The 72,089-nt window shown below is 33.1% G+C and overlaps 6 protein-coding genes across 7 annotated transcripts; 4 read left to right on the forward strand and 2 right to left on the reverse strand.

Moving 5' to 3' along the window:
- The first annotated feature begins 11,946 nt into the window (after positions 1-11,946).
- On the forward strand, positions 11,947-13,650 carry LOC112727480 (uncharacterized). Its single transcript, XM_072231130.1, has 7 exons — positions 11,947-11,954; positions 12,202-12,258; positions 12,372-12,554; positions 12,794-12,908; positions 12,998-13,186; positions 13,287-13,367; positions 13,483-13,650. Exons 1-7 carry the CDS (start codon positions 11,947-11,949, stop codon positions 13,648-13,650), a joined length of 801 nt encoding a protein of 266 aa, XP_072087231.1.
- A 20,510-nt stretch (positions 13,651-34,160) lies between these two features.
- On the forward strand, positions 34,161-34,628 carry LOC140183132 (uncharacterized). Its single transcript, XM_072231160.1, has one exon. The coding sequence runs from the start codon at positions 34,161-34,163 to the stop codon at positions 34,626-34,628; it is 468 nt and encodes a 155-aa protein (XP_072087261.1).
- A 1,583-nt stretch (positions 34,629-36,211) lies between these two features.
- Positions 36,212-36,778, reverse strand: LOC140183157 (uncharacterized). The gene has a single exon (XM_072231187.1). It carries the CDS (start codon positions 36,776-36,778, stop codon positions 36,212-36,214), a length of 567 nt encoding a protein of 188 aa, XP_072087288.1.
- A 48-nt stretch (positions 36,779-36,826) lies between these two features.
- Positions 36,827-38,613, reverse strand: LOC140183184 (uncharacterized). Its single transcript, XM_072231213.1, has 2 exons — positions 38,469-38,613; positions 36,827-37,764 (listed from the first exon to the last, which is right to left on the reverse strand). The coding sequence occupies exons 1-2, from the start codon at positions 38,611-38,613 to the stop codon at positions 36,827-36,829; spliced, it is 1,083 nt and encodes a 360-aa protein (XP_072087314.1).
- A 6,933-nt stretch (positions 38,614-45,546) lies between these two features.
- LOC112804504 (26S proteasome non-ATPase regulatory subunit 6 homolog) lies at positions 45,547-49,146 on the forward strand. The gene is made up of 8 exons (XM_025847554.2): positions 45,547-45,912; positions 46,011-46,125; positions 47,154-47,244; positions 47,328-47,473; positions 47,574-47,793; positions 47,910-48,018; positions 48,240-48,408; positions 48,785-49,146. Exons 1-8 carry the CDS (start codon positions 45,777-45,779, stop codon positions 48,957-48,959), a joined length of 1,161 nt encoding a protein of 386 aa, XP_025703339.1. The 5' UTR covers positions 45,547-45,776; the 3' UTR covers positions 48,960-49,146.
- Positions 49,147-58,459: 9,313 nt separating this feature from the next.
- Positions 58,460-64,852, forward strand: LOC112804520 (uncharacterized). Of its 2 annotated transcripts, none has more exons than XM_029298416.2 (13): positions 58,460-58,952; positions 59,077-59,205; positions 59,452-59,646; positions 60,066-60,113; positions 60,197-60,325; positions 61,130-61,254; positions 61,978-62,088; positions 62,397-62,505; positions 62,775-62,893; positions 63,358-63,511; positions 64,119-64,263; positions 64,375-64,504; positions 64,586-64,852. In XM_029298416.2, exons 1-12 carry the CDS (start codon positions 58,836-58,838, stop codon positions 64,392-64,394), a joined length of 1,401 nt encoding a protein of 466 aa, XP_029154249.1. In that variant the 5' UTR covers positions 58,460-58,835; the 3' UTR covers positions 64,395-64,504; positions 64,586-64,852. The 2 variants fall into 2 exon arrangements, with proteins under 2 accessions (XP_029154249.1, XP_025703341.1); XM_025847556.3 differs by having other exon boundaries at positions 64,436-64,504.
- Positions 64,853-72,089: the final 7,237 nt, after the last annotated feature.

A 72,089-nucleotide genomic window follows, 5' to 3' on the forward strand; every position in this document is an offset into this window, starting at 1 on the left:
TCCTAACTCAGCCCGTGAAGTCAAGACTGGCCAGAGAATATTTACATACACACACACACACACACACACACACATATCCAAAACCCAAATGTACATAAATAAAATTTTGCCTCTCCATAAACCTCTAAGAGGATCAAAAGAACAAGTTATGCGGAGGGAAAGATAAGCACATATATATATCACTGTACAACAAAATAACCCAGTAACCACTTTGCTTCAGGAACCCAGACACCTAACAAGATGCCTCTCCACTTGCATTTGAAAAGCAACAACATAGTATGGAATGAGAACTGGAGGTTCTCAGTATCGTAAAGGTGCCACACATATAAGATATAAGGTCCTGGGAATACCAAAGCCAATCCTAGAATGCCGACACTCAGATTATATAGCTTAAAGTATTAAAAAGAAGCCATAATAGGTGGTTTTCTAAGAATATCTAAGCCTAACTTAACTTAACCTTAAAATCTAAGCCCTAAACTACCATTCCTCCACACCTCCATCTCCGTCAGTATTTCACAGACAAATAAACAGATAAAGGCAAGCACAAGAAGGTTACAAATATTGCAGGTACCAAATATACACTTAGCATGGCAAGTATACTTAGGCACACCCAGTTAATGCACAAACAAGTAATTCAAGTAGTATGCACATGATGCATGTCTGCTGATGAATCCATATTTGATGATATATTTTGGCTATAATTGGGTGGATCTCATCACATAAACTCACACTTATTCACCAAAATAGCATACTTTTGTGTTTGATCCCTAAATTGAACTTAAATGTGAAAACATGCGCTTTTTGTGCTTAAATTGAGTAATTTAATCCCACTTTATTCCATTCGATGCCGTGATATGCTTGTTGAGTGATTTCAGGTCCTAGAGGCAAGAATGGTTTGGTAGAAGTGGAAGAAAGCATGCAAAAAGGGAGAAAACATGAAGAAAACAAAGGAGAAAAGCATTTCAGCCTGTGCCCACGCACAGGTCTGTGCCCATGCACAAGGCAGGGTCGAAATCAGCACCTGTGCCCATGCACAGACTGTGCCCACGCTCAAGGCAAAATGGAAATCAGCACCTGTGCCTACGCACAGGAGGAAAATTAGCAAGTGTGCCCATACACAGAACTGTGCCTCCATTAAAAAGTTACGTGGACTCACGTTTTGGAGGCTTTTAGAGCATATTTGAAGGGGGAAGGAACCACATATCATACCATACATTACCATACTTCATAGAATAGTTTTTAGGAGTAGTTTTAGGGTAGTTTAGTGTAGGTTTTCTCTCAAAGTTTCCTTAGGATTAATTAGGGTTTGTAGCATTTTATAGTTCAATTTTGTCTTGGATTTTTCTATCTCGTTGTAAGTATTTCTTTAATTTCTCTTTTAATTACTACACTTGTTCTACACCTCTTATATTTTCATTTCTCTTGCCAATTTATATAGTTTTGCAATCTTGATTCCTAGTTGTTAGTTTTATGTTTGATGATTATTACATGTTTGTTTGAGTTGCTTTTATTGATTTTGATCATTTATGGTTCATAGCTTTTATCATTTTCCCAATTTTGCCATGTTTTATGATTATACCCTCCATGTGTTTGGTGAAATGCCAATCTTAGTTATAGGGTAAATTTCCACCCTTTAGCTTGAGAAAAATGAGTTTATGGGTTACTAGGCCATAATGTCCAATACTTAGTGATAATTCTTGGGTTGTTATTTGTTATTGTTTCCACTAACACTAGTTTTTTACCAATTAATTTCGTAAGTTACTTAGGATTTGTGGATTAATGACAATTATGCTCACTTAACTTATCCTTCGATGTTAAGGATTGACTTAGTGAGATTAATCCATCATAATTATCATAGTTATGGTTATGGCAAGGAAGGGATTCCATAACTTATCCCAAGCCAAGGCTTCATTTATGTTTTGAACCACCTTTTCCATCATTTTGAGTTTTACTTGTTTATATCACACACTTAGTTCTTTTATTCCTTTATGACTTTATTAATTGCAATTTTGTCTTATTCTTTAATTCCTTTATTTTGTTTACTATCATTATTGAAAAACCCCTTTGCTTTCTCACAACCAAAATTGTATGCACTTGTTGGCACTAGTTCCTAGGGAGAACGACCCGGGAGTCTAAATACTCTCGGTTTATAATTGATTTAATTTGTGACATCTTTAGGATTATAATTTGATTAGGATCAATTGTCGGTTCGGAGCTATACTTGCAACAAAAATCTATTTTTGAAATTTTTAACATACTTTTGGTCCTTGTTACCTGCCCTATGGTTGATGATGCTCATCTATCGGTTATCCAGCCAACCCGACAAGTCCAAAAACCTTAGACTATCCCTCGACGTGCATCTCCAATAGTCTATGCATAGCTTTTTCTCAAATAATCAATATTGCTCAATAGGGGTTAACATTCCTGGGAATTTATAAGTGCCCGGTCACCCTTACGTCATAGGGTCAACAGAGTATCGAGCTTTCAACCTAGTACACGTGGTGGCGAGCCACGGTACTTTATCCAGGGAATCTCGTATCTTAAATCATTTAATCATTCAAGCCAAGTATCATACATAATCATTCATTTGATTATCAAGCCAAATATCATATATGTTCATCCGTAATATTTCATAATCTATTCACCACTTTTCAGCTTTACTTCACCTCCAAGTTATCCTCATTTCCTAAATTCATCTGATTATTAGGTTTAATACTATTATTAATGACTAAAGGAATGAAAATAGAGGTTTAGAAATTTGAAATACAGTTTAAAATGCTAAAAAACATGTTTGCTAAAATAGGGGCCACGCGTACGCGTGGGAGTGTAAAAGTGCAGGTCGCGCACGCGCGAGTCCCTTTGTTATGCGTACGCGTGGGTGAAAACCTCATGTCACGCGTGCGCGTGGACATGCTTACTAACCCTTTTACGCGTGTGCACAGAATCAGACGCGTACGCATCGCCAAAATCCCGTGCCATGTGAACGCGTGGACGTACGTTGATAAACCACTATTTTATAACTTATATTATGTTTAATTGAGTGGTTTTTATCAAGCATTTGCACACTTATTCATACTATTTGTATGGTTTTACAATTCCTTCCCAGAATTTGTTCTATGATTGAAAACTTGCTTCCTAGAGTCTTTAATTTGTGTATTTTAATCATCTCTTATTACCACTCGATACCTTGATATATGTGTTAAGTGATTTCAGAGTTTATAGGGCAGGAATGGCTCAGAGGATGGAAAGGAAGCATGCAAAAGTGGAAGGAATACAAGAAACTGAAGGAATTGCCAAAGCTGTCAGCCTGACCTCTTCACACTCAAACGATCATAACTTGAGCTACAGAGGTCCAAATGATGCGGTTGTAGTTGCGTTAGAAAGCTAACGTCTGGGCCATCGATTTGATATATAATTCGTTATAGTGGTCATGCAGCAAAATGACGCGCACGTGTGAATCACGCGGACGCGTCGTTCTGCAGAAATTCCAGCGACCTGCACGTGTTTGAATTCGGTCCCAGCAATTTCTGGGCTATTTCCGGCCCAGTTTCAAGCCCAGAAAACACAGATTAAAGGCTACAAAGTGGAGGAATGAAAGGGGACGACTCATAATTCACTTTTCATAATTTAGATGTAGTTTTTAGAGAGAGAGGTTCTCTCCTCTCTCTCTTAGGTTTTAGGAATTAGGATTTCTCTTAGTTTTAGGATTTAAGATTATTTCTTCTTCATCACAGGTTCAATATTCCTTTTATTTATTTTCTCAATTTAGTTTATGAACCCTTTATGTTTTGATTGATTTTCTTTTATTAATACACATTGAGGTATTTCAGACTTATGATTGCTTTCTTTAATTTATGTTATTGATGCTTTCGCTTTATCCAAATTATTTTCATTCAAATAGATTTTCTTCCCTTTTGGCTTTGGTTGAGTAACTGGTAACACTTGAGTTATCAAACTCCTTGTGATTGATAATTGTTATTTTTGCTAATTGATTTGAGTTCCAATAACTCTAATCTTTTCCATAGGAATTGACTAGCACTTGAGGAATCAAATTGATTCATCCACTTAACATACCTTCATAGTTAGAGGGTGACCAAGTAGGAGCAAAGGCCAATTCTCATCACAATTGATAAGGATAACTAGGATAGAACTTCCAATTCTCATACCTTGCCAAGAGCTTTATTAGTTATTATTTTAACGACTTGTTATTTTACATTACCTGTTTCCTATTTCAAAAATAAAAAAATATATCTTTTTACATAACCAATAATAAGTCATACTTCCCTGCAATTCCTTGAGAAGACGTCCCAAGGTTTGAATACTTCGGTCTATAAATTTTATTGGGTTTGTTACTTGTCCAAAACCTTTGTACGAAAGGATTCTCTGTTGGTTTAGAAACTATACTTACAACGCGATTATATTTTTAAAATTCTTTACCGATAGAAAATCCGTTCGTCAAAATGGCGCCGTTGTCGGGGAATTGCAAACGTGTGCCTTATTATTGGTTATTGTAAATATTTAAAAAAAGTTATCTTATTTTATCTTAGTTTTAATTTTCAAAAATCAAAAAATTTTTTCAAAAATCATATCTTTTTCAAAATCTTAACTTATCTTTTTTAAAAAAATAATATCTTTTTCAAAATCATATCTTATCTTTTTTCAAAAATCATATCTTTTTCAAAATATTTTCTTTTTGTTAGTTTTTGTTTTTATTTTCTCCTACTACTATGAACTCTCACCCCTTTTGCTATGAGTCTGGTTACAATTATGTTGCAGAAAGAGGAGATTACAATGAGAACATGCATCAAGGTTGGAACAATCAAAGATGGGAGGAGCCACAAGGATTTGATCAACCCTCATGGCAACAACCACCTCCAATGGACTATCAACAACCGTTCCGTGATGCATATCAAGGCAATGGCTATGGTGAGCGCTCTTTTGATTATCAACAACCACCACCATATGCCTATGAACCCCCTCCTCAACATGACTTTGGACTACCATACTCACAAGCCCATTTCCACCATTCACCTCCATATGACCCTAATCATTATCCACCATACCAACCACCTTATGAGCCATACTTAGAACCGCCACCTCAACACACACTATCTCCATATCCTTATCAAGAGGAACCACCTCCGTGTTATGAGCCTTTTCTCCCAACAAATGAACCCTCCTATCCACCCCAAACCTCCATGGAGAGCACACTTACCTCTCTCATTAGTCTCACCTCTAAACTCCAAAATCTTATATCCTACATGGACCAATCCTCTACCTCGAATACTCAACCTTTAAGCTCTAGTGCACTTCCTTTTCAACCACAAAATGATCTCTCCATCCCATTACCACCATCCATGGAAGAGCACCTACGTCCATCAATCCAAGAGCAACATAATCCCGATGATGCTATTGACATGGAACAAGAGAGAAGGGATCATCTTCGTGAATCCATACTTCATAAGGAGCTAGAGGAGGCACTAAAAGTGAAGGTAGAAGAGACCTTTGCAGATGAAGGAGTAGTTGGAGGAAGTTGTCATAGAAAAGAAATCATCAAGGAGGAGTACGATTTTATACTAAAACAACTGGACAAAGCTGCACTAGTTAAAAAGAAAGTGGTTGAAGACTTATGAGATGCAGAACCTCGATGGGAAAGTCAAGTCATAGGGCCTCCTTCCAAGGTGTTTGATGTTGATGTTGAGGAAGGTGTACAACCTCCAAGGCATATCATAGTTGAAGATTGGAGGAGGTTGATCAAGAGATGGAGATTCAAGAAGAAGAGACACAACCTCCCATGCCCTTGGTGAACAATGAAGAAGAGATTGAATTGGAAGAAAGCTACCAAGAGGAAGAGGTTGATATTGAAGAAGCTTACAACGAGGTGGAAGTTGTCAAAGAAGAGCACAAGGGAGTGGAGCTTGCAAGATCATTAGAAACACCTCTCCCAAGGCTATTACCGTCCAACACAACGTTCAAGTGGGTAAAATTCTTATCCTTAACCTTTACTTTCCCACTTGAATATGGGCTTCTAGAGACGGATGGTCAACTTAGAGCTTTTTGTGGCATTAAGAGCAAGAGAAAAATGGTTAGTGGTTGGAGTTGTCAGGCACGGTTCATTAAGATTCTACATTCCGCACTGAAGTACAACTGTTGGTGCATAGCTCAATTGAATGGGTCTAGGATGTTGTTTGGCCGCTTTAGTGATAATTCAAATTGCCTGCCACTCGGCTGGAACACTGATGATCAACTTGAAGACGGGTGTAGAAACAAGATTTGTGATCCGAGAATATATGAGGATCAATTTTGGGAGCTCAAAGCTTGTGAAAAACTCCATCAAAGCTTGAGGAATTTACGTGGTATTGATAGAGCTTATTAGAAGTCCAAGCATTGGCAGAAGTTTCAAGACGAGTTCAAGCACAAGCCGCCATGACAAGGAGCTCACCAAATGTCCAACTTAAGGACTTTAACTAAAAGTGCTAGGTGGGAGACAACCCACCATGGTATGATCGTTCTTTTTCAATTTAATTCTATTTAGTTTTGTTTGTTTTTGAGTTTTATTTTATTTTATTGAACCTGGAATTATTCATAACATCTGCATCAGCATCTGCATACTGCATTCTGCATTTTACATTAAAAAAAACACGCACGCGATGCGTAAGCATCGCTGACGCGTCCGCGTCACAAGTGCATTGGAAGAAAAGAAAAGTGAATAGAGAGTCATGCGAAAGCGTGGTTGGAGGCGTGCCTCAGGCACAAATATGCCCATGTGACCGCGTCGCTGACGCGTTCCCGTCGTTTGCAAAATAGCCTCCCCACGCGTCCGCATCACCCACGCGAACGCGTGACCCTGTAAAATCGACGTAAATGGGTGTATGGCAGAGAGTTATGATGGAGTAGGGTTGGACTCGTGCTAGAAGCACAAGCCCTACCACACGAATGCGTGCCTCAGGCATCCGCATCGTTTTTCAAAACTGGCCATTCATGCGATCGCGTCACCCACGCGACCGCGTCACCCAGATTTTTGGCAAAACGCGTTTGAAACAGAGAGTTGTGCGAATGCAAGGCTGCACTCGCGTCAATCGCACAAATCAGGCCACGCGATCGCGTGACCCACGCGTCTGCGTCACCTGACCTTATCACACACCACGCGACCGCGTCACTCACGCGTCCGCGTCGCTTGCGCCGCACAACTTATCCAGATCAGCGCCAATTATCTTATCTTATCTTTTCTAATCCTAATTTCTTCTTTCTTTTCTTTTTTACTTTATCTCTTTAACTTCTCATCCCTCTTCACTTCAATTCTATTTTACTTAATTTATTTGCATATTTCATTCATTGCATTTTACTTTTGTGCATATTTTTCTTTTCTTTTCTAAAATTATTATTTTTCCATTGGTGTTAAATGTTCTTATTCAACTATTGCATCTTTTCTGGTATTTCTTTGGTGCTTCATGACTTGTTTTATTCTGGTCGGGTATTATTATTCATAAGTCAATGCTAATCTTTTGTGATACTTGCATTCTATTTGCATTGCTATGCATTTACACTGTCTTTCATTGCCCACACTCTTCCCCCATTATTGCAAATTTTTGCACTCTTGATTTGCCATGTGCTTATAGTGTTTCCTCACTTGTATGTTGTAGCTACCACGTAATTGAGACCCTTATTATCTGGCATTAACATCCATATTTTATTTGTTTTCTATCTTTATTTTTGGGTTACTTTTCTTCTTTTCCCTATTCTTTCAGGATGGCCGCCACGAAGGGAGAGGAAAAGCTTCTTAATGGGGAGACAAACAAGTCCATCTGCACAATCCCTAGAGAAAAGCATCAAGTTGTAGCAACCCGTCCACTTGCAAATCTTAGCATGCACCGAGGACGGTGCAATCTTTAAGTGTGGGGAGGTCGATACCGATCTCCATGGGTTAACTATTTTCTTATTTTTAACACCATTGTTTTATTTTTTTTGTTTGTTCATTATTGCATTTGCATGTTTAATTGCATGTTTGTTTGATTTTATGCATTTAGCTACTGCTTGGTTGAGAAATAATAAGTTTCTTTTTAAGACCCTATTTTTGAAAAAAAAATTCCCGAATTTAAAATCAAAATTTTTGTGTTAAACTTGTCGGAAGTTGTATTTGGAACATGGTTTTTGAGCCAAAGAACACACAACCTGTGAGATTTTGATCCTATTTATATGGTTACATTATTTAACCATAAATATTTTATTCTTGTATATTTTCTTCTCTGTGATTGCAATCTTTACTTTGTTCTATTCTATATGTCCACTATTTAGTGTAGTTACATGCTTGCATATGATTGAGGCTATCATTTGATTATTAGCTCACTTATCCCAAATAAGCCTACCATTTTATGTCACCCTTGTTAGCCCCTTGAGCCTTTTAACCCCTTTCTATTTCATAACCACATTACTAGCCTTAAGCAGAAAAATAAAATAAAAATCCCAAGCTGAATCCTTGGTTAGCTTAAGATAGATATTGTGTATAATTTAAGTGTGGAAAATTTTATGGGAACATGATAGGAAAAAGTAGGGAATTAAATTGAATAAGTTATTTGAAAATTTGGGAAGCATGCTCATGTGAAATCAAAATAATTAAATTACCATGTGCATTGATAAAAAAAATAAAAAATAAAAAAATATTAAGTAATTAAATAAGGGGATACAAAAAAAATATTACCCCAAATGCAAAATAAAAAGAATCAATGCACATGGGACAAAATTCAAAAAAAAAATAAATTTGATACATGAGCATGTAATACAAAAGTGGAAAAAATTTGGGTAGCTAGGTAAAGCATTTTAAATTATATAAAGTATGTATATGTTAGGTGAGATCTTAGACTAATCAAGGATTCATGATGTTTGCACTGGTATACTAAATTTTTGTTGATTGGTTAGATGAAGAATAAAGTTTTAGAAAGCATGACTAGGAAAGATGTGAGTAAATTAACCCTAGATACTTGAGAGAGTTAGAATGATATACACTACCAGTAAGGGTTCAATGCTTGATTCTATATTCCATGCTTTCATGAGCTATCTTCTTACAAGTTTACTTGTCTTTTATTGTGTAATTTGAATTAGTGGTATTTGATTCATGTTTGTCTTGGAGAACTTATTTAATTTTAACCATGTAGGTAGAAATATTTTGCATGTAGTTGCATTCACATAGATAGGTTGCATTGTATACTCTCTATCATTCCTCTTCACTCCTTTATAGCTTCTCTTGAGCTTAGCATGAGGACATGCTAATGTTTAAGTGTGGGGAGGTTGATAAACCACTATTTTATGGTTTATATTATGTTTAATTGAGTGGTTTTTATCAAGCCTTTGGACACTTATCCATACTATTTGCATAGTTTTACAATTCCTTCCCAGAATTTGTTTTATGATTGAAAACTTGCTTCCTAGAGTCTTTAATTTGTGTATTTTAATCATCTCTTATTACCATTCGATGCCTTGATATGTGTATTAAGTGATTTCAGAGTTTATAGGGCAGGAATGGCTCAGAGGATGGAAAAGAAGCATGCAAAAGTGGAAGGAATACAAGAAACTGAAGGAATTGCCAAAGCTGTCAGCCTGACCTCTTCGCACTCAAACGATCATAACTTGAGCTACAGAGGTCCAAATAATGCGGTTCTAGTTGCGTTGGAAAGATAACGTCTGGGGCTTTGATTTCATATATAATTCCATATAGTGGCCGTAGAGCAAAAGGACGCACACGCGGGAATCACGCGGGTGCATCGTTCTGCAAAAATTCCAGCGACCTGCACGTGTTTGAATTCGGTCCCAGCAATTTCTGGGCTATTTTCGGCACAGTTTCAAGCTCAGAAAACACAGATTCAAAGCTGCAAAGTAGAGGAATAAAGGGAGATAACTCATAATTCAATTTTCATAATTTAGATGTAGTTTTTAAAGAGAGAGGTTCTCTCATCTCTCTTAGGTTTTAAGAATTAGAATTTCTCTTAGTTTTAGGATTTAGGATTATTTCTTCTTCATCACAGGTTCAATGTTCCTTTTATTTATTTTCTCAATTTAGTTTATGAACCCTTTTATGTTTTGATTGATTTTCTTTTATTAATACACATTGAGGTATTTCAGACTTATGATTGCTTTCTTTAATTTATGTTATTGATGCTTTTGCTTTATCCAAATTATTTTCATTCAAATAGATTTTCTTCCCTTTTAGCTTTGGTTGAGTAACTGGTAACACTTGAGTTATCAAACTCCTTGTGATTGATAATTGTTATCTTTGCTAATTGATTTGAGTTCCAATAACTCTAGTCTTTTCCATAGGAATTGACTAGGACCTGAGGAATCAAATTTATTCATCCACTTAACATACCTTCATAGTTAGAGGGTGACCAAGTGGGAGAAAAGGCCAATTCTCATCACACTTGATAAGGATAACTAGGATAGGACTTCCAATTCTCATACCTTGCCAAGAGCTTTATTAGTTATTATTTTAACGACTTGTTATTTTACATTACCTATTTCCTATTTCAAAAACCCAAAAATATATCTTTTTACATAACCAATAATAATTCATACTTCCCTGCAATTCTTTGAGAAGATGACCTGAGGTTTGAATACTTTGGTCTATAAATTTTATTGGGTTTGTTACTTGTGACAACCAAAACTTTTGTACGAAAGGATTCTCTGTTGGTTTAGAAACTATACTTACAACGCGATTATATTTTTAAAATTCTTTATCGATAGAAAATCCATTTGTCATATGTTCTTAAAAAAAAAGGATCAACCAGAGAGCTGCACAATTATGAAAATCTGACCTACAACATTACATAATTCATACCAAAATTTTTGACGGACATAACTCAATCATCTTAAATCATTTTTCCTCCGTTCTTCAAACAGCACAAACTTCACGAACCCAATTTTCATTTAAAGCAAGTTGAAATTAATTTGGAATTCCGGAAACCGAGTTATAGCCCCCTGAAGTTCAGTCCAAAACCAAAGTTTGCAAACAAATTCCAACCTCATTTTCAATTCAAAGTTTCATTTTATATACCTCCAAACCTACCATATCAACACTGCATATCCCTCTTCATCACCATGATAATCACCACCATAATCATATTTCAAATCATCAACAAATTCACCAATCACCACTAATTCATCAAGCATTATCAACTATAAACTTACATTCTCAAATCTATAATCAACAAGCTATTCAATTCACACAAACATCCAACCAAATCAACTAATTAACAAGATGCTAAGCAATAATTATATACGCATTCGTTCCAGCCTATCCTATGGTCATCTAGACTAAGTTTTCACAGAACCTTACATATTAAATGCAAGAAACCTAAACCATACGTTAGCCGATTTCCACATAGTGACCAAAACAATTTAATTAAAACCAAGACAGCTCCTCTAAAGCTCAATAAATTCTAGGCTCAGCTTCCTCCATGTTCCAATATTCACAATTTCTGATCTTTTTTATTAAAAATTAATTTATTGGCTTATTATTTGCTAATTTAACGGGGTTTACATTAGTTGCCTTAAGATAGGTTGAATTTGCATGAATGGTTGAATTGTTGTTGAGAATTACAGATATGAATGATGTGTGAATATTGATTGAAGATTGAATATGGAATGACTTTATATGATGGAGGTTGTGGTGATGATATGGAATGAATGGTAATTTATGACTTATAAGATGAGTATTGAATGATAAATATTGGTGTTAATGAGAATTGATGGAAATTGAGGATTTTTGATGTGATATTAGGTTGGATTTAAAATTGTTGAATGAATTGCTAAGGTGAGGAATGAATGATTTAGCAGTCAGAATGCCTGAGAAATAATTGAGAGGGGTGTGGTATTGATTTTGGGTGTTTTGGTATGGTAAAAATGTGTGTTTTGGTGCCGTGTATAGTATGCAGAATTTTATTATGAAAACTAACAATGGGAAGGTAAGGACAACTGCTCATAAGTACAAGCTTAGCTTCTATACAAAGACAGAGGTGGAAGTCCTTCTAATCGAGACTTTCACTTTTAACCCATTTAAATTTTGCCCCTTTGCTGACCTTGAGGCAAATGATTCAATGGATGGGAATTAGTTTTTTGGTACGTTACATCAACATACTTCTTATTTTGTTGAGATATGATCTTGGATTTTATTATAAGTTTAGATTTAAATGGCCTTACTGTGACATGCAGATTATATAGGAGAGGTTGTTGGAAAGGAAGAGGCTATGGGGATGATTACATGCACGGGTAAAGAAAGCAAGCGTATTGCACTACTGTTGGAAGACCTAGAGTAATATTTACTTTTTCCTCTCTCCTTTCAGTTGTACATTTTGTTTGTGTTTTGCAGTCATTTAATTTAGGCATATGCTGGATATTAAGTGTCCAAAAATACAGTTAGAATTGTATTATGCCTTTCATTCCAGGAAGCACAAGATTAAATGTACATTGTTTGGAGAATTAGTGGACCAAGTGCTTCCACCCTCGAGCGAGATGATGGGGAACCTCTTGCTGGATTGTGGGAAACATTGTGTCTTTAGAGGTCGGTAAAGATGACTGGTCCTATACGTCGTGTAAGACATGTCCAAAGAAAGTTCTAGAGAGCAAAGATAGGTACTGGTGTGATCATTGTCGGCGTGTAGGTTTCAAGGTTAGTTATTTTGTGTCCAGTCTTTGTTTGATCTTTTTAGGGTCTGCTTGATATCTGAATTATGAAATTTAGTGTAGTTGCATATGGCCATATTTTTATTGTTATCAATCATGTGCTACTGATATGTTATTCCAGGTATATGCTGCAAGTAATCGTGACTGATGGAAGCGGTTGTATAAAGCTCCTTTTATGGACCAAAGAAGCAGAGCTAATAGTAGGAAAGGCTGTTAAGAAAATTAAGGAGTTATCTGTAAGTCTAACTTATGGGAGTTTAAAATATTTTGTTTCTATATTGTATGTTTTCCAAACTGATAACAAAATTATTATGTCCACATAAAGAAGTGGGAAAAAGGAGAGTCGTATCCTAAGTCCTTGGATACTATTGTTGATAAAAGGTTCTTATTCAAACTTAATATCATCTATAAGAATATTAATGCCGTTGAAGGGGTATACAACATTATAAAGATTTCAGATGATGAGTACCTCATGTTCATTTTTGGTTCTACCAATTCTTCTTTCAATGCTTCTGTAAGTATAGCATGTTGCGATTGGAACTAGAACTTATTTGTGTTAAACAATTTATCGTTCAAACTAACATCTTGCCTTCAAATGATCTTGGTTCCTGCAGTGCTCTCAACATGTACCTAATACCTCTACAACTGAAACAGGTGATAATAGCAATGGACATGAGGCAGTTTCTCTGTCCAAGGTAAGAAGTTATTGTGTTTGTTTTATTGTTAAACACCTTATATAGAGATGATTGGACTTGATCAAGAGGTCACTCATGTTTTACTTGCTAATTCTTGAGTTTTCATCAAGAATAGGATTCAGCTGTTGAGAGCAACTGTGATAGCTCCTATGAGACTCCAGCCAAGAGGTCTTCTCTTGATATAGGTGATGGCTCGAAAGCAAAAGCACTTGTGTTTTTAGATGTGCAAGCATCAGCCAACAAGACTTTTAAGAGGAATTGTGCAAAAAAAAAGCTGGATTGAAATTTTTTTTATGTTAGTTATAGTGTTGGTGTGTTTAAAAAGTTGTAATGAGACCGATGTTTTCTTAGCATTCTAGCTTAGTATATATAGTAACTGCAATTCGGTAGTGATTATGTATTCACTATGGTTAATTAGTTTGCTTTTTTAACTGACAAATACTATGGTTGTCAAAGCCTTTAAACTTTACAAGTAAAATTTTCTATTTTACTATGTGTCAGAATATTCCTTGCACTTATTGCTCATTAACATGAATGCAACGTTACTTGATTTAGAGGATGTCTAACTCAACCATCATAATTAAACCAGTTCTTGCAAAAAAATTTTGCCATACTGCAAAGCTTTTTATCTTTAAACTAAATTAAAATAATTATTTGATGTTATCGTAAAATTTAATTTTAGATATTTAATTAATTTTTTATATTCTTTTTTTAGTACTTTCGGTACTCTTTAGTACTTTAATATAATTAATAAAATCATAATAGAAAACACCAAAAAATATATTCCATATAAAAAAAGAAATAAAAATAACAGTAATAAGTGTCTTATAAACAAAAAATAATTGAAGTTATAAAAAAATTAATAATATGCATAAGAGTGTATTAAAGAAAAAATGTTTTAAAAAAACAAAAAACACATGAATAATGAATGAAACAATTATTACTTAGTACTTTATACTTTCATCATGCATATTATATAATAATCTCCTTCGGACAATACATACAAGTAATGCTATATGAATTTCCATTTAGTGTATCATTGTTATATACATTAAACGATATATACTTTGTTGCTATTTATAGTACCTCAACTAAGTTAATTAGACCACTCTTCTGCATAACTAACAACTTTATATATTCCTTCAATTTCTTATGTGGCTCAATTTCATCTGATAAAAAACTCTTTAAAAAAATGTCCTGGACACAATAATGCAGAGTTAATTAAATATACTTCAAATTAAGATTTAGAGTTTTCATTGTGGTTTTGTTGTTTAATTTAAACTTGAACCTTTCATAATTAGTCTAGTTGAACTGAGCAGCACGGTATTTCAATTAATTACTAATTCAACTTTATTTAAATACATTGGAATGAAATGAAGAACTCAAACCTCTATCAAATTGTAATCCTATTTTGGTTGCTTCATTTATGGCATTCTAATTACATAGATAATTATCTATATATCCTATACTTAGATTTTTAAAATTTCACCTCATAATGTGTTGTCATGTCTAAGAAGTCCCTTCACCGATTTATTATAGAAATCTGACGTTATTAAACTAATGGAGGGCTTATCTGTTCATGTTAGAGGAACCAGATGGCAAGAAAAATTCTAAATGAAAAACACACTTCCCTCTTTGTAAAGTAGAACTCATTGGAAAGTAAATAAACCAAGCAAAGGATAGAATAGAGAATACACACACTTAAGCATGATTTCTTAGTCATGTCACCATTAACGGTGAATCTTCACCAAGATTATCTTTGATTATATTTGTAGCTAGAATTAAAACTCTCTTTATTGTCTTAAGATATGCCTTGGAAATGTTGAGATTTCATCTTTTTACTTTTGCGGATAATAAAACTCTACTTTCTCTCTATGAATTTTGCCATCATGACTACGAGATCAGTGTGATTATAACATACAAAATGTCAAAAGTGTATGAAAAGTTCATTGATTGCTAAAAATGGAACGTGCCAAAATACTATTTACTGAATGAGCATTAGAAGATGTTCAATGGGTTTCCTTGCCTCACTCAAATTGGCTTCACAAATTCTCACTCCACTGATAGTAGTAGAGATGAAAGTTGTTCTCACGATTTGTTGTGAGATATACTTTATTTTCCAACTTTCAATATTACCTAAAAAAGACTCATCAATATATGTATACTTGAATTTAAAGGAAATTAAATTCGGTAAATACATCTAAAAAATTCAATCATGTCATTAAAGTTAAACTCCTCTATACTCTTCTATAAATAAAAACCAGTCCTCACAGCAGAGGAACTCATCTCATATTCAGCTAAAATTTCTATCCCAAACAATCATATCTCTCTACTCCCCCAAATCTAATTTGTACAATCCTATTTTTCAAAAAGGATGAGTGACATTCCTCCAATTTCTCTTCCTCTGCCAGAATTTTCTGACGATATTCTCTTAGACATATTTCACCTTGCTGATGCTTCAACCATCTTGAATGCTCGTTGCACATCTCGCTACTGAAGATTGAAGCTTAGCAGCTATGAATTCGTGTCAATCATTGCTAAAAAGTGAAAATATCATGGCTACTCACTGATGTTGTATTTTTTCTATCCATCCTCTCTCCTGTAGTCACTTGATTGAGTTATGAGGATGGATTCTTCAAGTGGTTACACTGTTGCATTTCACTTTCCTTTTTTACTAACATACGAAGGTCGGTTCCAAATTATTGGCATTCAAAATGACATCTTCTGCATAAGATACTCCTCCATGGGAAGGAAGTCTTACCTGCTAGCTTGGAACCTTGTTACTAGAAGGTCCAAAATCATTCAAGATCCTGTTTATGTTTACAAACCTGACATGGTATATCTATATGCATTTCTGTACTATTCGTACACTCTTTATTATGCCATTGTGCATGTCTTCAAGCATAGTTCAGAAAGTACTGCATGCACACTAGCTATGTCTACAAGATTTACAAGAGACTGGCGTGTGGTAATGACATGTTCACCATATGTGCAAACTATAGATGCAACTTACGTTACACTTGATGGATGTATTTATTCGATAACATACTCGGATGAGGATGTTGAAAGAACAAACCCTTATATTGTGTGCTTCTCAATATTATCTAATACTTTTCAATAGATTTTTGTTCCAAAACAAGCTCTGGCTCATTACTACATGCTCATGATTCTCAACCAAAAGCTTTGCCTTGCTGCATTTGATCATGACGAGGAAGTATTCCACACTTCTATTTGGCATGCTCATGTTACCGAGGAAGATCCAACATGGACTAGGTTGTTCATGTATAATGGTATTGGTTCTCTCTTTACTCCTACTATGTTTGTTGATGAAGATATAATAAAAATCAAGACATTTTGAAACCGAGGGTGCAGATGAATCACACTTTTAGACTTTCATATCTGTCGATATACTCCAATGAATGACACAAGGAGAACTTTTCATTGGGTAGAATATGAAGATCAAGTAAGACTTAGGTCTCTGCATGTGTACTATGAGACAATATACCCAGTGTGAAGCCGATCTCATAGATTGCACTCAGTTTCAGCAAGGTTATAAGAAGACAGATGTTAGAATTCCTCTAAGTTACCTCTATTGTTTGTAATGATCTTAGTTTTAGGCCTAAGTATGGTGTATGTCTCATATTAGTCTTTAGTTTATGTCGTTAGTAATTAATCACATGGTCTAAGCGTCCTTATTAGTAGTACAAGGTATATATTAAATCTAATTATGTAGTGGCATGTTAATGCATTTTTTGTATGGCACATCTATTACAATGTCATGTAATTCAAAGGTTTGGTTGCTATGAAGTGATATGGATTAATGTTGTTACAATCACCTTAAATGCATTACTCATCATTGTCACTTAAAGTCACTCACTTTATGCTTGAATCATGAAGATGGGTTAAAAAAATGAATGATTTAGTCAATGTCATATATTGTTTGTTGAAGTTAATTTGAGGCAAAATACAGCATAGTAAAGAGAGCTTCATGTCATAGAATCTGCTATTTTTGGGAAAAAACTCATGGAAATTGGATTTCTCCTTATATGCCACTCACCATAAATTCTAATACAGAATTAATTTAATGGGAGCTTTATTTAGAACATGGCTCTGTAATGAGTGACAAAAATAGAATGCAAAGGACACACTAAAGCTACTAAACAAGACATGTCTATAAAAAAATTGTTAAATTAGTTTCGGATTTTGTGGTTGTTACACTTTACTAGCAAACAATATATTATTTGTATACGAGTCCATGAATGACTACTTTTCCATCACATACATTAATGAGGTTTACATCTTGGTTGGACTAATATTTCTCTAATTTTGCTAACATGCTTCCATTAGTTTACTATTTATCCAACTCTCTTTGTAGGAGAATAAAGTTAACAATATACATGAATTGGTTCAAACTAAGAAAGGACTTAGTATTTATTCAAAGAATCCTGTCAATTCTTTTGTTATACTAATTGGCTTAGGTATCAATGTGACAACAGAATGAAATAACCATGCCTTTCGAAGTAGCTTACATGCATTCAGTATTAATTTACTTTGTTGCAATTACATTTTTTGCTTTGATTAATATGAGCAATTCTTGATTTGATTAATATCAGGTTACAGAATAGTTTAAAAAAGAATTTGGTCTTAGTATATTGACCATGTTATTTTTTTTTCTTTTGAATATGGTTTCTCCCATCTATCTACGTAAATGGATAAGTAATAGTTGCTGAAATTCATATATATCGACACATTTGTACAAATAAAAATGTAAGCAAATAGATTTTTCACAAATTAGAACTAACCCAAAACAAAAATGTTCAAAATAAAGTAAATTAAAAAATGTGAATTTCTTTATTGTAAAATAAGACTAGGTCTTGACTACCATTGTTTGGGATTATATTTAAGTCATTATTTTTGTTTATATTATCCACAAGATTAAGAATTTTGTGAGACAATTTACTTATTGATACGGGAGTGTCATACTATGAGAATTCATATGTTACAATTTTTTAAGAATAAAAATTATTAATGTCATCTCTTATGATTGATATGCAACTCCTTTAATAAAAAGATTCATTTTTAATGTTGTTTTTAACTTATTGAAAGTTGAATATAAGTGTAATATCATCAAATTTATAATTTAAAAAATCACCTAAATATATAAATTTAATTAAATAAATATGTGATTTTTTTATACTATTAATACCTGAAAATTGAATTCTATGTTTTTCTTCCATTGATTCAAAAAGTAAATTATTCAATCATATTTTTTGGTTAATTTATACTATAAATCTCTCTAATTAGTTGGTATGATAAACTAGATTACATGCATTAAGTATTAGTTTTCATGCTGCTAAAACTTTGTTGCATCCTCAATTGATTTACAAAAAGTCCCAAATATATCTACAGATAAAGGCAAATATAAGCCATTCCAAACCAAGGTTACACTAAACTTTAAACCATATGTACTCCTTGAAAGAAAATTTCTCTGTCACATGACTTAAGCTTAATATAGAGGATAAGATTTAATTGCAAACATAGTTAATTTCTAAAGTCTGTACATGGATAATCTAATTAAACATACAAAAGGTTGCACTCCATCTTGGACCTTACATTTTCTATAGTACAAAGTAATGTCATTTCAACTCTCAATCTCAGTATATATTAAATTATACATGCCAAGAGCTGCACCAAAAGAATGGACTATGTTTAGTCTCAGCGTTGTAATCAAAGATATCAGCCACTACTTTTCTGTAGCAGTGAAAAATGCGGCTTTGTGCCAATTAAGTGCAACTAACGTAATAAACTATTCATTTCCTATATTTCTCCCTAAAAAGCTACGGATGTGGCCTCCACATCGAAGCAACCAAACCATGGGGTCACGCGTGAACTTCATCTGAACCACAACATAAAGATTCCAATTGCATTTCTATTCTTAAATGTAAAATGGCATAAATATCACTAATTCTCATAAACACCATACAATTATCTTCAACTACTTTTGAACCTTTTTTTCCTGAGCATTCAGATCTCCAGCATTGAAACACAACATGAGAGAGACAGCAAAATCTTCTCAATGCCAAAGAAGCTAGGTGGAACAGATTTGAAAAGCTAACTGGAAAAAAAAAAGAAAGCTAATGGATTCCCACCACAAAGGTGCTTCTGACGTATATGTTTAGATTGGATGAAACAATTTCACTGTTACCTATATGCTCTGTTTGTAGATTACCAAGCTTTATCTCATATGTGCTAACATGTTGCAGAAAATAATGAAGTAGCACAGGACCTTCTGCAGAAGCAAGATCTATCCACAATGCATCAATCTTCTGAGTATGTGTCTCAACAATGGCAACATAGAACCCCCTTCAAGTAGCAGCTTTTATCTTTGCTACAAGGTATGTCATGTTCGTGATTTATATATATAGGAAAAATAATTAACGCAAAATAATAACTAATGTTGTCTTCAGTTATATTGTATATATCTTTCCATTGCTTATTATTTTTTCAGATAAATCTTCTAATTATGTTGTAAAGTAAACTTTCTTGCTTTAACAATTGGGTACCCCAACTAATTAGAGAAGCCTATCATGTTGAATTGTCACAAAATGACATCTTTGAGTTACGGCCACTCCATCATGTTATTCTTAATTGTTTTTGTTAGCTAATGAAGGTTACCCAAAACATGCATGTTTCATACTCCAACTATAACTCAATCGATCCAATTTCTTTAAACCCATCAACCAGTGCCACCTTTAAAAATAAGTTAATATCACAATTGGCCATTTCAATAATTTTGGACACCACTAACCAACCACTGAGTATAGAGTTTTTGAACATTCCTCACAATTTCTCGGGTTTAGATTCCTCCATTACAAGGAGAACAACTCAAGGTTTGGAGACTTACAAATTTTATGCACGTTGTTAATGTTTAACAAAGAATCCAATTGTAACCAAAATATATACACTATTTGTTTATAGGTGCAAAAAACATGATGCAACCAACTTTGTATCCAAGTCATTGATGCTGCTATGCTTAAAAGCCTTCAAGAAGTGTGGGCGCAAGCCGACACATTCTGATTCCATCTTCACATGACCTTACCAATGAAAAATCATCCTTGCTACCAATAAATTCTCATCTGCTTGCAACCGATGGTACAAATCTCTTTCCATTCTTTTTCACAATTCTTCAACATAAATTATCCTTAGCGATGTCAATGTATTTGTTGAATGGTATCAAAGAACAAAATGATGAAACCACAATATTTCCTTTTCAGATCCAACAATATCCCAGGAGATTCCTTCAAACGAAAGTCAAAGTGGTGTCATTTTCGCCAGGTCTTACAGAGGTCTAGCATTGACATGCGAGGTGCTTAATGCCTCATTAGATGGTAGAGCCAACTTAGAATCAACCACCCTGTATACCTCCATCTCATTTCAACCCAGTGAAGGTTACATTTAATTTTTTTTAAATAGGCTACTTATTCATGTACACAAATATATAAAAGTTTCACTCGGCAAAGTATTTCAAAGAATGCTTAACGGCAAATCAAAAGCATGTACAACTTTTTCTCATGAAGAACATAATTGGTTCTGCAGTGCATTTTCCCAATCCAGATGAAGCCATTAGAGATGATGCACATGAATTTCATACTAGAACAATTACCAGTTCTCGTTTAGGTAACCAACAAAATCTTGGAGAATCTCTTCCCGGTAACAAAATTAGAGCATCTGTTCTAAATATTGAGATGTGAGCTAGCAAAATATTCATTCATTATAACATAGTTAATTGAATCTTTTGAATTTAGCAGACTTGGAATGCACAACTAGCAACATATAGTCGAACCTAACACTGAATGAAACATTGCACACAAGTACAACTGACGTCTCTAATACAGGTTTGTGCTTTTTGAGTAAATTTTTGCCACACCCGACTTTTCGATGATAGACCTGTCTACCGTAAAAGGATTTGAGAATCTAACTTTCAAGCTTTGAAATGTCTCAATATAACCATTAAACTTATGAAATTATCAGCTTCATTTATTAAGATATAAGATTAAAATAGGTAAAGCTTGCTATTGAGTTCATTTACATAGTTCAATTCGCAGATTCACCACGAAAGTTATATTATCATTATTTTACATTCCATTTATTTAACAAGCACGCATCATTTACTTTATCTTATATTGTTGCGAAACTGAAAATTAATTAGCTATATAGTTAGGAGAGGATCCAAAATTGTTTTGAAAAGGGGCCAAAAAAAATATTTATTTAATTAAATATTGTATTATATAATTGATGATATCATTTTATTATTTTTATTTTTAATAAAAAGTTATTAATAAGTACTATATTAAAATAGAAAGTTCTACTCCAAAATAATAATGTCATATATGATATCATTTATAATAACTAAAATTCTAATTTTTATTCTTTATTATTATAAAGAATATAACATGAATAATATAGATCAGTTATTTTTATATTTTTTATATATGAGTATAAAATAATTTAGCAAACAAAATATGTAAAATATTCATATTAATATATAATTTATTTAAGATGTTATTAATTTAATATCGTAAGAAAATAAATAAATGTTGAAATAATGTAATTTATATGTGTATACTTTTTTACCATTAAATTAGAATTTGTCATAAAAATTAAAGTATTTTTTATATGATAATAGATTTGAAAGGTAAGGAAAAAATTAAAAACATAAAAAGAATAATATAAAATAATTCATTAAAGCAAATGGTTAATGAAAAAATGAAAAATTGAAAGAACAATTAAAAAAGATTTATGGATAAAAAAGATTGTTCTAAAAGATATAATGCACTACTAATGTTCAAAATATAACAATTGGAATTTGTACCTTAGTCATGGGACAGAAAAAGCTCAATTTTAAAGTTGAATATATCGTCATATAATATATAAAAGTTTTAAATCCTTTCGGCCGGGAAGGGGGGAGCGTGGCCCCACTGGCCCCCTTTAAATTTTCCCCTGCATATAGTTAAAGTATACATTAATCTTAAATATGTGTCATATATTAAAAGTAGATTGCAAAATATTGATTTAAGTTTTCGGACTCAATTCCATTTAATTATTCAACTAATTTCTAATAAACACTTAAATTTATTTTACTATTTTAACATTTTGAATCGATTTCTGGATTTAAAAAACGAGTTTTTGTAATTAAAGTTATTTAAGACTACATCTTAATTTTTTGAAAAACTTTATTTTTATTTTGCGTAAACTGCTATACATTGTCATCTCATGCTACTTTCCTTTGCTAATTCCTTTTCCTTTTTCATAGATTTTTGGGATATCGGAGATCCCAACTATACTTGCCAATATTCCAAAGCTCTATTCTGGTATGAAGAGCGCATAGAAAAGCATTACAATCCTAAATTACCAAAGTTCAGCCTATGCTGCCGACAAGGTCAAGTTCAACCCTATGATGCAAGATCCTCCTGAGCCATTGAGGAGGCTTTACTTTGATAATAATCAAAAGGCCAAATATTTTCGATCAAATATTAGAAGCTAGAATAGTATGTTCGCTTTCACATCATTTGGAGGCAAGATATACAGGTCGATTAATGAAAGTCGTGGACCCCCAACGTTTGTTTTGCACAGTCAAAACTATCATTTAATGGGGAGCTTGCTTCCACCGAATGGAGGAATAGCAAAATTTGCACAATTATACATATATGACACCGAAAATGAGATAAAAAATAGAATACATGCTGTGAGGTAAATTTAATACATTTTAATTAAATTTTGGAATAAAGAAAGTATGATTTGGTTAAAATGTTATACACACGGTCATGTTAACATCCTTTTTTGCTGATTCTTTGTAGCTCAAAGGATAAATTGAACAAGCTCCATGCGGATATAGTCTCTACTATCAAGACTATCTTGGACGATCATAATGTCCTTGCAAAGTCTTTTCGACTTGCTCACGATGCACTCGCAGAGAATGCTGCCGATTCAGTTTGTCTATGACTCATAGGCAAAAGAGGACAAGATGGAAGGAGATACAATTTGCCTTCGGTATCTGAGGTTGCTACCTTAATTGTCAGGGATTTTTTATGGATCCACAAAAGAACGAGATATTATTATCGAAACTAAGTCGGGAGCACTTCAAAGAATAATAGAGCTCCACCCATCTTATCTAGGCTTACAATATCCTCTTTATTCCCCTCTGGTGAAGATGGATGGAGAGAAGATATTGTGTTGAATCGAGTTAAGAAAAACCCAATAGAGGAAGACAAGCATGTCACAATGCAGGAGTTTTTCGCATTTCGAATCCAAGATCGGGGTTCACACAATGGTGTCCTTTTACAATCCTATCGCTTATTCCTACAGTTCTTAGTTGATGCCTTCTCAATGGTTGAAAGTGCTAGGTTGAAATACATTTACACCCACTAAATCGATTTTAGAGCTGAGATATACCATGGGCTTCGAGATGTTGTATTCAACAGTGAGACAAATGATGCTTCAAAAGGAAAGAGAATTATACTACCAGCAACATTTACTGGTGGCCCAAGATACATGATACAAAATTATCAAGATGCTATGGCAATATGCAGATGTGTTGGTTATCCAGATTTATTCATCACCTTTACTTGCAATTCGCAATGGGATGAAATACAATGGTACTGTGCAAAACATAAAGTCAAACCAGAGGACAGGCCAGATATGGTTTGTAGACTATTCAAAGTAAAACTGGACAAGATGATTAAGGATCTTAGATACAACAAATTATTCGGGGCGACAAAATCTGGTATGCAACTTAAATATATCTTTCGAATTTTTATTGCTACCATGAAAACACTTCATCATATCTTAGCTTAGTGGTGTTAATACCATTGAGTTTTCGCCATTTTTCTCCGTTATCTATACAATAGAATTTCAAAAGCGAGGGCTCACACACGCACATATACTACTATTCTTGCATGAACAAGATAAATATCCAACTCCGGAAGATATAGACAAAATTATTTGTGCTAAAACTTCAGATCCTAATGTGGACAATGCATATTACAAAACTGTGAAGACTTTTATGCTACATGGTCCATGTGGTATTAGCAGGCCAACTTTGCCTTGCATAGATGAAGGGCGTTGCATACGTCATTTTCCTAAGAAGTTTAATGAAGTTATCACGGTAGACGAAGATGGTTACCCAGTTTATAAGTGTCAAAACAATGGAGGCACAATCGAAGTATCAGGAATTCATCTTGACAACAGGTGTGTTGTGCCACATAATAGATTGTTGTTAGTGAAGTACCGTGCTCACATTAATGTCGAATGGTGTAACCAGTCAAGATCTATTAAGTATTTATTCAAATATGTAAACAAAGGGAGTGATCGTGTTACAACCTCTTTTTGCAATTACACCACCGATGAAAAACTAACTAAAGAAGTTGATGAAGTGAAAATGTTTTACGATTGCCGATATATATCTCCCTATTAAGCTGCTTGGAGGATATTTTCCTATGACATTCACTACAGGAATCCATCCGTGGAAAGGCTTAGCTTTCATTTGACAGATCAACAACATGTTGTCTTTACAGATGACGAATTATTATTTGAAGCAGTTGCAAAGGCGACTGTTAAAGAGTCCATGTTTCTAGCTTGGTTTACAGCAAACAAAGAATATGCTATAGCTAGAGAACTAACCTACAACGAGTTGGGCACCCAGGAAAAGTCATCAAGTCATTGGAAGGATGATCTTTGTTCCACCATCATCTATTGAGCTCTATTATTTAAGGTTGTTAAATATTATAAAGGGACCAACAAGCTATGCAGACATTCGAACTTACAATGGTGTTATTTACTCATCATTTTGAGATGCATGCTATGCATGCGGCTTGCTTGATGACGACAAAGAATACATTTATGCTATTGAGGAAGCAACTCATTGGGGCTTGGGTCATTATTTGTGAAAGTTGTTTGCGACTCTATTATGGTCTAACTCAATGGTGCGTGATGAACGAGTTTCTCGCGCAGTCTAGAATTTCACAAATAAATCCTTGTTAAAAGTATAGCTTCTAAACCGACAAAGAATCTCTTTCGTGCAAAAGTTTTGGTTGTCACAAGTAACAAACCCCTAATAAAATTGATAACCAAAGTATTTAAACCTCGAGTTGTCTCTCAAGGAATTGTAGGGAAGTGTTCTTATTATTGGTTATGAGTTGTGTAAATTAGGGTTTTGGGGATGAGAAAATTGCAGAGAAAATAAATAATAATAATAAAAAGCCTTGATTAGGAGAAGATTGATCTGAAGTTCTATCCTTGTTGGATTTTCCAAGATTAATTAGTAATAGGTTGTTGTTCTACTTAGTTATCCTTTACTGAGTAAAAGAAAGTCAAGTAAGTTGGAAGCCAATTTCTATTCACAAATCCTAATCCTCTCCCTTGGGAAGGATTAGCGTTAGTAACTAGAGAGCTGACCAACAACTTCCAATTGCCAATTAACTCTTGCGTATTTCAACTCAAGGGTCTCAAATATTAATCAACTCCAAAGTTAAATTAAAAGCCTACTCCACTGACATGGATGCCAATTCCGCATTCATGAAAAGAGAGTAGAAAGAAGACATGATAATTAGAATAAAATTAGAAGTAATTAAATAAATAATAAAATTAAATTCATAAAAGCAATCCAATTGAAACTCTGAACAAAGATTAAGGATATGGAAGAATAAGTAACCAGTAAGGAAACAAACTAGAATGATGAAGTCTTCAATGGAAGTAGTGACTCTGTAAATATCTAATCCAAAAGCATAAAACTAGGAATCCTAAATCCTAGAGAGAAGAGAGAGCCTCTCTCTCTAGAAACTACATCTAAATTATGAAAAGTGAATAATGAGAAGTGATCCCCCTGATTCCTCTACTTTTCAGCCTCTAATCTATATTTTTTGGGCTTGAAATTGGGTCGGAAATAGCCCAGAAATCACTGGATGCGAACTCCAACACGCTAATTTTCGTCAATACAATGCGTGCGCGTGAAGCACGCGTGCGCGTTGTCTAGCTGTATGGCCACTATGGAAAATTATATATTATTTTGAAGCCCCAGACATTACCTTTCCAACGCAACTAGAACCGCCTCATTTGGATCTTTGTAGCTCAAGTTATGACCGTTTGAGTGAGAAGAGGTCAGGCTGACAACTTTAGTAATTCCTTCAATTTCTTGTATTCCTTCCACTTTTGCATGCTTTCTCTCCATCCTCTAAGCCATTCCTGCCCTTTAAACCCTGGAAACACTTAACACACATATCACGGCATCGAATGGTAATAAGAGAGGATTAAAAATAGTGAACTAAAGGCCAAAGAAGCATGTTTTCAATCATAGAACAAAATCAGGAAGGAAAATGTAAAACATGCAATTTACATGAACAAGTGTGAGAATAGTGGATAAAATCCACACAATTAAGCACAAGATGTACCATAAAGTAGTGGTGCATCAAATCTCCTTACACTTAAACATTAGCATGTCCTCATGCTAAGCTCAAGAGAAACTATAAGAGTGAAGAGGAATGGTAGGATGTATAAAATATAACCTATTTATATGAATGCAACTAGATGCAAAATGCTTTTACCTACTTGGTTAAAAGTAAACAAATCCTTCAAGAAGAAATATAAACTGGATCTCACTAATTCAAATCGTAAAATAAGGTACAAGTAAACTTGCAAAAGAAACTAGCTCATGAAAGCCGGGAACAAGGAATCGAGCATCGAACCCTCACTGGAAGTGTATACACTCTAATCACTCAAGTGTTTGAGGTTCGATTCTCTCAATTCTCTACTAACCTTGCTTTCTAAGACTTGCTCTTCTTCTAACAATCAACAAAAATTTAATGCACCAATACACAAACCAAGAGGTCTTTTGAGGGTTGTAACAGGGTCAAGGTCAAGGTAGGATTGTATTTGGTCAAGTGGACTAAAATCTGAATCCTTAATTAACCTAAACTTCTCACCTAACTTAGGACAATCCATATAATCATAATATAAAATCAATAACTACCCATTAACTGTGTTTACTATATATTTATGCATTCCAAGTTTTGAGTACAGTACATATGCATTGCTATCGCCATTTACCTTGGGGCATTTTGTCTCATTTTTATTATTATTTTTTTGCTCTTTTTCTTTTCTTTTTCTCTTTTTTTCTTATTATTCCAATTCAATAAGAGATCTCAATATTATGCCTTGAAGAGGACTCGAACCTCCACGCTCTTTAGCACGAGATTTTGAGTCTCGCGTGTTAGACCACAAAGAAGCTATAATATCGCATTTAAGTTGGGCCAGCCTGTTTCTGGGGTTCCATACTTTGGGACTTTATGTCCATAATGATGTCATGCTTGCTTTTGGCACTCCGGAAAAACAAATCTTGATCGAACCCATATTTGCCCAATGGATACAATCTGCGCATGGTAAAACTTCATACGGCTTCGATGTACTGTTATTTATTTTTTCTCCTTTCAATGCATATGATTAAGGTATTGAATGCATAAACATGTTCTTAATATTTTTCACATTTTCACACAAAGTCTAACATACTCAATTCCCAAACCAAACGTTTCCAAACCCACTTTTCCCACACTTAATTCATGAGCACTTTCACTAGTCTAAGCTAATCAGGATTCAAATTAAGGACATTATTATTTTTCGCTTAGAGTTAGTGATGAGCTAAAGTAAAGAACAAAGGGGTAAAATAGGCTCAACTTTGGTTTGCAAAGGATAATAAAAGGTAAGGCCATATGGGTATGTAAGCTTAGTGAAATAAGGCCTCAATCATGTAAGTGTATGCATACATTAAACCATGGAAATATAGAATCAAGCAAGATATAGATCACAATTTTAGAGAGAACAACACACACCAAAATAAAATATTGGTTGATAAGATACAACCAATCAAATAGGCTCAAAATCTCACTGGTTTTGTGTGTTCGAGCTCTAAAACCATGTTCCAAATTAAATATCTTCAAACAAGTTTAACAAAAGTTTTAATTCAAATTAGTGAAATGCTATAAAAAGTTTCTTGAAAAGAAAATGTCACTTTAACCAAGGAGTGGTAAAATAAGCACAAAATCAAGCAAACATGGAATCAAATACAAACAAAGAAAAAATAAAAATTTGTGTTGAAAAGAAAGTGACTAACCCACGGAGATCGGTATCGACCTTCCCACACTTAAAGATTGCACCGTCCTCGGTGCATGCTAAGATGTGCAAGTGGAAGGGTCGCTCCAACTGATGCTTTTTCTCTAAGGATTGTGCGGCAGACTTGTTTATTGCTCCAGTTAGAAACTTTTTCTTTTCCCTCTAGGTGGTCATTTTAAAAGAAGAGAAAAAGAAAGGGAAAGAACCCACAAACAAAGATATGAAAATAAATAAAACATATGTGAGTTAATGCTAAATAATAAAGGTCTTAACTACATGGTAGCTACAACATGTAAGTGAGAAAATAATAGAAGCACAGGGCATATCAACTAGATAGCAAACAAGTCAAGGTGCACCCAAAATAATGCAAAAAATATGCAACAGTTGAGTAAGAGAATTTTAACACCAGTGAAAAACAACAAGTATAGAAAAGAAAGGGAGAAGAAAAGGAAGAAGAAAGGAAGGAGGAAAGAATACGAAAGGAGAGAAGAAAGGAGTAAGATGGAAAACAGAACGTGACGTGTACGCGTGGTTGAGCAGAATCACAAATGACGCGTAAGCGTCGGTCATGCGTATGTGTGACCACTCATCGTGCGAGACGCGCGATTCCAGTACAGTGGCAGCAATTTTCGGCCAAATACTGCATTGACGCCGATTTTCTATCCACGCATATGCGTCGCTGATGCTTATGCGTGGATGTGCTAATTTGCAGGCGACGCGTACCATGGGGAACGCGTACGCGTGACCGCTGGTTGTGCTAGACGCACGATTCCAGCGCAATTTGCTGCCCGTTTTGTATTTTGTGCGCACATACACCCGACGCGTACGAGTCAGTGACGCTTGCGCGTCGTAGGCACTTTTTTTTATGCAGAATGCAGGTGATGATGCATGATTCATGAACTGACATAGATAGATAAGAGAAAAAATAAAACTAAGAATGAAAAGGGATGATCATACCATGGTGGGTTGTCTCTCACCTAGAACTTTTAGTTAAAGTCCTTGAGTTGGACATTGGATGAGCTCCTTGTCATGGTGGCTTGTGCTTGAACTCGTCCAGGAATCTCCACCAATGATTGTACTTCCAGTAACCTCCGGGTTCCCAGATTAGGCGCATAACACCTTCAAGCAAGTGTAAGCAAGTGACAAGACCCCAAAAGTATTGATTTTCAGAATGAATTCCGGGGTCCCAAACCATGCTTTTACACCCGTCTTCTTGTTGATCATCAGTGTGCCATTCGGGTGGTAAGCAGTTTGAGTTCTCATTAAAGCGGCCAAACAACATCCTAGACCCATTCAGTGGGGCTCTACACCAATCCTTGCACTTCAATTTGGAGCATGCAACCATATTGAACCTTGCAGGACAACTCTTACCACTAACAATTTTTCTCTTACTCTTAATACCACAAAGAGCTCTGAGTTGACCATCCGTCTCAAGTAAGCCATATTCAAGTGGGATGATAAAGCTTAGAGATAAGATGTTTACCCACTTGAATGAAAGGATGGATGGTGATGGCTTGGGGAAGGGTGTTTCCAATAGTCTTGCAAGCTCCACTCCCTTGTATTCTTCCTGGATAACTTCCACCTCTTTGTAAGCTTCTTCAATTTCAACCGCGCCCTGATCAAAATCTTTTAATTCTTCCCCGTCACTCAAGTCATAAGTTGGAGGTCGAGAAAAGTCTACCTCCACATCATCTTCAGATTCACTTGGAGAAGGATCTTCAAACTCAAGGGGTTCAATTGTGGATGCAAGTTCATCACTAGGAGGGCTTGATTCATGATTATCATCACCAAGGGAACTTGTTTCTTGTTTCATTCCATCTAATTCTTTATAAGGAGCATGCCTTGGAGGCTGTGCACTATCCTCCTCAACATCAATTTCAAGTGTCTTGGAGGGAGGCTCTATGACTTGACTTTCCCATGGAGGTTCCGCATCTCCTAAGTCTTCAACCACTTTCTCTTTAACTATTGCGGTTTCGTCCAGTTGTTTTAGTATAAAATCGTACTCCTCCTTGATAATTTCCTTTCTATGATAACTCCCTTCAACTACTCCTTCATCTTCAAGGGTCTCTCCTACCTCCACATTTTGGGCCTCCTCTTGCTCCTCTGGAAATAAGGCTGCGTGTAACCGATCCATTGTGATTGTGTCCCTAAGACGATCCCTTCTCTCTTGTTCTATGTCAATAACATCATTGGGATCATGTTGCTCTTGAATTGATGGATGTGGGTGCTCTTCCATGGATGGTGGTGATGGGATGGAGAGATCATTCTGTGGTTGAAAAGGAAGTGCACTAGAGCTTAAGGGTTGATTGTTGGAGGTATTGGATGATCAAATCTGGGAGACAAGGGCTTGTATAGCGGAGGTCAGACCGGTAAGTGTGCTTTCGATGGTCTTTTGTCCTTGTGCAAAAGATTGAAGCATCTCGTCCTAAGAAGAGGAAAGGGGAAATTGTTGTGAAATTGGGGTGGTTCTATGTATGGTTCATATGGTGGTTGGTATGGTGGATAAGGACTAGGGTCATATGGGGGTGTTTGGTGGTAAGGGCTTGTGAGTATGGTGGTTCAAAGTCATGTTGAGGAGGGGGCTCACAGGTATAGTGTGGTGGGTGTTGATTGTCTCGGAAAGATCCACCATAACCATTGTCTTGATATGCATCACAGAATGGTTGTTGATAGTCCATTGGAGGTGGTTGTTGCCAAGAGGGTTGATCAAATCCTTGTGGCTCCTCCCATCTTTGATTCTCCCATCCTTGATGCATATTCCCATTGTAATCTCCCCTTCTTGCAACATAATTGTAACCAAACTCATTGCCAAAGGGTGAGACTTGATAGTAGCTAAAGTAAATAAAAGCAAAAACTAGTAAAAATAAGCAACTAATTCCTAAACTAACAAAAACTAGCAAACAAGAAAAAAGCAAATATTTATAATAACCAATAATAAGGTACACATTTGCAACTCCTCGGCAACAGCGCCATTTTGACGAACAGGTTTTCTCGCGCGGTCTAGAATTTCACAAATAAATCCTCGTTGAAAGTATAGCTTCTAAACCGATAAAGAATCCCTTTCGTGCAAAAGTTTTGGTTGTCACAAGTAACAAATCCCTAATAAAATTGATAACCGAAGTATTTAAACCTCGAGTTGTCCCTCAAGGAATTACAAGGACATGTTCTTATTATTGGTTATGAGTTGTGTAAAATGGGGTTTTGGGGATGAGAAATAAGATGAGAAAATTGCAGAGAAAATAAATAATAACAATAAAAAGCCTTGACTAGGAGAAGATTGATCTGAAGTTCTATCCTTGTTAGATTTCCCAAGATTAATTAGTAATAGGTTGTTGTTCTACTTAGTTATCCTTTACTGAGTAAAAGAAACTCAAGTAAGTTGGAAGCCAATTTCTATTCACAAAGGGAGAGGATTAGCGTTAGTAACTAGAGAGCTGGCCAACAACTTCCAATTACCAATTAACTCTTGAGTATTCCAACTCAAGGGTCTCAAATATTAATCAACTCCAAAGTCAAATTAAAAGCCTACTCCACTGACATGGATGCCAATTCCGCATTCATGAAAAGGGAGTAGAAAGAAGACATGATAATTGGAATAAAATTGGAAGCAATTAAATAAATAATAAAATTAAATTCATAAAAGCAATCCAATTGTAACTCTGAACAAGGATTAAGGATATGGAAGAATAAGTAACAAGTAAGGAAACAAACTAGAATGATGAAGTCTTCAATGGAAGTAGTGACTTTGTAAATATCCAATCCAAAAGCATAAAACTAGGAATCCTAAATCCTGGAGAGAGGAGAGAGCCTCTCTTTAGAAACTACATCTAAATTATGAAAAGTGAATAATGAGAAGTGATTCCCCTGATTCCTCCATTCTGCAGCCTCTAATCTGTGTTTTCTGGGCTTGAAACTGGGTCGAAAATAGTCCAGAAATTGCTGGATGCGAATTCCAACGCGCTGATTTTCGTCAACGCGATGTGTGTGCGTGAATCACGCATGCGCGTCATCTAGCTGTATGGTCATTTTGGCAAATTATATGTCATTTTGAAGTCGTAGACGTTAGCTTTCCAACGCAACTGGAACCGCCTCATTTGGACCTCTGTAGCTCAAGTTATGACTGTTTGAGTGAGAAGAGGTCAGGCTGACAGCTTTAGCACTTCCTTCAATTTCTTGTATTCCTTCCACTTTTGCATGCTTTCTCTCCATCCTCTAAGTCATTCCTGCCCTTTAAACCCTGAAAACACTTAACACACATATCATGGCATCAAATGGTAATATGAGAGGATTAAAAATAGTGAATTAAAGGCCAAAGAAGCATGTTTTCAATCATAGCACAAAATCAAGAAGAAAAATGTAAAACATGCAATTTACATGAATAAGTGTGAGAATAGTGGATAAAATTCACTCAATTAAGCACAAGATGTACCACGAAATAGTAGTGCATCAGTGCGCCCTGAAGCTGTTTGGGAAAAAACAGCCATGCTATTGAGTGATGGAATTTTGCATGATCATAGAGCCATGTTTGGCCTATAGTTACCAAACGATTGCAATAAATATCTTTTTAATTCAATTTACAATATTTAAAATGTTGCCTATATATTTTTGTTGCCTTTTTTTTATCCATAATCAATTTTTGTGTACAATTGTAAATGATATTTTTACCTTCTCAACATTTCAGAACTAGCTTTGAGTGATGAAGAATTAAAGAATCTAACATTGATTGAGATCGAGCAAATCTTGAACAGTAATGGAAAAAGCTGACGAGATTACCCGACCATGCCATTTCCATCAGGAGATACTGACCATCTCAGAACCCAAAACAAAATGATCTTTGATGAGTTAAATTATGATCGTGTTACATTAGAAAAGCAGCACACTGAGTGCCTCTCCAATTTAACTTCAAAGTAAAGAAAGGTTTATGATAAGATCATCAATGCTACAGAAAGTCAACATGGACGTGTATTCTTTTTGTATGGCTATGGGGGTACAGGAAAGACTTTTCTTTGGAAAACTTTAGTTTCGGCACTAAGATCAAAGGGACAAATAGTCTTAACTGTTGCATCTGGCGGCATTGCCTCTCTATTGCTACCTGGAGGTCAGACTGCATATTCTAGATTTGCCATACCATTAACTCTAGATGAGTTCTCAACTTGTAACATCAAGCAAGGAAGTCCATTAGAAGAATTGATTGTAATAGCTAAGCTCATAACTTGGGACGAAGCTCCTATGATATGCAAATTTTGCTTCGAGGCACTAGATAAGACAATGAGAGATTTAATGAGGTTCAAAGATGATCAGAATCGAAAATTGCCTTTTGAGGGAAAAACAATTATTTTCTATGGGAATTTTAGACAAATCTTACTAGTGATCCTAAAAGGAACAAGACAAGACATTGTAAATGCGTTTTTAAACTCATCATATCTATGGCAGCATTGTGAAATATTAAAGCTCACTGTAAATATGCGACTACAATGTATGACTACAGATACTCTGGCAGAAGATTTATAGCAATTTGCTGAATGGATTCTTTAGGTTGGCAATGGAACATCTGAAGGAACATGTGATGGATGCAACATGATTAACATACCTCCTAAATTGCTTATCACTAATTATAATGATCCTATATAAGCAATGATTAAAGCAATCTATTCTGATTACATTGCTGACATGGCTAATGAAAGCCACTTGAAAGGTCGAGCTATTTTAGCTCCTACAATTCATGTTGTAGATGAGGTAAATGATTACATGACTACAATGAACAACAATCAATGCAAGACCTATGTTAGTTCCAATAAGTCTCTGTCTGAAGGAGGTAACAATAAAATTGAAGGCACCCACACACCAGAATTTTTAGCAACACTTAGGTGCTCAGGGCTTCCAAATCATGAATTAAAGCTAAAGGTCGGTTGTCCTGTTATGCTTATCAAAAACATTGATCACTCATCAAGGCTTTGCAACGGTACCAGATTGATAATTACAAGACTTGGAGATAAAGTTATCGAGGCAAAGTTGTTGAATTCTAACCACTGTCTCGATAAGGTCTTCATTTCTAGAATGACACTCACACCATCAGATGTAAGGATACCATTTAGATTTTAAAGGAGACAATTTCCTGTTATGCTATCTTATGCAATGACAATAAGCAAAAGTCAAGGACAATCGCTAGACCACATCGGATTGCTACTGAAAAAACCAGTGTTTACACATGGCAACTTTATGTTGCCATCTCAAGAGTCACAAATAAAAAAGGTTTGAAAATTTTAATTGCTCATGATGAAAATACTAACAACACAGAGAATGTTGTTTATCCCGAAGTCTTCAGAAATATATGACAATGGGTTCAAGTTGAGGTATTTTCTTCTTTATCTTCTCATTTTTATATACATCCATAGTTCCTTATACAAACCTATTGCTCCAACTTTGATTTATTATCGGCCATGATAATACGTTTGACCAACATTTTTTTCTTTTTGGAATTTATATAATAACCTGTAATTTTCTTATATTATTCTTAATCTTGTAGATCCAGCAACAATACCGACATCTTAAATATTAAATACTACCAATCTTACCACATGACATATCCTTTCATTACAAAAGATTAAGACTTGCATAGCTTATTTTAGATATGTCATTCTAACTATTTTGTTGTACCTCTATTGCATTAAATCTTTATCCTTTTCGTAGTTTTTACACTGTTAAAACTCTATTTCATTTCTTGCTACCTATTTCTTTCGTTAGACTCATTCTAAGTGTTCATATTTAATGCAAATCAAATCTTAATCAATCAAAATGATAAAAATATATATGAATTATTTTTATCTAATATTCAATTCATCACATCCTTAGTTACGGACAAAAATATCGCATAAACTTCATTAGTTTTTCTTTTTCCTTTATAGAAACTCTTTTCATTTTTTCTAAAATTTTAATAAATTTTTTTTACAACATACAGAATCTCTTTTACTTTTTATACCAAATAAAATACAAAATATAAACAGACATTCATGTCATTATAGTCTGCATTTGTATTGTCTGCGCACTGCGCGGATATCTTTCTAATTTAGTTAGTTATGTCCATATATTTAAGTGTTAGGTAATTTAATAATATTAAAAAATTAAATAAATAATGTTAAAGACCTAAATAATTTATTAATGTTAAAAAATTAAATAAATAATATTAAAGACCTAAATACTTTAATTTTTGAAGTATTTCCACCTTAGGAAAAAAAAAGAGTTTTTTTATGTCAAATTGGTTATCATATATTTTGTTGAGTGGCCATTTTAGATATTCATATTTGGTTATTAGATTTTAATTTATAAACTTTTAAATTATACTAGTGTATGAACCCGTGCTCAGCACGGAAAAATTTATAAAAGTAAAAAAAAAATTATATGTTTCGATATTTAAAACAAAAGTATAAAATAATTATTATTTTAAGAAATTTATAAAATTATTATCAAAATCAAAGTTTAACTTAAAAAAATGAGTAATAATTATTTTATATTTTTTAAGGTAAAATAATTATACACTGATACAGAATTCAAAATAAAATTAAAATATTTATATTAGAATACTATTTTTTTAAAGACTTCTCTATAAACAACATTGATGGTTAAATTTGCAGACATTCCTACGTGATTCATAAGTAAAACTTTTAAACATCTCTTACTCTTAACTCTTAAAAGTGCCATATATAGTTAGCCATGTGTAAAAACTGGTTTGGGCAGTACAATCCAACATGAGATAAAGTTTGTCCCTGAGACTTATTAATTGTCATGGAAAACGATACTGTTATGGAAAATTGTCTTCGTTGGAATCTAACTGGGACGGTTTCATTTGTTGGTACCATATTCATTTTTGGAATCAAAGCAATATGACCAACATTGTTACCCGTTAAGACTTCACATTCTATGACATGATTTCCAAGCTTCCTAACTTGTAGCCTTGTACCATTACAAAGACCACTAGATTGGTCAATATTCCTCAGTAACATCACTAGAACACCAACCTTGAGTATTAATTTATGTGGAGGCAAACCAGAGCAATTTATGCTATTCAGTAATTCAGGACCATAGAGATCTAGTTGACTCTCCATATTCCCTTCATCCATACAAATGGAATCCGAACTAAGATATAATTTTTCCCCTCCAGGAATGATAGCCATCAGATGGTTGTTGACCTCTTCAACGATGTCTAGTGTAGGAGCCAGTATAGTTCTTGCTTTGAAAAAATCCTTTGAGGACATGTTTTCCAAAATATTTGGATAAGAAAAATGAACCAACTCATCAAAAGCCTAGTCCGAAGAAGGAATAACAATATCTCCTGGAAGACATATCTCAGATTCACCATCCATATTGTCACCTATTAGACCATCACCAACTTTCAATAACCACTCACCAAATTGCTCTGTCTCATCTTGATCTGAAGCAGTCGTCCCTACAGAAAGTCTCATATTTTTTGTTAGTTTGAGCACCTGACAAAACTTCCAAAGGTAAGACGAATTCACGGTTGAATGAATGATATCTTGTCTCGATCCTCGTGGAATGACAGAAAGAATTTGTCTAAAGTCTCCACCTAGAACAACCACTTTTCTTCCAAAGGGCAAATCTTTGCTATATATTGGAGAACACCTCATGATATCACCCAAGCATTTATCAAGCGCTTCATAGCAGTACTTACTAACCATTGGAGCCTCATCCCAAATTATAAGTTTGGCTTTCAACAGCAACATTGCTTGAGGAGAACCAGGTTTGATGTTACATACAGAATCCTCAGTTATATTCAGCGGTATTTTGAACCCTGAGTGTGCCATTCTTCCATTGGGAAGAAGTAAAGATGCAATACCACTCGAAGCAACGTTTAATACTATATCACCCCTCGAGCGAATCTCAGCAGACATAAGGTTCCAGAGAAATGTTTTTCCAATACCCCCATGACCATACACAAAGAAAAAGCCCCATTTATCACAATACACAGCTATAATAATTTTATCGAATGCATATCTCTGCTTAGGTGTTGCAATGGCTAACATGTCTGAGACATTTTTCTTTGAATCATCCTTATTAAAGTTTATCTCTTCCCTAATACCTCTTTCAATTAACAAAGAACTATCAACTTCAGTTGCTAAAGGCATAGGAGGATAGTCTTTCAAGGTTTTACCATAGGAATGTAAGATCTTGTCTATATCTATTAAGCACAACTGCTTAATCTCATCATTTGATATTGTTAACTCTGCATATTATACGATACTGTAAAAATTCAATCAAACTAAAAATGATCAATAAGGAAAAACTTTTATCATTGTAATTAATAAAAACTCACTGCTCATGTTCATCACGGCTCTCTGTCGATACAAAATATCATCTGAGAGTTCATGCCAACATCTATCCTAGACATGTTCTGGTCTTGAGATATTGTTGGATGTTAATAGAATGACAAATAACCTCCTAATATATGATCCTAAGGCCCATGAGCTTGCTTCCTTAATTTCATCAATGAATTCTTCGTCATCTTGCAAGAGACTAAGGGCGAAGCATGCATCTCTATACGTAGCATAAATTGTTCCTCCTACTGTTCTTATATCTCGAAAACTCATACATCCTCTCTGAGTATTCAAGAGAAGTCGTTGGTAATATTCTTCGGTATTTGCTGCAAAAAATTGGTTAAAATCTAACTTTTAAGTTGTTAAATGGATTAAGTTACGTTATTTTAATTATTATGTAGCTACGCATCCGCATAAGAATAATTTTCATAAAAAATATAGAAAAATAAAAAAATTGTATAATCTATAGATTATAACTGTTGAAAGTTATTTGAACAATTATTTTCTAATGTAGATAAATCGAATAAAATGGACGTGAGGTACAGGCTGTTAAGATTTTAAATTTAAATCATTAAATAAGTAAGATCAAAATTGAATATAAACTCGTCATTACCTGCAGGTACATGAGTAAACCTTTCAATTGCGAAGCCTTTCTTTCGAGGAAACCACTTTGAAGAATTGTCCTTCCAAACAAACTTGGTTGAAAACTCAGCATAAGTCAGACTTTGAGCATAGGGATATGACATGTTTGCCGCCATCCATCCCAAAAATATGGACTTGTGAAATATTGCTCTTTCGATAATATCATTCACATTAGAAGTTTCACCATAAACCACAGGTTGCTCATCCTCCAAATGGAATGGAAGTCTAATCACAAATGGTTCTTTCTCTTAGATTTTGTATCCAAATAGACGTCAGACTGCCTCACATGCCGAAATGTACCTATAATCATAGTAATTCCTAATTTTGTCAACAACTTGTGTGGCTTCAGATGGATCACCAGCATTGTATAGAGTAGCTGTTACGCGGTCATTACCTTTGTGTACATACTTAAACATATACTTAATAGAACTTGTTTGGCATGTGTATTCCACATTTATATGGCATCCGAACTTGAGCAACAATTTTGAATTATACGGAATAATGAACTTATTGTCTAGTACACATTCCCTTTCTTTCACTGTTTGACCGTTATCAGTACGCCTATATTTGAAAAATCCGGCCTCATCAATGAGTGTTCGTTGTCTAAACTCTTTAGGATAGAACTTTGAACAGGATCCATTCTTCATGCAAGGTGAATTCTTATTGTACGGACCACGTGGACCATGTACCATATAATTTTGAACAGCTCTATGTAGATTTGGCCTTTTATTTTCATCAGGAATCTCAGCTGTTATATGTTTGTCTATGTCATCTGGTGTTTGTGGCTTGAAATCGTTACTTATGAATAAAAGGATATGTGCATGCAGAAGCCCTCTCTTTTGAAACTCTACAGTGCAAACGTCTGAAAATTGAAAAAGACAAATGAGCAAAGCATTATAACATAAGATTTTAATAAAGCGTTGCATAAGCACAGACTTACATCCCAAAATTTTGCCAAAGATTTTTCCCTCTTTCAGGTCATCAATCAAACCATCAAGCTTGATCTTAAAAACTCGACACAATATATCAGGACGGTCTTCTGCCTTCAATCCAATGGAAGTCACTTCTCTTTTTATCTCATCCCATTCAGCGTTACAGGTCATGGTGATAAAATAGCTAGAATATCCTGCATATCTGCAAATTACAAAATGCATCTTTACAATTATTGATCATATACCTAACTCCACCGGTAAAAGTACTGGGAAGAATGATTCTTTTGCCAAGCCTTGCAGCATCTACATCCCCGTTTATATGACTTTCATGCAGAAATTTGTATTTATCAACCCTTAACTGTGGTTGTTTACACCTAAAGAATTGTAACCTCTCTGATTCCACCATTGTGTAGGCATCTAACAGAAACTGTTGGAATAATCTCTTTGATCTCAGAATTAACAGAGATTCACCTGTCCTTTTTGTAGTCGAAAAGCAAAGAATTGTCACAAAGTGGTTGTTTTGTTTTTCTTTGTAGGCCTAGCGGAGATAGAACTGATGTTGCAATACCCAAACGAAATCCATCCTCTCCATACGGAAACAACAATGGATATTGCAAGGCTAAATAAGATGGATGAAAAATATCAATCCGCTGGAGCTTTCTAGATTGACTCTCTATAATAACATCTCTATCTTTGCTAAGTTGTTCGACATCGCCAACAATCAATGCAGCCACTTCAGATGCAGATGGCAAGTTGTATGTCCTGCCATCTGTAGTCCTTTTACTAATCAACTTAAACTTTATGTTTGTGCAATTTTTCTGTTGGTACCTATCTCTTGTATAGCAAAAATTCTTTGCCAAACTATTATATTTTTCTAGCATGTTTCTTAATATTGTCACAATTTTCTTACCCCGCTCATTTATAGCTTCATTGGAACTGCGAAAAAAAAAATAAATTTTATGTTATTTTCTCTCACAGATAAGAAATAACTAAAAAATTTGACTGGTTGTATGAAAATTACCGAAGTGTGCCTATTCGATTATCAATCTTATTTTCTGTGTCATAGATATATAGCTGGGAAATATTGGTCGCAAACTATCAGGAGGAAGTAAGCTACCAATGCTATGGTAGTTTTGACCCCCCAAGCTTAAAATTGGAGGAGCAATCCCATTGTTCACCCCACGGTCAATTTTTTTGCCATTGATGTAAAACAAAACATTGAATTTAATGTCCTTATATTTTTAGAAAATAAATACTTCTTTGATCTCCTCCAGTATGAAGCTGAATAAGCTCATCAGGAGGCACAGAAAGTAGAGGAAGCTCAATCTTTCCTTCCATACAACATAATGAAAACTTTGGTTAGGGCAACTGTTTGAATTTAGCAAGCCTTTCTCCAGAACACATCCATGCATTACAGTGTTGACATTGATAAATAGGATTTTCTATATCCCAGACATTTGTCGAATGAACTCTCTTTAGATACTCAGTTGTTATACCGATGCAATTTAGTCCATGATGTACACAAAGATGCAAATAAACATACAGATAAAATTTTTACGTATTGTTTAAAATTTCTGAGGATGGTATAAAATTATCTTCCATATCCACATCCAACATTGAATCATCATAACAATTCAAAACTACAATAAATAAAAATTATAAAAAATACAAACATATATATTGATGTATTACTAATATATAACTCATATCTCTTGCAAACTACAAACTTAAATTCTTGATATAATGAGAAATTACCTTCATCATTAACAAAAGGGTCAACATTTTGGCCACTTTGTGTGTCACCGCTTGGTGGGTGCATCTTAACAGTCGATAAATTTATATCTTCATAAAGTTGTGCCAAATTAATAGCCACCGAAACAACAACAGAGGAAGATTGTCTTTTTTGCACTCCAATTATAGTAGAACTTCTTTACAAAAAGTTCAACTTTATTCAATTAAATGTTAGATACTATAAGAAAGAAAATAATATAATAATGATGATCATCTTTTCTAAATTACCTTTCTGTTAGGCACGATATGTGGGAACCGCAGTGTGATGCAAGCTGATTTTGCGAAACGACTTTTGTTAGATTATTGGCGGGTTCTTGTATACTGGAGTATGCTAGAATTATAATAAATCTATGTTATATAAATGATTTCCAATGAAGTATACTTTTTGTTAAATATTGGTGTATGAATCATTTGACAATCATTGATTATACGTACTATTTGTTAACACGGACAGTGGAGTTCTTGTCAATGAGGGATCCGTCCGTAGAGTCAAAGATTTAGATCTTATCTCTAATGTAGAATGTCTTTCGTAATTAGGAGTATTTTCCTGTCCAATTCCATGCGAGGCACAGTGTATACCATAGATAGATAGTTGCTTCCTTATGAATGAGTAATGAGAAATATATAGAAAATTTTCGTCATTAAACTGATATAAATTAAATTTAGATAAATATGAGTCAATTACAGTGAGAACAATATCACCTTTATCTTCACTGGATTGTAAACTGAGAATATTAGATGAGGTACCAGTTTCTCGACACATTATTCTTTGACTTGTAGTAATATAATACACATTTTTATGTATGTCAAAATTTGTATTATTGTTGTTCTTCGACACTGTTAAGTCAAGAAAAATAACTGAAATACAAATAATAATTATTCAATTAACTAATCTCGTATTTGATTTTATACAATTTTAGTAGTATACTTTCGTAGTTAAATTTTTTTGTATTGGTTTAGTTTTATTGAATTATTTTTTAAATTATTAAACTAAATCAATGAGTATCTATATCATATTATTTAAAATATACCCAGTCATGACTTAAAAATAAATACAATTCAATTTAAATAATAAATAAAACTCTGAATTTAAATATAATTTTAAAATTTTAATTTATTTAAATCGAATTAAATAGATCTACACAAAAGTATCAAATTTTATATTTTTTCAATTAGTATAAAATTTTATGTATTAATTTAGATTAAATAGTATATTATTTTAAATTATGACAGAGTATATCTTAAATAATATTAAATAATTAATTAACCTAAATAGTACATGAAGATTTGAAAATTGCATAGTTTTTATGTAATTTATAGCTTATTAAATATGAATTTTAAAAAAATTATAAAGATGAATAGCTATTTACAGTTTTTCGATCACTAAATTAAAATATTTAAAAAATTATGTATAGTACAAACTACTTCACTAATATTCTCAACAATGATGCTAGTTTAAACTGTATTTCTCATAAAAAAAATAGAAATTAAAAAAGTTTCACAAGAATACTTATCAGAAGCACAAAAAAAGCAAACTCATTATCATCAAGTCTTTTTTGTTTTCTTGGCAAAATTATCCTTCGTCTTAACCTTGCAACTTTGGATTGTGTGATTGGAGTGGGATACATTATTGTTGTTAAGTCACTTATCTACAATGTACTTCTCCCGCAACAATGAGCTACGAATACAAATTTTCAAATTTTAATACTTATCTTAAAGTTAAATTTTAAATATCCATTAACTTATAATACTGATTATTTATTGATTAATTGATGAGATATCATTTTTTACTTAAAAAGTTAAAAAACTTAATTTTTAAATATGTAAAAATATAGTAACAATGACTTTTAATTCACAAATTAATAATCTAATTAAAAGGGGTATATATATAAGCCAAACCATCTTAAATATAGCTGTCTTAAGCAAATTAATTTTTATATTATATATTATTGAATAATTAATTAAAAATATACACTCATGCACAATAATTTTTAAATTTAAATTTAGAAGTGATTAATAAATCATATTTTTTTAATCAACGTATAACAAAAAAATTAGTTAAAGACAAAATATTTAACATAGAATAATTTTAGTCATTTAAAATTTAAATATTAAAAATTGGATTACGTATTAAAAATTAAATACAACTTTGTGGTATGTTTTAATAATAATAATAATAATAATAATAATAATAATAATATATTTTTAAAAGGTAGTACTGCATATTCTCCGTGACATGTAATTTTTAAATTTATTTTATAAATAATAAAATAAATTTTTTGGATAATTAAATTAAGTGAATAATAAAAATTAGTATCCAAATTAACAAACTTTAATTTATTTGATAAAAGAAAATAAAACTTACATAAAACATAGTGTATTGTATAGTAATAGCACTTTTAGAGATTGCATTAATAGTCTTTTTTTTTTCAAATATTTAATAACTACACAAATATTATTTATTTTCAATTACTAAGCTGATAAGTTTATAACATGTGAACAGTAAAAAAAATTGCAAAGAAGTTGAACAAAATAAAATAAAAGCACTAATCAATAGAAGACTAATCGACACTTAAAAAATTTATTTGAAATGAAAGAAATAAATAAAACTTATATAAAGATGTGGTGCAATGTGCATCAATAACACCTTCAAAAAATATCTAATAATCAAATACTGAATATAATAATTATATGTAATTGTAGAGTTCTTATATGTAAAATTTTAATATGTATATATTATAATTTGTTGGAAAAAATCAAAAAAATTATTTTATTTTAAATCAAAAGTTTTCTTTTTTGAACGAAATAAAAAATTTTCATTTACAGAGTCATAAATATAATGTAACCTACTTTATTGAGCCATAACAACATATATACAACATCAACACCCTAATAATCACTCTCATTCAGTAACTACTCTCATTTAATAATATTTGTTATTTGATAATTTAACATTCAATGACTAATTAATAATAAATTAAAAGTACTTTTTATTATTATTATTATTATTATTATTTTATTTTAAAAAAATTCATATACTAATTTTTATTTGCGGATTTTGAGTTTCAGGTTGAAAAATTTAGAATATGAATAATATATATCGGTGTCATGTCATAATTGTTTAAAATTTGTGCCATCTTCTTCGTGAACCACTCATATTTCAACAAATCGGTGGTCATCTCATCCTTTTATTGTTGTTTTCTAAACCAGGCATCATACGCAACAAATTTAAGATAGTTTTATTCCATTCATATGCCTTTTTTATGAGCTTAAATTATTAGAAAAAATAATTTTATAACATAGTATAATATTTTTTATAATTTAAAATTTGAGACTTTGATTTTTATTGACTCCAAAAAAAATATTGCAACACAAAAAAAATAAAAAAATATAAAAAATTTAGACAAAATAAAAAAATACGTGAAAATACGTATTAAAAATAGAATCAATTGTACGATAAAATTAATTATATATGGGTCGCATCGCATGCAATTTGGGATTAGGGTTTTAAATTACATATATTAATCAATTAGCTCATAAAAACAAAAAAAATATTGTATGAAATTTAAATTATGTTTATATTAATTTTTATATAAAATACCCGTATCATTATAATTATTCAGGAATTGCATATAATTTGAATCTTATGAATCAATTTATTACATATTTGTTTTGATTGAAAGAGTAACAATTTATACTGCTTCGTAAATTCTTCTATACTTTTATCTAGCATCAATAAAATTCCACTATCACCGATTTAAAAAAATTAAAATCTAAAACGATGGTTAAAAATAAATAAAGATGATAGATTTAATTCTTCTATAATTGTATGCGTTTTTTTTTTATTTGCGTTTTTATCACAATCCACAAGTTCTATGTTTTATAAATTAACGTTAATTCATATATAGTATATAAATAAATTTAATTAGAATAAATAACAATTTATTTTGTTTATTTTAGACTTTATAAATGAAAAGACTAATTTACTAATATAACAAATTATAATTAATGTAGTATAATTAATTAAGTAATATAAATTATAATAATTTATATTAATTATATTAATATTGAAATATCTAATCAAATCAATTAGTTGATATAATTAAGTCAGTATTAAATTGTATTAAATGAGTTAAAATAATTAAATCAGGAAATACTCTCTGAAGCATGCCAAGTCAGTTTTATCATTAAGTACAGACATCCGATTTTATATAATAGAATAGAAGACAAATTAATCTTGAATTTTTTTTAAAAATAATTATTACTTTATATTATCGAAACTTACAAAAATAATCAATATGAGTATATGACTCAATTTAAGAAACCAGTTTGGAGTTTTACACAATTTTTTAACTTGATAAACGGACGAAGATTTTTTTTCCCTTTTCTTTTGTTAATTTTTAATTTAAATGAAGGAGAATAAATACTAAATAGTAATGAGTAATGACTTTGGTTTAGGGAGAGCTACAAGCCTACAATAGTACATAGCATAAGCTGCGTTTTGCATCTGGAAAGAGCAACCGAGTTAGCTGAAGTGTGAAGGAAGCAAAGAAGCCATGGAAGGTCAAGAAGGGTCTCAGCAGCCACAACTTGTACTCGCCGACAAGCTCTTCCTTCTCCGTCAACCCGATGTCCCTGACATCGAGAAAGTTCGCTTCAAAGACGACGTTTTCTCTTTCGTCAAAGAAAACGGTATTATTCGTAATTCAATTCAATTCCACTTCGATAACCTATTTCAATACGGTATTGTTTCTTATTTTGATTGTTTTTATGTAATTTTTGTTTTCCAGATATGGTTCCTTTGTACGAAACCCTAGTGGCTGATTCGGTGTTGGACATGGATCGTGCCCTTTTGGATTCAATGCGTGCTAAGATTGACGATGAGCTCAAGAAGCTTGATGAAAAGTCAGTTCATTTATCTTTCCTCTTCCAATTCTTTATTTGTTTTTAGGGTTTATTGAGAATTTTGGATGCATCGTGTTTGAAATTTGAAATGAGTTAGGGTTTGTGATAAGGGATATTGAGTGGGGTAGTCCTAATTGGTGCTCTTTTGTTTTGCAGTCTGGAGTTTGAGGGTTATGAACTAATGTGTTATAATTGTTGGCTACTTTCTTTTTGGGAAAAAAAGGGGTAGGAGTTTAGGTGAAATTGTTTGATAGAGTATGTAGATTTTGCTCAAACTTATCAAAAGTTGGACTTAAGAGATGTTGCACTTACATGGAGGAAGAACTTCCACAGTTTTGTGAATAGTAAGTAGATTGAAGTCCATTTAGGTAGACCATTAGTGAGCAGAATGAGCATGCATACAAGCTTGTGAATTATAAGTTTAAAATCCAACTAAGTAGACAATTCATGAGCAGATTCGCGCGCACTTGCACATTTGTGACTAACATGGCTTTGAAAGGGTCTAATGAGGATTATATGTAACTTAGCAGTATGTCACTTTCTTGCATACTGATAACTACTTCAGGTTTGTCTTTTAATTACCCATCTTGTATGTGTTTTGCTAGTTTGAATTGAACAAATGCATCTGGTAAATTTTGTAAGCGTATTTGATTTTTTTGGTTAGTATGTAGTAACAAAGTTCTACTTGATCTTTCATTATTACTTTTATGATTAATGTTATTATCATCACTTAGGTTGGTTAAGCGCATCTAACTAGTGTGGGGTTGAAAGTTGAATATTTTTGTTAGTTGGATTGCAACTGATGTATGATATACCATTAGAGTTTAGCATGTGGGCACACTGTTTTGCTTTGCTTTGTGGTTCACCAGAATGATAATACTTGGATGGAAAGCTAGAGATGATATTACTGAAAGAAAAAGATGTAAAATGCTAAATACCTGGCACTGAAGTTGTTGAAGTTTTGTGATTCTCTGAAATGAAACTATTATATGAAAGTGGCAATTTTAATAACCCTTTCCTCACTTCAGGATTGCTGATGCTGAGGAAAACCTAGGTGAGAGTGAAGTTAGAGAGGCTCACTTGGCAAAATCCTTGTTTTTCATCCGGATTGGTGACAAGGTACGCAGATGACTTAAATTTATTGATCCTTTCCTGTCCTCTGCTGGAATCAAAATTTTATTAAACACTACCTTTTATTCTAGGAGAAAGCCTTGGAACATCTCAAGCTTACAGAAAGCAAGACAGTTGCAGTTGGCCAGAAGATGGATCTGGTGTTTTATACATTGCAGCTTGGTTTCTTTGACATGGATTTTGACCTCATTGCCAAAAGCATTGACAAAGCCAAAAAGTAATCATCTGAACTACAAGTGTCTGTAGTAATGCTCCCTTCGTTATTTTCTGTTCCGGATTGGTTTTTTAAATTCTAACTTGTTGGACCATATTGACAGCTTGTTTGAAGAAGGTGGTGATTGGGAAAGGAAGAATCGGCTGAAAGTATATGAAGGCCTGTACTGCATGTCCACCCGAAATTTCAAGAAGGCTGCCAAATTGTTTCTGGATTCTATTTCGACCTTTACAACCTATGAACTTTTCCCCTACGACACTTTTATATTTTACACAGTTTTGACAAGTATTATATCGTTGGATAGAGTTTCCTTAAAACAAAAGGTATATTAATTCTATCTTCTGTTCTTTTTCTGCTGTTGTGTCTTATTCTGCATTTTGCCTCTTGGTGAGTGCTCTGCATATTCCAAACTATCATAACTTAAAATAATCTATTTCAGGTAGTAGATGCTCCTGAGATCTTGACAGTCATTGGCAAAATCCAATATCTGTCAGAGTTCCTAAACTCCTTGTATGATTGTCGATACAAGTCTTTTTTCTCTGCATTTGGTAAGCATACATTGCCATATCTGACTAATTTGTAGTGATTTATTGAAGTTTTGGTTCTTCACCGTGTTCATGCTAGAAGTCTTGTGATTGATGTGTTATAATTCGAGAATTTGAGGAATTAATCTGATACAGAACTGGGGTTACAAAGTGTTGGCAAATATTTCAATTATATGCTTGTGTTCCTATGTTCATATTGTAACTACATCGTGAAATAATTTCAGCTGGCCTGACGGAGCAAATTAAGTTGGACCGCTATCTGCATCCACACTTCCGATACTACATGAGGGAGGTCAGAACTGTTGTCTATTCCCAATTTTTGGAATCTTACAAGAGCGTGACAATTGAAGCAATGGCAAAAGCATTTGGAGTGACCGTGGATTTTATTGATCTGTAAGTGAATACATTTCACGTATTCAATCTTGGTTTAGTATTGAATTTAATCTAGGGCAAATAACCGACTCCCTTGTAGATGGTAAATTAGGTGATATTGAGCATTACACTTCATTTGTAAAATTATTCGCTAACATTAAGGTTATATGAAAATCAACATTTTTGTAAAACATAACCCAAATTCCTTTATAAAGATGATAGTATGATACTGCCCTCGCTTTCAAGGAGGTTAGTATAGGCATTTCAAAATCAATGGGTAATATCACTTAAATTCTAGGTGGAGGAGGCTAGTGTAATTTATTCTTTAATTGATGGGGAAAAAACAAAGGTTTTCGAAATCTATGCGAGTCAACTCATTGTATTTAATTTGTTTCAGGGAGCTCTCTCGATTTATTGCAGCAGGGAAGCTTCATTGTAAGATTGACAAAGTTGCTGGAGTTCTTGAAACTAACCGGCCTGATGCAAAGAATGCTCTTTACCAAGCAACTATTAAGCAAGGCGACTTCCTATTGAACAGGATACAGAAGTTGTCACGCGTCATCGATCTTTAGGCCTTTCATGTGATTCTAAGTTCATATTTATCTGAAATAGTTGAGATATTGAGATTTCAAGGGCATCCCTTTTGATTTTAAATTTTACTAGGTGGGACTTATGATTTCTGTTGTCTCGTAATTTAAAAATTAATGAACAATCTTGTTTTTGGGAATTCGAGTGATTCTGGATCCCAATCAGTTTCAATTCATTTTTTATAACTGTTTTAGTTATATTTTATTTCTGATGAAAAAATGTGTGCGCTTGAATTCTATGAAGTCAAGTTGAATTTCGTTGTCATCAATGTATTAAGGAACTAATACTAATTTTATACAAATTATTTTGTCCACATGACAATAAATTGAGTCAACACACTGGACGATCTGCACTACCCCTTGAACATCTAACACTTCAAAAACAAACAGTTTCAAAAGAACTTAAGTAACACATTTATTGGCCAACATTTTTAACGTATGATAATAATCTGCTATATTACGCATCGGGTAATGACATATTCCTTTGAACAATGTTATTTGTTGTAAAATAAATAAAAGATATATAAAATAAAGATATATAAATAGAAGACTCTAGTATTAAAATAATTAGCTCAATAATAATTTATATATATATAATAATATTATATGTTGTAATGTGTATATATATACAAAGATAGAAAGAAGTATTAAAAATAAAGAGAGGGAGAATTGCATATGTTTATTGTTACTATCTCAATATAATAAAGATGATTAATATTGCTATTAATATTATATGTAAAGAGTAATAGAAAAGAGAATTTAGAATACTAATAAAATAAAAGAAGAGAAGGAATTGTAGTAGAAATATAAAAAGAGGAGTATTTGATTGCAACATAAAGAGAGAATTGATCTTTATTTTGTATTATTGTGTGTGTTACGTAAAGGCTATGAAGCCTTATTTATAGTAGTACAAAATCAACCTTCATTAAAGGTTGGTCTTCAAATTTCTTCCTTGAAAATAAATCTCTTTGCATGGGAAAGATTATTAGCCGCCAATTGATAAATGGGCATTCATTTCATGTTTATCCCAACACTCCCCCTTGAATGCCCATTAAGGATTATGCCTCGTTAAAACCTTACTAAAGAAAACCCAGTGGGAAAAAACCTTAGTGAAGGAAAAAGAGTACAATATCCTTTAGTGATGGGGACTGCCTCATTAAAAACCTTGTCAAGAAAAACCCAATGGAAAAAAACCTGACCAAGGGAAAAAGAGTACAGTCTCCCCCTCTTGCCGACATCATTTAATGTCTCGAAATCGGCGCATTCCAATCTCATGTACCAATCTTTCAAAGGAGGATTTTGGGAGTGACTTTGTAAATAAATCTGCCAGATTGTCACTTGAACGGATCTGTTGGACATCAATTGTCCCTTGATTTTGAAGGTCATGAGTGAAGAAGAATTTGGGAGAAATATGCTTTGTTATATCACCTTTGATGTATCCACCCTTAAGTTGAGCAATGCATGCTGTATTATCTTCAAACAGGACAGTTGGAGCTATCTTATGATCAATCAGTCCACATGATGATAGAATATATTGAATCAGACTCCTCAGCCAAAAACACTCGCGACTAGCTTCATGAATCGCCAGTATTTCAGCATGATTAGAGGATGTTGCAGCAATCGTCTGTTTCGTGGACCTCCAAGATATAGCTGTACCACCATATGTGAACAGGTATCCTGTTTGAGATCTCCCTTTATGCGGATCAGACAAGTATCCAGCATCTGCATAGCCAACTAGTTGTGACTTGGATCCATATGGATAAAACAATCCCATATCAACTGTCCCATGAAGATATCGAAAGATTTGTTTGATTCCACTCCAATGTCTTCTGGTTGGAGAGGAACTATATCTTGCTAGTAAATTCACAGCAAATGATATATCGGGTCGCGTATTATTAGCAAGATACATTAGTGCTCCAATGGCACTAAGATATGGTACTTCAGGACTAAGGATATCCTCATTTTCTTCTTTAGGACGGAATTGATCCTTTTTCACATCCAAAGATCTTACGATCATTGGGGTACTTAATGGATGTGACTTATCTATATAAAATCTCTTTAAGATCTTTTCTGTGTATGTTGTTTGATGAATAAAGATCCCGTCTTTTATATGCTCGATCTGCAGGCCGAGACAAAATTTAGTCTTTCCAAGATCTTTCATCTCAAACTCTTCTTTTAGAGTTTTTATAATTGTTGGAATCTCTTCAGGAGTCCCAATGATATTTAAATCATCAACGTACACAGCAATTATAATGAACCCAGATGTAGTTTTCTTTATGAAAACACATGGGCAGATGTCATCATTCTTGAAACCGTTTTTTGGCCAGATACTCAGTAAGACGATTATACCACATTCGTCCAGATTGCTTTAGACCATATAAAGATCTTTGCAATTTGACTGAGTATAACCCTTGCGAATATTCCTTGGATGGTTTAGATATCTTTAGTCCTTCAGGGACGTTCATATAGATATCCCGATCTAATGATATGCAGATAAACTGACCAAATAACGCAATGTTATCGCATCCACTACAGGGGAATACGTTTCTTCATAATCTATACCGGGCCTTTGTGAAAAACCTTGTGCCACAAGTCGGGCTTTATAGCGCACAACTTCATTTTTCTCATTTCGTTTTCTCACAAATACCCATTTGTATCCAACAGGTTTTATATCTGCAGGTGTACGGACTACAGGTCCAAAGACTTCACGTTTTGCAAGTGAGTCTAATTCAGCCTTCATGGCTGCTTCCCATTTTGGCCAATAATTTCTTTGTCGACATTCTTCAACTGATCTTGGCTCAAGATCCTTATTTTCATGCATGATATTCAATGCCACATTATATGCAAATATTTCATTGACAATTGTCTTATTTCGGTCCCATTTCTCTCCTGTAAAGACATAATTTATCGAGATCTCGTCATTTTCACAATTTTCAGGTACCTGAATGTCTTCTGGCGTTAATATTATATCAGAATTTTGGACAACTGCAGGTGTCTCTACTATGTCTTTTTCAACAGGAATATTATTTACCTCTTTTCTCTTTTGAGAATTTTTGTCTTTAGAACCGACAGGCCTGCCACGCTTCTGGCGTGAATTTGCTTCAGTGGCTACTTGTCCTACTGGGACATAAATTCGAATGGGGGCATTTTCTGCTGGTATATAAGATTTGGTAATCCTCTTTGTATCGGAAAATGCATCAAGCAATTCATTTGCTACTCTTTGCAAATGTATAATCTTTTGAACTTCCAGTTCACATTGCCCTGATCGAGGATCTAAATGCATCAACGATGATGCATTCCAGTTAAGTTCCTTTTCAGGAAGCTTATTCTCTCCCCCTAATGTTGGAAATTTTGATTCATCAAAATGACAATCCGCAAACCGGGCTTTAAATACATCTCCAGTTTGTATCTCAAGATACCTCACTATAGAAGGAGAATATATCCAACATATATTCCCAATTTTCTTTGGGGTCCCATTTTGGTGCGATTAGGTGGTGCAATGGGAACATATATCGCACACCCAAATATTCTTAAATGGGAAACATTTGGCTGCTGGCCAAAAGCTAATTGCATAGGAGAGAACTGATGATAACTCGTTGGACTCAAACGAATAAGTGCTGCGGCATGTAAAACAGCATGCCCCCAAACCGAGGTTGGGAGATTTGTTCTCATAAGTAAGGGTCTAGCAATTAATTGGAGTCGTTTAATAAGTGACTCTGCTAACCGATTTTGTGTGTGAACATAAGCTACTGGATGTTCAACACTTATTCCATTAGCCATACAATAAGCATCAAAAGCTTGGGAAGTAAATTCACAAGCATTATCAAGACGAATTGCTTTGATTGGATTTTCTGAAAATTGTGTTTTTAATCGAATAATTTGAGCCAGTAATCTCGCAAACGCCAGGTTGCGAGAAGATAATAAGCATACATGTGACCATCTCGAAGATGCGTCTATCAGGACCATAAAATATCTAAAAGATCCACATGGTGGATGAATAGGTCCACATATATCACCTTGAATCCTTTCTAGGAATTCAGGGGACTCAAATCCAATCTTTATTGGTGATGGCTTTAAAATTAACTTTCACTAGTTTTAAGAATCTTCTGGTTCTTTAGTGAATGTCCATGAGAGTTTTCAATAATTCTCCTCATCATGGTTGTTCCCAGATGACCCAATCGGTCGTTCCAAGTTATGAATTCATTTGGGCTAGTAAACTTCTGGTTTACAGTGACATGTGATTCAATTGCACTAATCTTGGTATAATACAACCCAGATGAAAGTGAGGGTAATTTTTCTAATATAACTTTCTTATTTGAATCATGAGTTGCGATACACAAATACTCATGATCTTCCTCATTCATTGTCTCAACATGATATCCATTTCGGCGAATATCTTTGAAACTCAACAAGTTCCTCAGAGACTTGGTAGATAATAGTGCATTATTTTTTATAAATTTTGTTCCTCCAGGAAACAAAATTATAGCTCTTCCGGAGCCTTCAATCACATTGCCTGAGCCAATAATAGTATTAACATATTCCTCTTTTGGCACAAGATGGGTAAAATATATATCACTTTTGAGAATAGTGTGCGAACTTGCACTATCTGCAAGGCATACATCTTCATTACATATCCTTGCTATTTTCTTCAAAAACAAATAATAATAAAATGAGTAGTATGCACAGTTAAATTGAATACTTGATTAGAATTATTTTTCTAAGAAACACTGTACATAAAATAATGTCATATACTAAAATTTTATTTTAAAACATAACACATTTAATGATTTCAAAATTCATAAACATTAATATTTCATTATTTATGTACATCACATTTGAAACTTAAATACATAGAAAATAAAACTTAACAATAAGTTCTTTACATTATTTATTTACATAGATACTTCACAATCCCACATATTAAACTATTCCATCATTGATCAAATGACCAATATTTCCTTCAGGATCCTCAAAGAAATCAGATACATCATAATGAGTGGTGGAGTTTTCAGCCTCATTTGAAACAAAATTTGTTTCCTTTTCTTTGTCGTTCTTTTTCAAAGATGCCTGGTAAAGATCGACTAGGTGCCTTGGGGTACGACAGGTACGAGACCAATGGCTCTTTCCACCACAACGGAAATATTTCTCCTCGGTTGATTTATTCTGCCCGATATTCCTTTCTTTATCCCACTTTCTGGTGAGATCCTCTCTTTTGAACATAATTCTTTTTCCTTCCATAATTTTTCTTGTTATTAAAAGCTTGCCATTTACCTCTTCTGGGGTAATGATTTGCCGCATTTACTTCAGGAAATGGGGCGGCGCCAGCTGGGCGCGCTTCATGATTTTTCAATAACAACTCATTGTTGCGTTCGGCAACAAGAAGGCAAGAAATTAACTCAGAATATTTTTTAAACTCTTTCTCTCGATACTGCTGCTGTAGGAACACATTCGAGGCATGGAAGGTTGAGAAAGTTTTCTCCAACATATCATGATCAGTTATTTTTTTCCCACACAATTTCATTCATGAGGTGATTCGAAACATTGCAGAATTATATTCATTTATAGATTTAAAATCTTGTAAACGCAAATGTGTCCATTCATATCGGGCCTGAGGAAGTATCACCGTTTTCTGATGATTATACCTTTCTTCAAGGTCTTTCCAAAGATCTGCAGGATCTTTTAATGTAAGATATTCATTTTTCAATCCTTCGTCAAGATGACGACGGAGAAAAATCATGGCTTTAGCTTTATCCTTCTGAGATGCATTATTTTCAGCTTTAATGGTATCTCCAAGATCCATTGAATCAAGATGGATTTTAGCATCTAGTATCCATGATAAATAATTGTTTCCAGATATATCAAGAGCATTGAATTCAAGATGAGAGAGATTCGACATAATGAAAATATTACCTGAGTCTTCCTAAAGATTTGATCAGAGTCTCGTGCTGATAACGTGTTGTAAAATAAATAAAAGATATGTAAAATAAAGATATATAAATAGAAGACTCTAGTATTAAAATAATTAGCTCAATAATAATTTATATATATAATAATAATATTATATGTTGTAATGTGTATATATATACAAAGATAGAAAGAAGTATTAAAAAATAAAGAGAGGGAGAATTGCATATGTTTATTGTTACTATCTCAATATAATAAAGATGATTAATATTGCTATTAATATTATATGTAAAGAGTAATAGAAAAGAGAATTTAAAATACTAATAAAATAAAAGAAGAGAAGAAATTGTAGTAGAAATATAAAAAGAGGAGTATTTGATTGTAACATAAAGAGAGAATTGATCTTTATTTTGTATTATTGTGTATGTTACGTAAAGGCTATGAAACCTTAGTTATAGTAGTACAAAATCAACCTTCATTAAAGATTGGTCTTCAAATTTCTTCCTTGAAAATAAATCTCTTTGCGTGGGAAAGATTATTAACCGCCCAATTGATAAATGGGCATTCATTTCATGTTTATCCCAATATTATTTACATTTCTAATTTCTAAACAACAAAAATTTCAGATATACTCAACAAAATACAATGTATATTATGATGAAAAGAAAAAATAGTCGAGATGAAGATTCACTTTAGTAGAATAGTTAGATACTTATTTAGGAAAATATATCATTTTCTTTTTATTAATATTTTAAAATAAATTATACAGTCTTTTCATTCTCTTCAAACAAAAATTTCTTCATCATAAAATTATCATAATACAATTATTATTTGTTAATACGTTTTCTTCTCTTATTTTTTTTCTTCTTCTTTCTTGGACATTCTGTTGAATTGTCCTATTTGTGTGACAAACACATTTTAAAAAGAAAATTAATCAAAGAGAAAAACACATTCAACATGTGTATCTTTGTATTTAACTATATATTAACAAAATATAAAAATATTGTTTGGACATATTTAAACACATCCACATAAAATTACATGTCAATGTGTCAAAATTTATTTTTGATATATATTCTTAAAAGTGTATAATTAATATAAAATATCACGATATTATTATAATTTATCTAAAAATTATATATATTGTATTGACATTTAACAAAAGTTTAAAATTTATGTATTGTGCCGTATTCCATATTTATGAAAAGTTCTATGTTTTATAGCTTAAGCACGTTCAGGGACGGATATACGGGGGCGATTAGAGGCTTCGCCCCCAACTTTTTAAAAAAAATTTAATAATAGTAAGTTATTAAGTATGATTTAATTATTTAAAAAATTTATTTAATATTTAGTCTAGTATAAATAAGGGTAAAGTATACTTTTTGTTTCTGAAGTTTAACAAAAGTTTTAAAAATATTCCTAAGTTTTATTGTTTCAATTTTGTCCCAAAAATTTTCGATTTGCATAAAAAATATCTCTCTGACGGTTAATTTTTCAAAAAATTTAAGACCGATTCAACAACAATTTCATAAGAACAACCCTTCAACTCAAGCAAATCAAACATAATTTTCATGCATTATTGTTAGATTGGTCTTAAATTTTTTAAAAATTTAGCCGTCGAGGATATATTTGATGCAAATTGAAAACTTTTGGGACAAAATTAAAACAAAATAAAACTTAGGGGTATTTTTGAAACTTTTGTCAAACTTTAGGAACAAAAAGTATACTTTATCCTATAAATAATAGTTTAGTCTAACCTAAATATTAATGATTTCTAATATCTAAAAAGTAAGTAACAACATTAAAAAATATGAATAAGATATTATTACTAATATTTTTAATTAAATAAAATTTTTTAAATCCCACAAAGTATTTTTTTTCTTGTGATCGTCTTTTTTTATCATTTGGTATTAATTCTCTCTGTTTCAACTACTACAACTGGAAGATCTTTTTTAGCTATGAATATTGTGAAGAATGACTCAGAAATAAAACAAAAAATGAATTTCTTGTCAATTGTCTTTTAATTATATTTAAAAAAATTGCTGAAAATTTTGATATAGATTCTATTACCGATGAATTTTATAATACCAAGAATCGACTACTTCATTAGTAAAAAGTATACACATATTTTTTGCACTTTAAAATATATTCTTTATCGGTATATTTTTGTAATACATTTTACATTATATAATTTTTTGCATAATTTTTTAATATTATATATGTCATTGGCCTCCCAATAATAATATTTCTAGATCCGTCTCTGAGCACGTTTCTTTTTTTTTTTCATCTCTTCTTCACGTCTTGTGTTATTTAACAAAATTTTTATATTATTTTTCTAAAAATTTATATGTTAGTTTTCAGACATTTCTATGTTATATTCGATGAATTTGATTTTTATATGAATTAGATTAGTTTGAAAAAAATTAACATCAACTTATTAAAATTTGATTGAAGACTTAGATGCAAAAATATTTGTTCATTCAACATTTTTCTTAAATAAAATAGTCAAAAGAATGAACTACTTATGAATGTTGCAAGTTTGCCAAAGGAAAAATTAAGTTCTTTGTCTCTTCTAAATCGGTTTCTCATTTTAAAAATATAATAGTAGAAACTTTTTAAATTTTGTCTGTATTGAATGTATTTAAAATATATAAAACTTTTTTTCAAAGAATATGAATCAAATATTTTCTTTTATAATACTCTTGTCCATATCTAGGCCTTATAAAGCCCAGTCCATACCGTTTTTGCATGTAGGCTACGTTCATTATTAGGCCCTATGAAGATTGGCCCAAGGGTGACAAATTTACCACAAAAGGGCTGGTTCACCTGGGTCAGACTAACCTAGATACAGGTTTCTGAAATCCATACCCGACCTAACGTGCGGAGCAAACTAAGCGCTTTTTTCACTATTTCGGTTACCACCTCTAGTAGTAACCACTCTGAATTTGAGGAGGCTAACTTCCCACGCTATAAAAAAGTAACTGCCCATGATCTTTAGGGGTCACTTCCAAGTTCCAAAGAATGACTCAGTGTAACATTTGTACTTTATAAACACCTCCTTCACATAGGTATTTTTTTCAATCCAAATTCACCTTGGATTCACTAAAAACTTCGGAAGAACTCTTAAAACACATATTAGTGAATTCAAACATATGTCCCCTTTTTTTATTAAAAAGAAAAACTAAACTAAACATAAATAAAACAAAGTCATAGTAAAAGCAAAATAATAAGAGATGATGAAAACAATAGGTCAACAGTCCCATGGACAGCACAACTAGAATTATCCGCCTGAATCTCATGTGAAGCAATTAAGTTCGTTTGAAAAAATAGTACAGCACTAATAACTTCACCTGTTTCATTAGTTACTTCTTGATGCTTAACAGTCATTTATAAAATCCAAGTTTTAGGCAGCAATGTATGGTCCCCTAATCCAAGCAATCTATGACTCTGTGAATTGTACTCATAGATTTCCTTTTAGAAGATGCATAACTATTTATTTAATTTAAAATATCTTTTTGAAAAATATGTAATAAATAAATAGTTGTGTATATAATTTATGAAATGTGAAGCACGCATAAATCATGCTAACGAAGCACAGAAGAATATTTCCCTAATCCACTCTAGGAGCCTCACATAGTCAGAGTGAGAAGAAAAGAAAAGAAGGGAAAAGAAAGAAAGTGCACCCACCACCGGTTTATCCTAGTAAGCGATGAGTGAAGGTGACATAACGTGCAACCTATAACAACATCCAAACGCTTCTGAATCACAAAAACAAAAAGCCTTGCAACCCAAATATGGCATGCCACTGACATACATTGAGATATCTCAATTTGTGTTCGAGCTGCCAATCTCTGATACCGTATGCTTATACAGTATACTATACAAGAACAACGAATATATATACATATATGCAGCAGAAGAGAAGAGAAGAGAAATAGTTAGCTAAGTGAGTGAGTGATGTTTCCCCCTGTCGATATCAACGACATAAGAGAGAAGCTCTCCTACCAGTTTCGCCCTTTGCAACGGTCCTTCCAATTCTGGGTTCGAGCCATTGATATCTACACTGGTTACAAGGTCTCTCTCTCTCTCTCTCTCTCTCTCTCTCTCTCTCTCTCTCTCTCTCTCTCTCTCTCTCTCTCTCTCTGTAGCGTAGTCTACTTGTTTATTCATTGAATTGCGAGTGGTTTTGAATTGGTAGGTGTTTCAAGTGAGAGTGAATTTCGAGAGGGATGTGCAGAAGCGAGAAGCATTGTGGGAAAGGCAGCACGAGCTCGCTGCTGACAAGGTTTACGCCATGTGTGCCGACCTCGGTGGTTTCTTCCTCAAGGTTTTCTTTCCCCTTTCAGATTATTTTCTCAATCACATTTTAGTTACTGTGAATAGTTGTATTTTAGTTTGGATTTCGCATTTTTGTTCAATTGGTTTACATTGTCCTTGGAAAAATTATGGACCAGCTTTGAATTTTTGGCTTACTTTTATGACTTGCATTTTCAGCTGGTGTTTTTAAGTTTCGATTATGATTGGTGTGCTCATGATGTTGTATCTTTGATTTGAACATAACATTGTGGAACAGATCGCACAAATTTTAGGGAAGCCTGACCTAGCCCCGGCTGCGTGGGTGAGAAGGCTTGTCACGCTGTGTGATCAGGCTCCTGCGACCCCATTTCAAACTGTAAAGTTGATACTGGAGAATGAGCTAGGACAGGGTATTGACGATGTGTTTGATAGATTTGATATGGAACCCCTTGGTTCTGCTTCGATTGCTCAGGTCGGTGTGAAATTTCTGTTCTGCTGTCTCAGCAATGCCCTCAAGAACACATGCTTATGCTTCTGATTGTGCTGATATGATATATTAGGATATCAGTAACGGATTGTTATTTATGATCCTATCAACATTTCTTAGATTTTTCCTTGATACTTGCTCTTAAGTTACTCGTGCATGTTTTATGTTGAATCACTGTTTTATCTTGGAATTTAAAGAAGTCCTGTTGCGTGCTATTTCTTAAAAATTTTCCCTCTTACGCATGTTTATTCTTTAAGGGTGGGCCTTAGAGTAATGTTATGGTTGTTATGCCAAAGCAATTCATTCTGTTTGGTGATAACTCGGAATAAGTATATTTTGACAGACCTATATTCTTATGAACATTCAGTACCATGTTTCTGACAAATCCATTTTTCTCATACAAGGTTCATAAAGCAAGACTGAGAGGGGATAAAAGTGATGTTGTTGTCAAGGTAATTGAGGTTGATAAGTGATTAGTCTTGTGACCTCATGACACCACTAAACTTCTGATTCTGATTTCTTTAGCATATAATAGGTTCAACATCCTGGCGTTCAGGATCTGATGATGACAGATCTCCGTAACTTGCAAGCTTTCGCTCTGTACATGCAAAAGACAGATATCAAATTTGATCTATATTCGGTGACAAAGGAAATGGAAAAACAGGTGCCCGTTATTTGCTTGCTAGATTTGTTCGTTAGCTTTATTATACTACATGGATTATTTGATAATTAATGCATGCCTTTTTTCCCCTATTTTGTTTTATTGGTTTGTTAATTAGTAGGATTCTTATCAAAGGACAGAACTTACTCGCATTTTTCCCCAGTTGCCGATTAAATAGAAGTTCCTATTAAGAATAAACTTTATTAGGTACTTTTATTATATAGAAAGCGATTGATGGATGGGTTGTGTATGCAATTCATAATAGAAACATGCTGGGGAGTATATTATATAATCGAGTGGTTAGGAAGTTTCTGTCATATCTGACTTCATGCAGCTTATTTGTTTCTTGTACTCTTATGAGTCATGTATCAGCAACTTTTATCGGAATACAATATATTATCACTCTCACAAGTAGCATTTTGTGATTAAATCTCGACTGAGTGTTTATGCCAGAGTGAAGTTCGTTGAACTGTTGACAACTTCTTGAACTTAAATCTGACATAACTTGGTTAAAAATATTAGTTGCATAGTGTTACTAATGAGATTTATGAACGAAAAACCAGTGCAGTATTTAGCTGGATCTTATTTGTTTTTGCTGCATATATTAACAAAGGATACATATTACTTCTCATTAGAAATCTTTGCAAGCTTCTCTTCAGTTAACACGTAAATTTTTTGTAGACCACTTTTTTTTTTTTTTTTTATGTAGTTTCTTTATCTCACTTGTAATAACTCAGTGATGTTAATGTTAAGGTTCTTCCTACAACCTACTATGACTTGTTCTAATGAAAATATGTGACATTCTAGATTGGCTATGAATTTGATTTCAAGAGGGAAGCTGCTGCGATGGAATGTATTAGAAAGTTCTTGTATCAAAATAACAGAAGGGCTCCTGTTTTGGTTCCACGGGTAATACGAGATATGGTTACTAGGTATGTTATGCAGCAAAAAGGATTTTTGATAATCTGCTTCGAAATATTAATAATGAACTAGATTGGTAACTTATTGTATTATTTTGAAGAGATGTCACCCGTATATTGTTTTCAAATGTCTTGGTGCTTGCAGCATTAACTTATGTTATCTAATAAAATGAGTTTTTGAGGTAAACTAGCTTTTCTGATTGGATAAATTAAGTAATATTATGTAGACAAAACCCTATGTATTATTCACAGCACTTTCCTGCACCCTATATAGTTCTAACTGCCTCATTCCCTTTGCTAACTTAGCTGTGTTGTTCACAAATATTATCCTCCCACTATTCCTTATTGCTATCTGTCTATTTCTCCATTTTCCCTTTCTTGCTGCACTATGATATTGGTAACATAGGTTTCTTACACATTAACAATAAAATAATCTAAGAGTTTGAATGTTAGAGCACTAGTATTTTGTGCATATAGTTGTGAGGATTGTGCTTTGAGAATCAAGCACAGTAAATTTTATGGTTGCTATACCATGCATGGTATGTTATGAAATGCCTCTTTGTTGTTAAAAACTAGGATGAAGTGAAAAGAACGACGAACATAAGAAATCCCGTATGGCAAAATAGTTGCTGTTACATATTTGATAATCTTCAAATGACCAAGAAAGCTATGATCCATGCGTATTTTGTTAGTGTTAACTTCTTTTGGTTATGTTATGCTTCCTTGATTGTACAGGAGGGTACTGGTGATGGAGTTTATTGATGGGATTCCAATAATGAACCTTGGTGATGAAATAGCAAAGAGAGGCATAAACCCTCGTGGTAGGGCAGCAGCAGCAGCAAAGCAGTAAGCTTCTCAGCTATCCTATATGAATCTACTATATCACAATATTGCCTTAAATAATACTTATATATAACCTAAATTCTGAATTTTGATATTCTTGTCACTTGTTCAACTTCGAATATATTTCATTCATGTCCATAATTTTTGGGAGGATATAGATGAGAGAATCAGGAGCATAGAGGGGATGGTGAAGTTTTAATAAATAGGAACATTAGCTCTTCTTCTTAGAGATTCTGAATGTGGATAATTCTTCATTCTGATGCACGTAGTTCTATGCATATCACACTATTAACTATGCTGTAAAAGTGCAGGAAGATTCTTCAAAGCTTGACTCTAGCTTATGGTCAAATGATATTGAAAAGTGGATTCTTCCATGCAGATCCTCACCCAGGAAATATCCTGATTTGTAAAGGATCAGAGGCAAGTCAGCTGCCATATATGTATATATATTCTTGTATGTTCTTAAATGTTTCTTTATCTAAATATGCTCATATCTTTGAAATGTGATCTTTCTAGTTAAAATAGTCACTTTCTTTCATTAAGTAAAAACTCAACCAATTCGACCTTCATCAAGATATTAAATATGGAAATGACTTCTGTATGATATTGAAAATTAGTTTCAAAACTTGATGCCCTAATATAAATTTATATCTTGTAAATTCCCTAATGTTTGCATTTCCTGTAGTCAGGTTGGCTTGCTGGACTATGGGCAGGTGAAGGATCTCCCAGAACCATTGAGGCTTGGTTATGCTAATCTAGTTCTTGCAATTGCTGATGGTGACCAATTGAGAGCTGCAAAAAGCTATAGGTATTGAAGTATATATTTAAGTCTCGTCTACTGTTGTTTGTTGAAAATAAGAACAAATGAACACAAGATAATGAGTTTGATAAGCCTTGATATGTGGAGTATGAAGCACAAAAGTGAGATAGATAAGATAGGGGGAAAGGAAGTCTAAAGTAATTAATTCTTTGTTAGTAAAATCAGATTTGATGACCCTAACTAGTCTTTTTATTGAGAAAATTTCTAAATTTGTCATCATGCAAAGTTAAAAGAAACTGTCACTTGAATCTCAATTTAGCTCAACAAAATTGGTAGATTTTTATCACAACATCATGTCCATGACATTTTATATGCTTTGGCACATACAGAGATCATTGTAGGACAGATGTCTCTTTTTAAGTTAACTTCCTGATTTTGAAATGAAAATGTCAACAATTTATGTTATGTTCAATTTTGTAGATCTAAATACTCGTTTTAATATTACTTTATAGGGAGCTTGGTATAGAAACCATTAGCAATTGTGAAAATGAGCAACAAGAATTGTTTAGACTAGCAACGACGATGTTTGATACAAAATTGCCTCCTGGGGTCACAATGCTGCAACCTTTCTCAGAGGAGTCTTCAATAAAGAAAATCGGGGTTCAAGTATGTTTTCGAGTCCAAATATTTATTTGTTTGTTCCTCCTTATGTATTAGTAAGAATGCTACTAAATTCGTGTGTTAAGATGCTTTTATTGTGAGAAACAATTTGGTTTTATTAATCAGGGTAAGGTCACTGTATAACATGTCAGATAATTTGATTACACTAGTCTAAGGAGAGATGAAGTGTTAGAAGCCGGATTTAGAGCCATTAGTTTGAGATGCAGCAGGTGTCAGTTATTGATAAAAATAAAACTTAATTCCAGGATAACTAAAGTTTAAAGGGAAAATGGGGGCAAATTTTAATGGGTTTTAGGCAGGACCAAAAACTCCTGGTTGGCTAGCTCCTCGCATGATGAGTCTTTTTTCCTTTATATAGATCATAATGTCATATCTTTGAATGTTACACTATGTACGAGATGGAAAATTCCAATCCTTTTATAATGTTGGTGGCAAAATCTTTTTCAGTTTTTAGTTCCTGGTCGTTAAATTTGGGAGAATATGTTTTCAGCTTTTATTGTAACAGAACAAGGTGGAGATAACTTCTTAATATTCTATGCTTCTACTTTCCCTAACTAAATTTCCTAAAATTGTTTGTGGCTGGTTATGCTAGTCTTTCCCAGAAGAACTGTTTTCGGTACTTCGGACAGTGCATCTATTGAGGGGACTTAGTGTTGGACTGGGAATCAATTATTCTTGTGCAGAACAGTGGCGACCCATTGCAGAAGAAGCTTTATTTCAGGCGGGAAGACTTCAAGGTGTCACCATAAGACTTCAAGCTTTATTAACGCTTTGAAAAATAGATGGCAATAAACATTATGCAGTCCTTACATCTTTGGTTGTTTCTGTTGTTTCTTTGTGAATTTTAGATGTCCCAACATCCCGCTAAACCAGCTAATATCTGATTCCAAGCTCTTGGCTTTCTTACAGGCAAGGATGTTAAGCCCAGGCCTAAACAACGCCGTTCGTGGAGAAGATTATTTTCGAGAGGCTAAATAGGTAGGTTTTGATCAAAGCTACTTGCATCTTCTTTCTTGGTAAATTGCCAATTATTTAAGTTCAATTTTTCATATTTCACAGTTGACATTGATGGTTACCGATGATCCGTATTTTATCACTAGGATTTTGGGTGGCGGTACCTTGCAGGTTCTTTTAGAATTTTTTTTTTTAATTTTTGGATTGTGCCGTTTTCTTCTATTTCTTTATTATTATTATTATTTTTTTTACAAGATTAACTCCATCACGATTTATTTTTAGTCTGCTCTCTCTGTCTCAAAATAATCAATGTATTTGATTACAATTTATCATAATAAGATTTTGTGGTGCCTTGGAGGGTATTCTTTTAAATTTTGTTATTTTGGAATTGTACCTTTTATTTTCATGGGATTAATTGCATCACCAACCATCTATAATTTACTCTATTTGAAATAGTTGTACATTGACCAAATTGGTGCATTCATAGCAAACTAAGAGAGTAATATAGTTCCTCAACACGGTGTATATGTGATGGAAGGCACCATCTCAAACGGGAGGAGGGAGCCTGTTATTGAGGAAGTTCCCTAACAATGCGGTCTTGGGGAGTGTCTTCTATACACCCTCTCTGCTATGATGACACGACTGATTCTTTCAAACAGTGGATCTAGAAATTTTAAGTTGTGGGGATAAATATATAATATACTAGTATTTTTATCCATAATAACATTATAGAAATATAAATTTTTTAAAATTATGTCGGTTTTGTCCTGACATTATAGATTATGGTACAAAAGATTTATAAAATTACTTTTATAAAAAAATCGTAGGGAATAAAAGTCCTGTCGACTAAAAAAAAAACGGAATTTTTGTAGATAAAAAAAGTCAAATAACAAGATTTTTAATTATTATTTTCATGTGAAAGAGTTTAATTTTTTACTAATAATTAATTTTAACATTTGTTATCTAAAATTTGAAAGAATTTAATGTGTATGCTTTTATATGTATTTAGGTGTTAAGTTTGTTGTACAAATAGAAATAATTAATTTTTATACTTGCTATTTAAAAATAATATTTTTTCTCTTTATGTATATAAAAATATAATTAAATATTAGCATAAAAAATTTATACTGATAGTTATAAAATTAATTTAATTATTTTTAAAAAAAATAATTGAATCTTGATAACTTTTAATCACAACATTAGTATTCTCGCTAAATTATATATAATAAATATTTAAAAAAAAAGAAGTGAAAATATAGATTAGAAAGATAAACAGTAAAATTTTAAAATTAAGTAAAAAATATGCATATAATAATATCTTTTATTTGAATTACATTATGTTGTTAATTTTATTTTTTTAGAAAAGAAAGATAAAGAAAAATAGAGAATGAGAGAAAATATAAAGAAAGATAAAGAAGAAGGAGAGAGGGAGTTTGTTAATTTTGGAAGAAAAATTTTTTATTTTACTTGTAATGAAAAATATCTAATAACATATTTTGATTTGTCAATTTATTAATATAAATTATAAATTATATATAGACTTATAGAGTGGGAAGGATAGAGAGAAATAGAAAAAGGAGAGAGGTAGATAAGAGAATGTACGAAGAAAGTATATTAATTTTGGAAGGAAATGTTTCATCTCAATTTTAATAAGAGAGTGTCATGTGACACATTTTACTTATTAAATTAGTTAGTAATATGCATATAATAATATCTTTTATTTGAATTACATTATGTTGTTAATTTTATTTTTTGTAGAAAAGAAAGATAGAGAAAAATAGAGAATGAGAGAAAATATAAAGAAAGATAAAGAAGAAGGAGAGAGGGAGTTTGTTAATTTTGGAAGAAAAATTTTTTATTTTACTTGTAATGAAAAATATCTAATGACATATTTTGATTTGTCAATTTACTAATATAAATTATAAATTATATATAGACTTATAGAGTGGGAAGGATAGAGAGAAATAGAAAAATGAGAGAGGTAGATAAGAGAATGTACGAAGAGAGTATATTAATTTTGGAAGGAAATGTTTCATCTCAATTTTATTAAGAGAGTGTCATGTGACACATTTTAGTTATTAAATTAGTTAGTAATATATAATATATAATATAGCTATATTTCTATTTTAATATTTTAATATTAATTTGAATGCAATTAGAGAATGTGATGTTGCACATTTGATTGTCAAATTTATAATTAGTCATTGATAATGATATATAGGAGAGATAGAATAGTGAAGGAATAGAAGAGATAGAGAAAGGGAGAGGGAGAAGGGGAGAACTCTTTAATTTTGAAAAAAAAATATTTATTTTCAATTGTAATGAAAAAATGATATGTGACACATTTTAGTTATAAAATTAGTAATAAATAATATATTTTTAAAAGATGTTTTAAAGATTAGATTTTGATGTAATTTTTTATAAATATCATTAAAAAAATAAGATTACTTTTAAATATTTAACACTATCAATGTATCAAAATTAAACTCTAATAATAATAATAATAATAATAATAATAATAATAATAATAATAATAATAATAATAATAATAATAATGACAACAAAAAACAACGACGGCAATAACAAAATTAGTCGAATAGATAGATAGATAGATAGATAGTACTAAATGTTTTATTATTTTAACTCATTTTAAAATAATTTTCAATCTAATTTATATTTGAGAATAAATTATCAAAATATAAATGTAGTGCAAAATTCTTTAATTTACTAGTAAATATTAATATTTAGTAAAAAAAATCAAGAATATAAATTTTAACTAAATAAATCTTTTAATTAAATAGTATTATAATATTCTATTTTTATTAAATTAATTTAATATATATTGTACTTTAAGATAAAATTTATTGAAAAACTTATTATTGTGTGAGATTAAATTTAAAAAAAATATTTTTTTAAACAAAAGTTAATAAGATCATTTTTAACTTTATATGGGAAAAAATACAATTTTATAATGAGACATAAATATATATATACATATATATTTTTTAACACTTTTTAAAAATGGTAGTAGAAGTACTTACCCCACAAAGTTATGTATACTATAAGAACCGAATGTTAATACCGGTTTAAAATAATAATATAACTGTTCGAAATAGATTTAAAATTCTAGAAATATTAATTAGAAAAATGTGCAGAAAATTACGTAAAAATGTATACCGGTAATTTAGGTGGTAGTACCGGTTTATGTTTGTTTGCTACTACGTGAGAGAAAAATAAAACAATAGATAAGTTTAGGAAAATATTTAGAATTGAAAATCGGGCTCTAATTCTAAAGATTTTGGCTCGAAGTTGGACTAAACGAACCTAAAACACTGACGGATTAGACAAATTGGATCCAAACCTGACATATAAATACACTAACTTAATGAGCATTCAGCTAGTAACACACACATACAAAGAAAGGGGCGCGGAACTTGTGAAGAGAAGAAGAAAACCTTTTTTACTATTCATCCTCCTCCTTCAATTGCTCATAACTTAAGTTACGGTGCTCCGATTTGCGTGCCGCTTGCGGCCATGCGAAGCTCTCGCTGAGCTCCTCGATTCTATCAAAACAAAGTGGTAAGAATCTTGAAATTCATGCTCCAGTTTTCTTCCCTAAAAGTTTTGGGTTTTAGGTTTGGTTTTTGAATAAATTTTGTGATTTTGGTTGTTTAAGGGTGATCTAGCATTAGAATATTGTTGGATTTTGTCCATAATACTAGTAGGTAAGGTAAGACTCTTTGAAACCCTTGTGGTTTGATATTTTAGTTACTCCTAGTGTTGATTTTGGTATTTTATATGATGTTAGATTTAGCTTTGGTGATTATTGGAGTTATTTTGGCTACTTGGAGCATTGAGATTGAGTTTAGAGCTTTTGGATTAAGCTTGGTGGCCTTGTTTCGGTGTTTTGAGCGTGTTGAGAATCAATCAAGGTATGGTTTTGATTTTCTTTAGATAATATGTAATGTTCCATGAAACTTAGGCTAGTGGCCTTTATGATAGGACTGGATTGTATGTTGTGGTTGATTGAATGTGTGTATGTGTATTATGTGTGGTGGATTTGTCTTGGAAGGTTGGATTTGACAAATTGGGTAAATTCTTGTTTTTAACCAATTTCGACGGATCATAACTTGAGCCTCAGATTTTGGATTTGAGTAAAATTTATTTCAAATTAAAGATAATTTTAAGGGCTTTAAAACGGTTTAAAGATTTAGGAAATCGAAATTTTTTAGAGGAAGCTATGGACGTCGGAAGTTAGGTGCAAAAAACTGATTTGGCTAAGTTGCAGAAAATTTGAATCTCTGATTTGTGTGCTTGTGCGAACGTACAGAACAAAGAGAGTGTTGTAACTCGTGCGTACACACGAGAGAGTGTACGCACGCACACGCTGAGAAATTTACAAGTTGTGCATACGCTCAACATCATGCGTGCACACAAGTTGGTAAAGCCTTTTGGTGCGTGCATACGCACCCACACCATGCGTACGCACAAATCCTGTTTTCACAAAAATATCTGTCTTTACCTGTTTTACCTTCCCGAAAAGTTTGTAAACTTCCTTGACGCTTGTTTAAGACCTCTTAGCTAGCATTTAGGCTTTGAAATAAAGGAGAACACAAGTGAATTAAAAAGGGAATTAGTTATGAGTTTAGAATCAGCAACTTTGGTTTTGGGAGACGGGTGGATGAAATTAGTGAGAGTTGAGTTGTGAAGTAGTATATTGATGAAAAGTTAGGAATAGAGTGAGAATATGAATTGATGATTTTGATGAGTTTGAGACTTGGAATGCCGAGACGGATTATATATATTAATGATATACTGAAATTTGGTAAGCCGACATAGGGGCTGTGGTAGTCTCCTGGCACTATAACCTGAAAGAGTGTTCCTAGAATTATATCCAGGGGGTGCAAGAAAAAGTGCTGGATATTATACACTAGGATGCACCAAGAAAGAGTGTGACTGGCACTATATCCTGAGCATGGCAGAAAGGTGATAAACCTCGATTTCGTTGTTTATTTTGTGCTTAATTTGGGGGATTTTATCACTTTTCCCACATTTATTCAATGAAATAGCATGGTTTTACAATTCTTCCTTGATTTGTGCTTAAATGTGAAACATGCTTTTTAGGCCTTAAAATAGTTAAATTCAATTTACTTTAATTCCATTCGATGCCTTGATATGTTTGTTGAGTGATTTCAGGTTCATAAGGAAAGTATTGGATGGAAGAAGTGAGGAGAAAAGCATGCAAAGTGGAGAATGCATGAGGAAACAAGAATTGGGAATGCATCGATGGGCGCGCATGCGTACAAGGCACGCACGCGCAAAAGTGATTTCGTATAGAGATGCGCACGCGTACATGACGTGTCCGCGCAGATGAAGAAATAGCTAATCGACGCGCACGCGCATATGGCGCGTACGCGTCGATACTCACACGTGACTCACTTAATGGCAAAACGCTGGAGGCGATTTCTGAGCAGCCCAGGCCCAATTCCAACCTGTTTCTGAGTGTATTTCATGCATAATCGAAGCCCAAGAAAATGGGAGAGCAATTGGTTGTAGCATTAGCATCTTGTAGTGCAGTTTCTAGAGAGAGAAGCTCCTTCTTCTCTCTAGAATTAGGGTAGATTAGGTTAATTTCATCTTAAATCTAGTTCTAATTTCATGTTCTCATCTTGTTTTCTCTACAATTTCATGTTTCTATTATTGAATCCTCTTAGTTTTCATGTTAATTCCCCTTTTTTCTATCTTTTGTGATGATGAACTCTTGTTGGATTTGGACATTTTCTTTAATGCAATCTAATGTTTGATGTTCTTTTATTGTTGATTTGAGTTGAGATTTTACCTTCCTTGTAGTTGGTAGTTGTTAGATTTCACTAATTCCTGCCATTTATTATGCTTTCCATTTGTACCCACCAAGTGTTTGATAAAATGCTTGGTTGGGTTTTAGAGTAGAATTTTATGCTCTTGGCTTGGGAAGGTAACTTAGAAACTCTTGAGTTGCTAATGTCCAAGTGATTGATGATTGGGAGCCATTGACCTTAGATATCACTAATTGAATTGGTGGAGAACTAGGACTTATGGACTTGGATTGACATAGCTCATTTGACTTTCCTTTATCATTTAGAGGATGACTTATTGGGGTTGATCCTTGCCAATTCTCATGTTGTGGTTAGTGATAAGGATAGAGATCCTTGACCACCAACCCTTGACAAGGCCTTTTTGTTATTTGAATTTCCTTATCATTTACTTTTCATGTCTCTTATTCCAAAAAAACCCCAAATATCCCTTCATAGCCAATAATTAACCACTTCATTGCAATCCTCGTGATACGACCCGGAGTCCAAATACTTCAGTTAATTTTCATTTGGGGTTTGTTACTTGTGACAACCAAAATTTTTGTATGAAAGGATTTTTGATTGGTTTAGAAACTATACTTTACAACGAGATTCCATCAGATAAATTCTAAACCGTTAAGAATTCGTTCATCAAAATGACGCCTTTGCCGGGGAGCACAATGGTGCTATGTTATTGGCTATTGTATATATTGTGAATAGCTTGATTTTTGGTTTGTTTGTTCGTTTTGTTAGTTTTAGGATTTGTTCTCTTTGTTTCTTGTTAGCTTTTGTTTTTTATTTTCTCTTTCACTATGAATTCTCACGACTTTGGCTGTGAGTGTGGTTCAAACTATGTTGTAGGAGATGGAATTTACAGTGATAACATGCATCAAGGATTTAGAGATCAAAGGTGGGAGGATCCCCAAGCTTATGGACAATCTTCTTGGCAACAACCTCCTCCGATTTCTTATGGGTACAATTCAAATCTTGATGCATACCAATCTACTATATGTGATGACCCTCAGTGTGGTTGTCAACCACAATCATCATATGCATATGAACCCCTTCCTCAATATAGCCCTTCACCATACTCACAAGCCTCATACCACCATTCACCTCTGTATGATCCCAACCCATATTCATCATACCAACCACCATATGAACTATATCTAGAACCACCACCATTCCAACACCCATACTCCCATGAACCACAAAATCCATATACACCACCTCAAGAATTTCACCAATATGAACCACCTTCCAATTACAACAACCTTCCCTGGAATAATGAATCCTCTCTTCCACCACCGCCTCCCGATGAAGCCCTCATGCTAGAACTAAGAGATCTTGAATCTCATATCTTAAGGCGATAAGAGAAAGATGAAAAGAAGTTTGCAGAGTTAAGAGCAAAAATGGTTATCATGGTAGAAGCCATTGGCAACATAGTCTCATCCCGCCTAAGCCTATGCGATCAAAGCACTTCCATTGTTGAATGTGGAGAAGCACCCAAAGAGCTTAGTGAGGGAGTGAACTTGAAGCTCCAAGGTGAAGAAGAGGAGTCAAAGAAAGAAGTGCAACAATAGAAGAAGGTAGAGATGATTGAACCAAAGAAAGTAGTGGTTGGCACCTTAGGATATGTTGAGTACATAGAGGAATCACAAGTTGAAGAGCCTTCTTCCATGAAATTTGAAGTTGATGTTGAGGAGGAGAGTGCACAACCTCTAAGGCACAATGTGATTGAAGAATTGGAAGAAGTGACCCAAGAAATAGGTCCTCCT

The sequence above is a fragment of the Arachis hypogaea genome, chromosome 1 (genome assembly GCF_003086295.3).
Source record: "Arachis hypogaea cultivar Tifrunner chromosome 1, arahy.Tifrunner.gnm2.J5K5, whole genome shotgun sequence".
Taxonomy (NCBI): domain Eukaryota; kingdom Viridiplantae; phylum Streptophyta; class Magnoliopsida; order Fabales; family Fabaceae; genus Arachis; species Arachis hypogaea.

Excerpts from the sequence above, each read along its gene's own strand:
- LOC112727480 (XM_072231130.1), top strand. Across the intron at positions 12,555-12,793 it reads CATTGTGTCTTTAGAGGTCG|GTATATGCTGCAAGTAATCG; the intron begins GTAAAGATGACT and ends ATGTTATTCCAG. Across the intron at positions 12,909-12,997 it reads AGAAAATTAAGGAGTTATCT|AAGTGGGAAAAAGGAGAGTC; the intron begins GTAAGTCTAACT and ends GTCCACATAAAG.
- LOC140183132 (XM_072231160.1), top strand. The coding sequence starts at position 34,161 with ATGATTAAAGCAATCTATTCTGATTACATTGCTGACATGGCTAATGAA.
- LOC140183157 (XM_072231187.1), bottom strand. The coding sequence starts at position 36,778 with ATGTCCTCAAAGGATTTTTTCAAAGCAAGAACTATACTGGCTCCTACA.
- LOC140183184 (XM_072231213.1), bottom strand. The coding sequence starts at position 38,613 with ATGGCGGCAAACATGTCATATCCCTATGCTCAAAGTCTGACTTATGCT. Across the intron at positions 37,765-38,468 it reads GTTTACTCATGTACCTGCAG|AGTTAACAATATCAAATGAT; the intron begins GTAATGACGAGT and ends TATAATATGCAG.
- LOC112804504 (XM_025847554.2), top strand. The coding sequence starts at position 45,777 with ATGGAAGGTCAAGAAGGGTCTCAGCAGCCACAACTTGTACTCGCCGAC. Across the intron at positions 47,794-47,909 it reads GAGTTTCCTTAAAACAAAAG|GTAGTAGATGCTCCTGAGAT; the intron begins GTATATTAATTC and ends AATCTATTTCAG. Across the intron at positions 48,409-48,784 it reads ACCGTGGATTTTATTGATCT|GGAGCTCTCTCGATTTATTG; the intron begins GTAAGTGAATAC and ends AATTTGTTTCAG.
- LOC112804520 (XM_025847556.3), top strand. The coding sequence starts at position 58,836 with ATGTTTCCCCCTGTCGATATCAACGACATAAGAGAGAAGCTCTCCTAC. Across the intron at positions 62,894-63,357 it reads AGAGCTGCAAAAAGCTATAG|GGAGCTTGGTATAGAAACCA; the intron begins GTATTGAAGTAT and ends ATTACTTTATAG. Across the intron at positions 63,512-64,118 it reads TAAAGAAAATCGGGGTTCAA|TCTTTCCCAGAAGAACTGTT; the intron begins GTATGTTTTCGA and ends TGGTTATGCTAG.